Raw genomic sequence first — 72089 nt, 5'->3', positions numbered from 1 at the left:
GCGATATGCGATATTGTTGTTGAGTATTGCGATAACGATATTTCTTGCGATATAACTTTTCCCTAGAGAAATGCTATTTTTATTATGTTTTTTTTTTTTTTAATCATTTATATATGTAATGATCATACTAAAATAAACAGGTAGGCTAATATATATATATATATATATATATTCTACTGATCCTTCTTCTGATATCTCAGTTTTTTCATAAGGAGTTAACGTTACACATGCAACACTTTGATTAATGGTTGTCTGTGAGACTGTTATTGTTACTTGGCATTTCGTTAACAGTTTTGGTAGATTTGGGCTTACACTTTTTGAAGTCTTCATATAGCTCCCTGAGGTTGCGTTCCAGATGACTATGCAGATTAGTTTCCTCTTGAAGTGGCCAAACATTTTCGGCACGACTTAGTGACACCGTCATTTATGTTCACATATCGTGTTTTTTGCGCGTGCAAATTCGTTATTTCAAATGCAAATGGAAGCACATTTTTCCAGGCTTATGCCTATGCCGCGACGAGATGAGAACATCTCAACTTTTCAGAATTCCGCAAGCTCACGCAGGTCATGGTTGCATAGCAACGACAAACGCAAGCGCTTGTGGAAAGGAGATAGCGGCGCGGCCGTGCTTTCCATGCATTTTTAGACGCGATATGTGAACGGCCCCTTACACAGTACCTGCATTTATGACACGTCTTCTCTATTGAAGCCAAAATATTGTCATATTTCAGACGTACAGTTCTTTTTAGGCACAGGTTCTTCGCTGTTGTCATTTTCCTCGCTGGTCTCTTCTCCCGCCATTAGTTTTTATTTTCCTCTCTCTGCTCTGAGCCACTAGGTTCCCCTTTGGGTCCGATCTAGCCAATAGCATAATAGCACCTACTGGGGAGGCGGGTATAAAGATAGTAAGGCCCCATTTGATTGGTTGAATTTGGATAAACAACCAATGCATGCATGCATCACACAAATGCTTGGCTCATAAAATAAATGCAATTCATCACACCTCTCTGCGATACGGATATCGCATATACTATTATCGCGATAACAATAATTTTTCGATATATTGTGCAGCCCTAATAACCAGGTACCGGTGACTGAGAAAGACCGCCCAAAGACCGCCTTTTGCACGCCCTTTGGGCTATTTGAGTTCAATCGAATGCCTTTTGGGCTATGCAATGCTCCAGGCACTTTCCAGCGGTTAATGGAGAGGATGTTTGGAGCCCAAAACTGTCAGTCCCTCTTGTTGTACCTGGACGACATCATTGTGTTCTCATCTAGCGTGAATGACCCGTCTAGACCTGGTGTTGAGCCGACTCCAGAAAGAAGGATTGAAGGCAAAACTGGAGAAATGTTGTTTCTTTAGGAAGGAGGTCCAGTATCTGGGCCATTTAATCTCCCGTGAAGGTGTGTCTACGGATCCAGCCAAGGTGTCTGCCGTTGCCAACTGGCCCCACCCTACCAATCTCTCGGAGTTGAGGTCCTTCCTTGGATTTGCAAGTTACTATAGGCGGTTTGTTGAGGGATATTCAAAACTAGCAGCTCCATTACATTGTCTGGTAGCTGAACTGGCAGGGACTAAGATGAGGAAGGGCCATGGACCACGGCTAGATGGAGCCTGGACAGACTCTTCCGAGCAGAGTTTCCAGGAGTTGAAGAGGAGGTTAGTGAATTCACCTACCCTGGCTTTTGTTAACTTCACTCTCCCCTTCATCCTTGAGGTGGACGCCAGCCATATTGGTCTTGGAGCAGTGCTCTCGCAAGAACAGGATGGTAAAGTTTGCCCAATTGCCTACGCCAGCCGGAGTCTTAGCCCTGCCGAGAAGAACTATAGTTCCATGAAGCTGGAGTTCCTGGGCATGAAATGGGAGTACTTGAAGTTCCGGGAGTACTTGTGGGGCCAACAGTGTACAGTCTGGACAGATAACAACCCTTTGAGCCATCTGGATACAGCTAAGTTGGGTGCGACCGAGCAGCGATGGGTAGCTGAGTTGTCTGCCTACAATTACACCATTCGCTACCGTTCTGGTCGCTCAAATAAGAATGCAGACTCTCTGTCCAGACAGCCCCCTCCAGAATGCTCTAACCCTGTTTCAGGGCCATCGGCTACAGGAACTGCTCTACCTGTGCCCGTGCAACAAGCTGCCCACGAGAGGAGTGTCTTCAGGTGACCCAAGAGACCATGTCTGTTTTTCCTTCTCATACCGCTGAGGACCTAAAGGCTCTGCAAGAGGCGGATCCTACAATCAGTGACTTCCTCCCATTCTGGCAGGTGCAGCAACCACCTAACTCTACAGCCCGGGAACGTCTGCCTGGACCAACTAAGGTACTACTAAACCGCTGGTCTGCTGTACCGCCGGATTCACCGGCCTGACGGGGGTGAGGAAGTTTATCAACTCCTGCTACCAGGATGCCTAAAGGGTGAAGTGCTGAAGCAGCTCCACGATGAGCACGGTCATCAGGGCATTGAGCGCCCCTCCGAGTTAGTGCGGCAGAGGTGCTATTGGCCAGGGATGAGGGACGACATTAAACAGTGGTGCCTAGACTGTGTGAGATGTACCCTCGCCAAGTCCGCTCACCCCAAGCCCTATGCGCCCATGGGACACCTGCTAGCATCCCGTCCCAACCAGATCCTAGCAGTGGACTTCACCTTTCTGGAACCTTCCAGAGATAGTAAGGAACAGGTTTTAAATATAACTGATGTGTTTTCTAAATTCACCCAGGCGGTGCCTACCCGGGACCAGAAGGCGGCGACAGTGGCCAACGTGCTGGTCCGGGAGTGGTTCTTCCGGTACGGGGTCCCTGCTCGTCTCCACTCCGACCAAGGCCGCAGTTTTGAGAGTGCTGTTATTTATCAGCTGTGCAGCCTATACGGGGTCCAAAAGACCCAGATGACACCCTACCATCCGCAGGGCAATGGCCAGTGCGAGCGGTTTAATCGCACAATGCACGATCTGTTGCATACGCTCTCGGCTGAGCAGAAGAGCCGCTGGCCTGAGTATCTACCTCAGTTGGTGTTCAGCTACAACAACACCACCATCCACCAGTCAACGGGTGAGTTCCCACATTTTCTAATGTTTGGTCAGAAGCCTCAACTACCTGTTGATTTCCTTTTGGGCAGAGTACCAGAACTGGAAGGTGGCAGAGTGAGTGAGTGGGTGCAGGAACATCAGAGACGTCTAACCATGGCCTTTCATGGTGCCAGAGAACGGTTGCAGGCGGCTGCCGCACGGAGGAAGGAACGGCATGACCAAGGAGCCCAGAATGTGCCATTGGAGGTAGGACAGTTCATTTATCTCAGAGACCATGGAGTGAGAGGGCACACCAAGATCCAGGATGCCTGGAGCCCAACCCTACATCAAGTGGTCCGAGCCCCACCCCCTGGTGGTGTGGTATACTCCGTAGCCCCCGTGCATGACCTCAACGTGAGTCAGCAAGTACATCGGATGATGCTGAAGCTTGCCCATCAAAATCACTGTCCGGAGCCTCCCGGCATACCCTTGGAGCCTCCGACATCAGCTGATCATGATACTGAAGATGATCACGCCGGTCAGTGGGTTGTGGTGAGAGCACCCGGAATCCAGACACAGCCTGCCCATCTCGACCCAGTTGCCTCTCCTCCTGAATCGTCTGGTCCAGCCAGCCCCTTGGTGCAAGTCGAACTGCTTGCTCCGGCTCCAGTGACTCCTATAGTAGCTAGCCCTGATCACGGTGTCCTAGCTCGCCATAGAACCTCCCGGACCACCGCCGGAAGACATGGAAATCTCCATAACCTCCCAGTGTCAGTGGTGAGTAGGGCAGACGGGGCTATGAACTCCCAGGTACCTGGCTCAAGTAGTAGGGTGACGGCAGTTTTCAGACCCTGGTGTTAATAGAACGCCATTTGTTTTTTTTTTGTGGTCATACACTTTGTGCGCTTTCTTTTTATTTATCTGCGGGACGCCGATAAAGAATGGGGGGGGGGGGGGGGTAGAATGTAACCGGCAGAGTAACTGCCGTAGCAAGTTTGTCCTCCTGTTCTCACCGTATCCCTCTTCCCCTTGGCCACGCCCTATAGTTAGCTTGCAAGTGGCTAGTCATTCATTAGCGTCAATGGCACTTTGTATAAAACCGGCACATCGGGTGGAAAACTAAGTAATCCCTCGGCTCGTACTTCCTCCTTACACTGTGTTCGCTGTGCTGTTGCCTATGAAAGGTATGTGTCAACACTCCATTTCTATTGCAAACATGTTATTTTAGCTAGCTGTGTGTAAAGTGTAACTGTTTGACAACAGATGTTTGACTGTGTACCAGACGCTTCCGGGTAGCATATTGTTGATCTACCGAAGGTCTTGGCTGGAAGACGCTGTACGCGCGCGGTCTGTCATTGTCTATTGGAATACGAGTTGAGGTAACATTGGCTGTATGGCTCACAGCAATAGAGTAATGTTCGCCATGTAACGTGTTTGTATATGTATGTTTATAGTAAGTTGATCTACTATAATATGACCATGTTTCACTGTAAATCCTTGGGATGTGACTAACTAATAATCTTAATGCATGATGGGCTATTTTGTATGTGAACTATGCTTGTGTGTGATTTCATGTAGGTTTGCATACGGGGGAGGTAACGTACTCGGTTACTAACGTAACCTCGGTTCTCTCTAGAAGAGGGAACGAGTACTGCGTTTTTGTAAAAACGCTACGGGAAAAGTCTCTTTTCACGAAATACTGAAGCAAAAAATTATCCTTAATTTTCATACATGTAAAGCGCGTTGCGGCAGTGCTTAGCTATGGCGAGACGGCTTGCTCGCTCATTGGCTGCTCTGCAGCAACTGCATAAGCCTATCGAGCGAGGCCTGAGGTGACGTCAGGCCAATGAGGACGCTTCGCGCCCTCTTAGCCATTTCCCGCCGAGACGGGTGTGGCTAACCTCTATATAAGGAGCTCGAGAAGGCTGATTCACTTGATTTTCATCGCCGAAGCGAACCAGAGTGAACCGTACGCACGGCAGAGAACGCAGTACTCGTTCCCTCTTCTAGAGAGAACCGAGGTTACGTTAGTAACCGAGTACGTTCTCTTACGAGAGTCCTCTCGTACTGCGTTTTTGTAAAAACGCTACGGGAACCCCTTGTAAAACGCCGTGCGTGCTGGGATAAAGACACCGATCACTGGAAGCTAACCAGGTGTACAGTGCATAATCACCAGATAGACTCACAAAGAGCCTGGGATTAAGGGAGGGGAACCTTAATTCCCTATATTGTAACGTCCGCAGACGTAAAACATGACCTCACAGAGAGAGTCTAGAGACAAGAGGGGATTCCTCTGTCCTTATATGGTTGCGTCAGCAGACGCGAATATGACATCACATAGACAGGGTGGGGGAACCTGAACTAAATGTGGGAAATGTGGGTCTTACACAGTTCTGCCCATAAGACAGTCGGCAGCGCGTTGCGCATGCGATTTCAGTGTTCTAGTTAGACAGCTGAATCGGCTATACCGATAGTAGCTTAGCCTGCAAGGCGGGAACCTCTAGGTTGTAAAACCTGATAAATGTAGACGGCGAGGCCCAGCCCGCCGCCGTACATATATCCTGTAAGGAAATCCCGCTGGACCAAGCCCACGAGGAGGCAACGCCCCTCGTGGAGTGCGCTCTAACTCCCAACGGGCACTGGAGGCCCTTGGCAGTATAAGCCAGCGCTATGGCGTCAACTATCCATCTGGATAAGCCCTGTTTCGACACAGCCATTCCCTTGGAACGTCCACTGAACGAGACAAAGAGCTGCTCAGTCTGTCTGAAGACAGCAGAGCGGGACACGTAAGCTCTTAGAGCCCTAATGGGGCAAAGAAAGCTTGAGTCCCCTTCCTCACTTGATCCCGGCAGGGCAGACAGGGAGATAACCTGAGCCCGAAATGGTGTGTTGAGGGACTTTGGCACATAGCCATGCTTAGGTTTGAGTATGACCTTAGAGTCGTTAGGTCCAAACTCTAAGCACGCTGGGCTCACAGAGAGCGCGTGCAGGTCGCCTATGCGCTTCACCGAAGCGAGAGCCATCAAGAACACTGTTTTGAAAGACAAATGTTTGAGGCTAATAGATTGGATAGGCTCGAAAGGGGCACCTTTCATGGCCGCCAAAACCGTAGAAAGGTCCCACATAGGGACTGAAGGAGGTCTGGGAGGATTTAGCCTCCTAGCTCCCCTGAGGAAGCGGATGACTAAATCGTTCCTTCCTAGAGACTGCCCCAGCGTTGTTCCAGAAAACGCTGTAATAGCCGCCACATAAACTTTGAGCGTGGAAGGGGATCTGCCCTTATCCAACAGCTCCTGTAGGAAGGAGAGAACCTCCGTCACCTCACAATCGAGAGGTGATAGGCTCCGAGCTGTACACCAGCCGGAGAAAACCGACCACTTCGAGGCATAAAGCCGCCGAGTTGACGGCGCCCTGGCCTGAGTGATGGTATTTATCACTCCCTCTGCGAGGTCAACGGATAACCGTTGAGCGCCCACACGTGAAGGGACCACAGCTCCGGGTGTGGGTGCCAAATTGAGCCCCTGGCCTGCGAGAGGAGATCTCTCCTCAATGGCACTGGCCATGGAGCGATGTCTGCTAGCTGCATCAGGACTGGGAACCATGCTTGGTTCTTCCAGAACGGTGCTACAAGCAGCACTGAGCATTTCGTTTCCTTGACCCGCTCTAACACCTGTGGCAGGAGGGAGACGGGGGGAAAGGCATAAAGTGGGCAGCGCGGCCACATGTGGGACAGCGCGCTGTCGTTCTTGGAAAAGAACACGGGGCAATGAGCGTTTTCGCGGGACGCGAATAGGTCCACCTCCGCTCTGCCGAATCTTTCCCACAACAGCAGGACTGTTTGCGGGTGTAGAGACCATTCGCCCAGGGGAATGTTGTTCCTGGACAGCCTGTCTGGGCCCATTTTCTGGAGCCCAGGCACATGCACTGCTCTCAGCGAGCGCAAATTGTGCTGAGCCCATATTAGGAGGCGTTTCGCCAGCCTGTACAGGGATGTGGATCTCAGACCGCCCTGGCGATTTATATAGGACACCACGGCCGTGTTGTCCGAACGGACTACGACGTGTTGGTCCTTGATTTGGGGACAAAAACGCGTCAGCGCATTGTGCACTGCCAGCATCTCCAGGCAGTTGATGTGTTGGAGCTTTTCTCGTTTCGACCACAGGCCGAAGAACGGTCTGCCCTCGAGCAGCGCTCCCCATCCCGGGGTGGATGCGTCTGTCGACACCATCCTCACTCCCGAGGAAGTCCCCAGGCTTACACCTGATCGGTACCAGTCGCCCGCCAACCAAGGTATTAGGGCTGTCACACAGCTCTGATTGACCTTGAGACGTAACCGGCCGGACACCCACGCTCCGCGCGGTACTCGCGCTTTCAACCAGAACTGCAGAGGGCGCATGCGGAGCAAGCCCAGCTGAAGAACCGGTGATGCTGAGGCCATGAGACCTAGCATCCTTTGAAACGTCCTGAGCGGGGTAATCGCGCCGCAGCGGAAAGATCTCGCTGCGCGCTGAATGTGCAGCACGCGCTGTGGCGACAGCCGCGCTGTCATAGACTGTGAGTCCAGAATGGTACCCAGAAACGAAATCGTTTGACTGGGGTTCAGTGAACTCTTCGTCCAATTGACTGTGATACCAAGATTCTCGAGGTGATCGAGTAAAATGGTTCTGTGCTCCACGAGCTGTGATCGTGATTGAGCTAGGATCAGCCAGTCGTCCAAATAGTTCAGCACTCGCATGCCTCTGAGTCTGAGAGGAGCGAGCGCTGCGTCCATGCACTTCGTAAATGTACGAGGTGCCAGGGACAAGCCGAACGGCAGGACTGTATACTGGTATGTCTGACCCTCGAAGGCGAATCTCAAGTATCGCCTGTGATGTGACGCTATTTGTATTTGAAAATACGCGTCCTTCAGATCTATCGACATGAACCAGTCTCCTCGGTGAACATGCGCGAGGATTTTCCTGGTCGTGAGCATTTTGAAACTGCGTTTCACTAATGCTTTGTTCAGCCGTCTTAGATCCAGTATGGGTCTGATACCACCGTCCTTTTTGGGAACTAGAAAGTATCTGCTGTATAGCCCCCCTTTGCTTTGAGCTAGGGGTACATGCTCTATCGCCCCTTTGCTTATCAGTTTTGATATTTCGGCGCGAAGTAGGTGTGCTACTTCTAAATTCACCGAAGTTTCGACGCGCGCTGTGAAGCGGGGAGGGCGTCGACAAAACTGTAGCGAGAAGCCTCTCTTTATAATGCCTAGCACCCAGTCCGAAACCCCTGGAAGCGCTGCCCATGCTACTGCATGGCTGGCTAAGGGCTGGATGCGAAGCACGCTCTGTTCGTCGTGTGACAGAGGTGCTTCGGGGTGCGATAACATAGGCGTTATGCCTGTGGCATTCGAGGCGAGGGGCGCGCTTATTACAGCGGGCAGAGCGCTCGTCCTCGACCTTACTACAGTGCTTAACTGAGTGAGGGAGGGCTGAGCGAGTCTCGCGGGACTCATGTCTGCGAGTAAATGTGGGCGGGACACGGGCACATTCACTGCTTTGGACGCGCTGTCTGCCTGAGCAGAGCGAGCGCACACAGGTCTCGTTTTTACAGAGAGCCTGTGGTCTGTGAGACATAGTGTATGTGGGCACTGGGAAGTGGGCACTTTCACTATATTTGAAGCGCAATCGATCTGAGTCGATTTTATGTGCGCGAGCCCTAAGTGTAGGGCTGTGCTTATGTGTAGGGATGGGCACTGAGGAGTGGGCATCGACACTACATTTATAGCACCATCGGCCGTGGCCGGGACACCAGAAAATACATTCTTTTCGGGATATATCTGGGTAGCCGTGAAAACGGCTTTTGTGTGCAGGCAAGCGGGCAACTGTGCGGGCTTGCGTCTTGCAGAAAACGCTGGAACAGTCGCAAGTCTTGGGACTGAAACAGCGGCGCGCTTGGGTGAGAGACCGGCCGCAGCGGGACTCACACACCTGCGCTTTCCTAGGAGTGCTAGGACTTCTTCGGGGCTTCCGGCTTTACCACAATCCTCGGCCGCGGCCCGCGCTGAGCGGGGCGTCGGCTGGTAGAGCGAGAGCGGGACCTAGAGCTGTGCTGCTGTCGCTGCTGTCGCTGCTGTGAAGATGTGGCAGAAGGCGGGGGCTGAGGCTGAGAACTCCGCGGAGTCTGTTTTTCACGACTCGCTGCAGAACCGGAGCGCTTCGGGAGGAAGTGCTTGAAGGCTTGAGACGCTTTCTGGGCTTCGGTAAATCTCTCCACGAACTCGGAGAGAGAAGAACCGAAAAGGCCAGCGGAAGACAGCGGGGCGTCGAGAAACGCGTTGCGCTCGGAATCAGCCATCTCCGTGAGCGTAAGCCATAGGTGTCTCTCAGCAACAGTGGCGGAAGCCATACATCTTCCCATGGCTTGTGCAGCAGACTTGGTAGCGCGGAGTGTTAGATCCGAAGCGCTCCTCAAATCCGCGATGCAGATAGCTTCAGGTCCCATCTCATCCAACTTACGGAGGAGATCACCTTGGAATATCTGCAGCGTAGCCATGGTGTGTAGCGCTGACGCAGCCTGCCCAGCGGCGGAGAAAATTCGCGCGAGCAGCGTCGACGTCATGCGGCAGGCTTTAGAAGGCAACACCGGTTTAGTCCGCCGTCCAGCAGAGGGCGGGCAAAGGTGGGTCGCTATCGCCTGTTCCACCGGCGGAAGTGAAAGGTAGCCTCGGTCTTTTGCATTATCCAAGGAGGAAAATGCTGGCGACACAGACGAGCGCGTTCGCGCAGAGTAGGGCGCATTCCAAGCCTTCGCCACTTCTTCATGAAGCTCAGGAAGAAAGGGGGCGGGCTTAGATTCCGGAGAAGTGCGCTCACCAGGGAGGAAGCTACCATCCAGCCGGGTACGAGAGGGGAGTTCCGGTGCAGACCACTCGAGGCCGAGGCTCGCCGCGGCCAGCGCGAGTACTCGCATGAGCTCCTTCTCGATGTTGGCTCTCGTAGTGGGCTTGCGGGCAGGAGGCGCGAGGTCCTCAGAGCTCGCCCAGTCCTCGCTGCCTGAAGCTAGCAGAGAGCAGGAATCCTTCTCCCCCGACGCGGCCTCGGAAACGACTTCCTCTGATGAAGCGGCGGCAGACTGCGGGCGCTGAGCATCAGGAAGAGGCACAGGAGAAGCCGGTGAAGCAGGCGGGCGAACCGGCGAGCTTGGTCGGGCTGGAGCGGGTTCCGGGACCCGCTGCGAGCGGCGCTTCTTGCGGCGCGGCAGCGCGGCGGGGAATGCAGACTCTGAGAAGGATGCCAGGCGAGTCCGCAGAGTCACCATCGGCAAAAGCTCGCAGTGAGGGCAGCCGCCGTCAGCGAGCGCGAGCGCTGCATGGTCCTCTCCCAAACAGGAAACACAGATGACGTGGCGGTCTCCCTGGGAGAGTGGGGCTCGGCACGAGCCACACGAAGGCATCTTTAAAAAGACGCAGCTCTTTTAGGGGGTGAGTGTCGCGGGGCGAACACACACACACACACACAAGAACAGAGTAATGAAAGGATATAGCGCCGGAAAGCGCAGCAGGTACGGCAGTAGAAGGCGGCGTTGCCAGCAGCTTCGAGTGGCTCGTCCCGCTGAAGTGCTTGCCTCAAACGACGCTTGCTTCCTCGTGATCCAGCGATGTGAGAGCTTCGCTGAAGAGATGAAAAATCAAGTGAATCAGCCTTCTCGAGCTCCTTATATAGAGGTTAGCCACACCCGTCTCGGCGGGAAATGGCTAAGAGGGCGCGAAGCGTCCTCATTGGCCTGACGTCACCTCAGGCCTCGCTCGATAGGCTTATGCAGTTGCTGCAGAGCAGCCAATGAGCGAGCAAGCCGTCTCGCCATAGCTAAGCACTGCCGCAACGCGCTTTACATGTATGAAAATTAAGGATAATTTTTTGCTTCAGTATTTCGTGAAAAGAGACTTTTCCCGTAGCGTTTTTACAAAAACGCAGTACGAGAGGACTCTCGTAAGAGAACCAGGGAGTCCCATTTCCGTTTATGTTGAGTGTTGTATTCCTAGAGGTAAAATGAAATCTTGGTTATTGTACCTGTATCACCTATCATTGATTGATACTGGTTTAGGTTGTATTTACTGTACATAATGGATTTTAATTGTGTTTGTTCTCCCTTCAGAAAGATTGTCACTGCTGCTTTGCCTCCTGTAAATTTAATGTAACTGTAGCTCTTGCCTTATTTTGTTTTCTTTATTTTTATTTTGTCTGCCCATCTGATCTGGCCTAAACATAGGGCTCTGAGAGTTGGTTCTCTTATTTGTCATCTGTTATCTGTTATCTGTATCGCCTCACACTATTCTGAGAAACAAACTCCAGACTGCTTTTTACTGAATTATTTGTTAATAAATATTGTCGTACTTTTATACTGAAATATCACGTCTCTGTCATTACTTCAGTATCTGTGTGTGAGAGCCCTCTTGTCTAAATCAAGGTGCTGGAGGTCTAGTTAAAGTACATCTTGGTGTGAAAGGCCCCAGGTGGCGTAGTCGAGCACCCTATATACCTTTGTCATATGACATCCGCAGGTCACATATATATAATGTTTTGTCAAAAATAAAGTCATCAACTAAGATGTTATTATAGTGTTTGTTCCAATGTAGGCTATATTCAAACTAATGAATCCTTAACTTTGAAAGAATTATGATAAAATGTATACTTTAGTTTTTACAAAGAAAGATTACAGCCTTATGTGAAAATAGCACAATTATATTAAAATTAGATATCGTGAAACACACCATAGCAAATGCCATAAAAACACATGCAGGCTTGAGTGATATAGGCCACAATTTGATCATGTGAAAAGACTAATATATCACCCAGAAATGCATGCTAGTAATACATGTGCAATCATACTAGCATTCAACTTACTGCAATCATCAAATACAAACCATCATACCAAAACACACTTACTATGAAAAGCAAAACCAACATCGAACGGTGCGTACCTGCACCGTAGACTAACGTTACTTATGGTCAAGCAGATTCGCCAAAATATCAATAAGCAATATAAAACATTACGATTGTCGGCCAAATAAATATAGTCAAATACAATGCAACAACCGATATCATCGTTTAAATCGTATCACTTTTCAAATAAAATGATTACAATCGAGCACTGCTTAAAACTATTAAGAAATTGTTTCTTACCGTGACCCGCATTCATGATTCGTCCGTTGCTGTGAAAACGAAAACCTTCAGGTGACACTATAACTAACGTTAGTGAAGAAACGGTCCAGAGCGATGGGGATTATAACAGCTTTTACACACAGCATGAGGTCAAGGGGCGGACCTCGTCGTTTTTATTACCACCAAACCATGAAGAATATAGCCTACTAACCGTAACGTCACAGAATAAACTCATTAATAAATAAATGTTAAATTGTATTTGTTTTATTTTCCCTGTGTAAAATCTTTTTATTATTTAAAATCCTTGCGTTTTGACCGTATCATAACACAAACAGTTCAAGCCTATTTACATTGCTGTTTCACCCATATTAGTAAGATATTATGTATAAATTGTATTTAGTTTAAACTTTTAATGTCATTGGGCAATATAAAGGATCATTGGTTTAAATACATTCTGATAATATGTATTTAACAGCAGAACATTTATCAACAAGCCTAGTTTTATAATTGTTTAAATAAAATTGACTCGTATAGACACAAATTATAACCAAAAAAAATGTAACGAATTAATGTTTATCTCTGGTTGTTGAACATTTTACACAGCTTACATGGACTGATGTAATTTTAGGTTTTATTTTAGGTTAATTTAATCAAATAGTGAAAAGTATACGCCGTTTCTATATTTCATTGTAGATTATCTTAAAATAAAATGCCAGAGTCACTTACTAATTCAAAATAACCTAATAAATGATAGAATAAGGGCAATATTGTATTAATACATTTCTTTATCCCAGTGAAACTTTATTTGTATATATATTTTTTTTTCACACACACACACACACACACACACACACACACACACACACACACAGGCCTCAAACAGTCTGGGGTTGGCAGTGTTTCGCAGGAAGGGATAACTGTTGTCCTCGGTAGAGGTGTCAAAATGGTCGCATCTTGGACCAGACTGCATGACGCCAGAACCCTCAGAGATAGGCAACAAATGGCTGATGCTTTTGATCGTTCAATAATAAAAACTAAAGGTGTTATTTCCCACCACACCACACAACCCAAATACACATCACAGATCGTGCTGCGACTTCGATTCTGGATTAAAAGGTTAAAAATAATTTTAAATACTTATACTTGATAATTGAATATCTTGTTTCATATAATCTCTGTTGTTTTATTTATGGACGTGACTGTGTAATCTGAAAACAATTCACTCTGAGATATTTCTTCTGCTCAGAAAAATTCCACTATCGGCAGCGTGCTTGCCTGTCAGTTTGAGCTGTGGACTCGGAGTTCACTTCGAGTCCGGTTAAAAAAGCTTAAACCTAACTTTTAAATAATTAATAATTGTATTTTTATCTCATATATCTGTTATTTTTATTGGTCATCATTGCTAATTCTTAAACCCGTTTCATTCTCTCAGAAAGATTCAATGAGCTGTGGACTTCAGCAGATAGAGACAACAAAGACAGTCTCATTTCATCTCAGGTAAGTTCAACACATGTTTAAAGGTTAAAACTTACTTTAAAATACTTATACTTAATAAAATGAACAGCTTATTTAATATATCTGTTATTTTATATGCTTTAATTGGTCATCAATGCTATTTCTTAATTTCATTCCCCCGTTTTTATTCTCTCCCACAGACATTATGGACACTGCAGTGAAATCTGAAAATCCAATCCATGACAGATCTCTTCATGTTCATAATTTCATCATGTGGACATTATCCTGCTATAATAAAAACACCCCTGAAAAACATTCACTTCCTTGTCACACCAAGCAGATTGCAGTCATAAACACACATCCATAAACACACCCTAACCACACAGGGTCAAATGTCACATACCACATGGTCTCATAAAAACCCCATATATGGACATATCCTGTCATAAAATATGTCATAAAACCATAAATCAGGGTCCCTCATATCAACTACTACTGCTATTTATCACTCCGCATGTCTGACATGAATATTCCATTAATTCATAACGAGACAGCAGCAATTCTACAACGGGTTCAGAGCATATGAGCGGAGTGGAGCGGTGAGAATCTCAGCTCATCGCTCACGGAACTGTTCACCCCTCCGCTCCCTCGCTCATTATCGCTCAGCGCTCAGCGCAGTTTGTTTCGCGCTCCACTCAGTTTGCTTCGCGCTCCACTCAAATCGCCCCCCGCTCGCTCCAAAAAAGGAAAAAAATCGACATGTATATCACTTTTAGCTTAGACCACAGCCTTACCTCCTAAAGAACTAATGAGCAACAAGAACATTTTTCAAATAGAAATGTTTTATTTCAAATTACAAATTAGCTCTATGTAAGAAGGAATATAGCCTACACAAAAAGTCCTGTAAAATTAAACGAATAAATGGGCCTAATAATATAAATAAAAATTATATAAACAAAAATATACATAAAAGTTTTAAAAGTAAATTAACTATTAGGCCAGAATTTTGATAAGTGAACTTTTAAATAAAAAATTTAATTGGCTTATATCCATTGTACACACAAACTACTGTAAAATTAAACGAATAAATGGGCCTAATAATATAAATATTATTATGGACGACACAAATGAAATAAAACGAACCATTAGGCCTACTTGAATGACGAAACAAATTTGTTTGAATATTACGCTATATTTAATTTACACTTTTTTACAAGTTACCGTATTCAATTTGCTAACCTTTTGCTCTCTTCCCGTGTTCACATAGCACACTTTCATGTTTTCGAGAGATGTGTCTTTTTAGATTCCAAAATGAATCTTTACTGACTGAAACGATGTCTCCACATTCGTTTTCTTGTACCACATTATCATTGTTAGTTAGTTTTATATTAATAGTAGGCCTACACCTGTATGACTTCTCATTTTCCTTTTTGAAGTAGGCTACTTTTTGAACTCCATTATTGAGGCGAGTTTTGAGTGAAAATAGTCTACTGTTGATGACTGTGCAAGACAGATGGATTCTGGGTCAGGCTTGACTGAGCATGCTTCAGACTCGTGGTGTGAGCGGAGCGAAATTGGAGCGGGAAATAGGGCGACGCTCCGTCCTTTTAAAAATGCCGCTCTGCGCTCTGTCCAAGATCCGCCCGCTCGCGCTCCCCGCTCGCTCCCGCTCCACTCCGCTCACATGCTCTGAATGGGTTACATTTGACAGCTACTGAGTTAGAAAATAGAGTAAATGAAGTAGCCTAAGGTGATTGCTCTGATTAACATGTAACATGAGAATGAGCGAGTTTGCAAATAATTTGTGCACACATGTGGCCTGTTGCACAAAGCCGGTTTCAGTTTCTACCCAGGTAAGTTCAAGGTAAGTTTGAGCAAACTCGATGACGCTTTGGGAACGCCTCCTGCGTGATTGCGTCTGAAGCATCTATGTCAACTAGTCCAATGGCGGGAGTGAGCGTCACAGGCGGGTGACGTCATGACCAGGAAAGGATAAAAGCACATCCGGTGCATCCGGCACTAGCTTCTGTTGCCTCAGCAAGCGATCTGTGTCAAACCTGTCTGTCATATTTACTGTTGTCTGTCGTACAAAGTTTATATTATGGCGAAACAAATCTACAAGCCCTGTTTTCCTCCCTGCCCGCGTTATTTAACGGGTGGGGATACACACAAGCTTTGTGTGATTTGTTTGGGAGTGGAGCATGCGGTATCAGCCTTCGAGGGGGCTGATTGCCAGCATTGCGAGAAGCTGCCGCTTCGCACGCTCTGCTCCCGCCTGTCACTTTTCGACACTGAAAGTGGCGAGGCTCGCGATCCACAGGGTGCTGGACCCGCTTCTGCTGGGGCAGAACGGAGAAGCCATTCCTGGGGATTGCAAATAGATCTCTCAGAGGGGTTGGAGACGGGTCCGAGGACCCTTTCTCCTCCCTTACCTGGGAGATCCATCACTCAATCACCGGTGTAGGAAGCCCGCCCTGTGGCTTCTTTCGCCCGGGGAGAGAGCCCAATGCTGCAGTGCTCTTCCTCCGAGGAGGTGGATGTGCTCAGTATTGAAGGTGACACAATCAGGGGGGAAGAGGAATTGTGACAAGTGGTATGTGAAAGTATAGTTCGTAATTCATTATTTCATTTACAATAGTTGATATATTAATGTTCATATCAGAATGCATATTAAGTTTTGTCACTGTGTTAAAATTAGAAAACGAGTAATATTAAGACGTGGAATGCAGATAATGCTGATTCTTGTCTGTATGGGTTGATTATTCGTCAATGTGTTGGTAATGCCTCGGGTTTCAGTAGGGGGATCGCGCTTCTCTTCCTCATTCAATACAGACGAGTGAAGGCGAGAGCTGCGTGTGCGTGTTTCTTTAACCTTCTCCCGTTACTTTTCCCTTTTTTTTTAAGGTAATTACCACTCACAAAGCAATGTAGTTTTTAACACATGTTGATAGTACATTTCATTATGTTTCTGTGGTTTTATATGAGTAAAAGAGACGTTTTGCATGTGTATATTGTTTAAAGAGTTTCGTGCTAATTTAGGAGATATGTAGCATTATGCATGTGTGTCTTTTCAGCGCTCCAATGAAGTTCACTTAATTTATTGGAATTTAGTTTCAATATTACTTTAGCTCCACGCTTAATCTGACTCCAATTTCAAATGATAATCAAATTTAGATTGTGTTTCTGATTAGAAAATAGTCATAAATATTGATTATGAATTAATTTAGATCTTTGATTATTCTGAGTATCCCATACTTTCAATTATTAATTCACTAAGGGACCCGATGCCGCACAGAGTCACACGCCCCGGGTTTACATGGATTTCACGGACACGGCCTCGCCAGTCTGATCTTGGTCAGAGGGTGCAGGGTTTGCTTTTACCTCTTAAGTCGGTTGCCTACTGCTCACGCATACAAAAATGTGTAGTTTATTTAGCCACTTCCGTACAACTTGCCAAGTCAGTGATAGACAGAAATCAAAAGGTCTTCAGTTGACGTGCCTACTGCTCCGTTCATATGCACCTTTAGTTTGACCTATCCTGGACACAGAGCTGCGGTAGCACCAGCCTCCTCATAGTCTACTAAAATAATGATTTCAGAAAACTTCAGAATAAATCAAGATGTAACATTTATTTGTCAGGTAAAAATATATCATGCCAATTACACAAGTAAATGATTAAAAGCCAATTCAGAAAAATACATGACATCATTTACTCAAAGATGACTCTAAAAGTAAGTAATGCTTTTGTTAGGGGTTAACAGTTTAGGACCCATGGACCAGATGTTTGAAAAGAAGACCCGGAGTCAGAATTATAAAAAATTGAAGAAAAGTTTTACTGAAGATAGTTTGCAGTTTCATCAGCAGAAGTCAGCTTCAAGACTCACACAGGAGTTCGTAGGCCGCCCCGCTTACAGATACAAAGATCACAGCAGTTATACCATTTCCAAGGTCTAAGCTACGTCATTGCTTACAGGCTGAATGATTCTTATTGGCCAAGAAATTGATAAACATAGTAATTTTCCACACATATACAGATAGACAGAAGCATATCTCCATAGATTATGCCGCTGACACTCGGACCCTGAAGTTAGGCACGTCATGACCTTCCAGGTCGCAAATTTGGGTTGCTGGGTGCCAGCATGTCTCGAACAACAACTCAGTCAATCTCCAACAATGCCAGTGGTTCCTTAACCTGTAAGCAAGAAGACTAACACACACACCCGACACACATCTTTTCCAAGGTTGGATTTGGCCAGGCTCTAACTATAAACAGGAGTCTCGTCTCAAAACATCAAGATAACAAGTTCTTTCTCTCAGGATAGGACACTTTATCCTAAATGGAAACTATAGGCTTTAACTGACAAATGGTACCTTAAACTATAGACTTAAATGACCCCTATGTGTTTTAACATGTTGAAGACCTTTCTCAAACACAAAACCAGTCCCTATTTAATTTCTGGAAGCTGGGATAAATAGGCAAGCAACGTTACTGCATTCAAATATCAAATACTGACATTAATGAATACATGAAAAGAACATTTCAGTAATCACACTGGTAACTTCTATAACAAAGTAAAATCTCCAGAGAAGTCATTCAACTCATTTGATATTTAGAAGGAAAAGTAATACCTTGATTATAATCACTCATTACATATACATTGAAGCAGCAGTGGATTCCAATCCACTCCCTTCACTTTCCTGACAGAGACACAGTGGTGTGTCAGGGCTTTCCAACCGGAAAACACTGAAACATCACTGTATGGGGGATGCCTGGTAAAGGGTCCCAATGACTGCTCTGTTACCTAGCCTTAAATACCCAGACCAGAACAAAAGGGTTATACAAATATTGTTTAGAGTTGTTTGGGTCAATCCGTGTACCCCAGGGGGTAGCACCTGGTTTCTTGAGATATCTTAAAGAGATATCACCCAGAGAGTTCTCAATCTTTCTCATTAAACCAATGACTGCAATTGAATTAAGACCAATCGCACTGAGACACTTAAAATGATACCAAATATGAAAAGGAAAAAACAACATATTCACAAGATACATCAAATGTGATATATAGACATTCTTAATGAACTTTCAGTGACTTGAGGAGGGAGAGGGGGGATGAGTTGAAGTCAAACAAGGGGACAAGGAGATAAGTTTGGGCAGGGCAAGGTCCTGTGCTCTGTCTTTGCTATCTGCTGTCCAGGGTGCATTTTATTGCTTTATTGCAGGGTGCGTTTTGTTTTAGCAGGAAAATCAGTCCTTACAACTTTCACTTTTATATTAGCGATTTAAAAGCCCTCGCCGGTGTCACACGTCGATTAACCGGTGGGAAAATATCCTCACAGTCACATACCTAATATATTTATATCTACATACAGTACCTGATTTTGAACACAAGAGGGCAGTATGTATGACTTGATTTTTTTTTTTTTGACTAAATAGTACTATTACTGTTTTTAAACTTATAAATAATTCTTGAAAAAAAAAATATATAAAATGGGTTTAGTTCTGATATTTGTATAATTTTATATAGAAATAAATGGTGTATAATTAAATTTTTTAAAGATTTGAGGCTTTTAGTGTTTCCTTTTTGGACATTACTTTAATCCCTCACTATAGCAAAACCGTTTGAGATATTTAATATCTGTTCACCAGTTATCATCTTCAATGTATTTTGATCATGTTGAAAAAGTTAATTGTGGATAAAATAAACCACTTAGGAGGAGTAGCTAAAAACTCAAGAGTCTGAAATATAAAAAAATCCACATTCAAACCAAAATATCTGACTTCCTGTTGGTCGGAGCTAATGACTGTAAATTTGACAGTTGTCCGGCTTGATGAGAACAATATAAGTACAGAGTTTTGTTACAGTAGATAAAACTAACCCCCCCCCCCCACACACTTTTGTCAAAAGCACTTTGAAAGTGACACACTTCCTGCTGCCAGTTGGTGGCGCTATAACTTTGACTCACTTTGAGTCACATCAAAGAATACAACTTTGTCACATCCATGTGATCGGCCTCTTACAACGAACACACTGCTGTTTTTTTGTTTTTTAGTTCATTCCATCTTCCATAGGAATTAATTGAAAATGCTTGCTCTGCTCCACACCATTATCAGTGTCCGTGTGGACAAACATATTTTACTTTCGCTTTAAAATTAGCGAATAAGCTAATTAATATTACAATCAATTAATCAGTTCCAACGAACTCTTTGATTATTCATTCATTCTAAGAAAAGTGTATATTTCATGGTCACTCATTATTCCTTAGCATGTACAGTGCTTAGAGCATGTAACAAGATCAAGATCGTAAAAGAGACTTTGTATGCAAACAGAGAATCAGAAACCAAATGCATAACTGTGCACAAGTTTTATTAACTAAATCACAAACATAAACAACTAAACTAAACAAACAAACAAACATACATACATTCATCCAGGTAAAGTGGTGAGTGTTATGGAACCAGAAGCAGGAAATAGAACTATGGAAAAGATCTATTTAAGTATGAAAAGAACCATCAGTTGATCATTTTCAGAGCACCTCATTAAATTGATACTTGCATGGATACAATTCTTGAAGTGGTTGAAAATTGAGTTCGTTGGTGGGTCCGTGAGTGTCAAAAGTCATGGTGCAAGTTGCCATCGTTTTCTTCTCTGCTTGATGGAGAAGAGGATGATGAGCTTGCATGGTGGTTTCGACGAGCACATGGCTGTTGTGAGTCAAAGCCCTGGCCCTGGCCTGCTGAGGGCACGCTGGACGGCACGGCATCCTGAAGTGCCGAGAAGGCCCGGAATTGATTGTTGTCCATTCAGTGATGGTAAAGTTGCAGTTTTCTGGATTGGAGGGTAGTATGAAAGCATGGCAGGCGGTGCTCCGGCCTGCTGGGCCCAGAGTCCTGGGCCCCAGTGGGGGGAGGGGTTCCCCCCAGTATCAGCAGAAGCAGTGTTGTAGCCGGATGAGATGAGCTAATGAGGAGGCAGGGCTAACGGAACGGCCTTTTAAAGCTTAACAAAAGGCATACCTTGCAGGCGGTCTTAAACCAATCAGAAAGGGCGAATTTCTGGCGGGAGTTTACTTTGTGGGGAAGATTTATGACGCTGTCTCAAGTACTCTTTTCTGTTCATTAATACTCAGATAGATATATCAAATCCACACTGCATTCTAAGAGAAGGTGATGTATATCAAAGTGTGAGTCATTAAATGAGGATTAATTAGATAGGAGACATGATACAGGTAAGGTTACATTGACCATTGGTGGTATAATAAAATACATACCATAGCATATACATAATAGTACACAGGACAGTCAATAATCCTTCACACAGTTTCTGGGATGCATGTTCATTTCTAGATCAGTTCGTCTCTGATTAATGCAGCAAAGTCTGTGTTAAAGATTGTTTCTGTCTTCCCATTGTCTTTCTCTCTTTCAAGCACGTGGTCACATTCCTTTACACCCATAAAACCAACTTATCTGATCGTGTCCATGGTAACGAGAAGACCTTCACAGATTCCAGAGTGGAGTGTGAAGATTTTTATGGTACATATGCCAAATAATTGTGTCTGATTTGGTCTCAGTTGTTACAATGTACTATTTTGATATTTTGAACACAAGAGGGAAGTATTAGCCCTATGTATGACTTGATTTTTTTTAACCAAATGTCTTTGTAACAAAATATATTTTCTTTATCTGATTCATCCAACCCTGTTTAAAAATAACCATATACCGCCCTCTTTTGGTAATACTATATATGATATGATACACTCAAAATATTCCACAACAAATCCTTTAAATCCTTAGAATAAAGTTTATGCATGGTTATTGAAAAAAACTAAAAATGTATGTTTCTGAAATAAGGCCAAAAAACACATACTAAATATGTGTACACAAGACTTTTGAATAATGGGTGTCGTCGCCTAGAGTTTTTGCTTCAAAATGATCTGAAAATCATCCTGCCTAATCATTCACATAAAACAATACATTGATTTAAACTTTGTAAGATACATTTTGTTTGGAAAGGCAAAATGCGTGGGGGCGTGATTCACACCTGAGAAGACAATGACCCGCATAATGAGCTGCATAATGAGCCGCATACTGAGCCTTTCATTCAGGTGTATCACTGAGAGTACCACAAGTAAAGAGTGTGAGGACTTATTTTGTATGCATGTAAATTGCATAATATCCAAGGTAAACATTTCTAGTAACTATGCAGTTAATTCTCATACTATATTTTCAGAAAGTTTTGGAATATATCCTCTCCCCAAATGTGTCACTAATAAAAAACTATAATAAATAATTTAATGTCACATACAAAATGTCAAAACAAAATAAAATAAAAGCAAAAGCATAAAACAAGCAGTTCACAAGCTTCAACTGCAGATGGCAGGCTAGGACATCCAAACAAAGGAGAAGCTGTCAGGGTATCACAGCATCTGACGTTGACATATTACACTGTACTTTTTATAGTTCATATCACATCCCCTTATCACATATTCAGTCTCTTATAGACAATTTATCCAATCCAAAATCTTGAACTATCATTAACTCTTTCAGTCCTTTTAAGACTTTCTTATAAAAAGCCTTGTGCTCCTTTGTTCTTCTCCTCCGAGCTCGGTTTCGTTGTCGTCTTCTACGCTTGGTCTGTAAAACAACAACTCGGTAATACTTGCATTTCTACTTTAGCTAAAATGCATACTTTCTATTACATAGTGTTATTACTACCTACTGTAGGCTATTTTTCCATTTGATTAAATGCTTAACATACAGAATACAGTGTGGATTAAATGCTTAACATACAGAATACAGTGTGTTCATTTCTTCTCTGCATTATCATAATAAAACCTTTATAAAACAAGTTACAGTGTTTTTTCTTAATAAACCAGTTTCATAATAAAAACCTTTATAAAACAAGGTACAGTGTTTTTCTTAATAAACCAGTTTCATAATAAAAACCTTTATAAAACAAGTTACAGTGTTTTTCTTAATAAACCAGTTTCATAATAAAAACCTTTATAAAACAAGTTACAGTGTTTTTCCTTACACAACACTTTCACTTACAAGGTTACAATTGTGGTTAATACCATATATGAGACCCTGGATCACAAAACCAGTCATAAGTCGCACGGGTATATTTGTGGCAATAGCCAACAATAGATTGAATGGGTCAAAATTATTGATTTTTCTTTTATGCCAAAAATCATTAGGCTATTAAGTAAAGATCATGTTCCATGAAGATATTTAGTAAATTTCCTACTGTAAATATATAAAACATGTATTTTTGTGAGTGGATGCAGCACAATTGTGAACATGGACTTTAAAGGTGATTTTCTCAATGTTTCGATTTTGTTGCATCCTCAGATTCCAGAATTTCAAATAGTTGTATCTCAGCCAAATATTGGCCTATCCTAACAAACCATACATCAATTGAAAGCATATTTATTCAGCTTTCATGTGATGTATAAATCTCAATTTCATAAAATTGCTCCATGTGACTGGTTTTGTGGTCCAGGGTCACATATAAGCCTATACATATGAGGCATTAATCATAACAGAATAAATTGCATGTTTACTTAACACGCCCCTTATGTAGATTTATTATTTTATTTCCAAAGTCAAATAATGTACATAGCATCCTTTCTTTTTGTCATATTTTGTCAATTTAGCATATACTTGTCCTGTCTCAGTGACAACATTCATTTGAAAAATATTCATATAATGTTCTACCCAGGGTCTGAGATTCTTTGGTTTCATTACTTTACTTTCAATAACTTTTCCATTCACCAGAGTCCCAGAAGGCCAGATTTCTGTACTTTGTTTCATTATGATTAAATAACCTCCAAATCTATCTCGCATTAATTTTCCATTAGTTACTTCATGCAGACAAGCCCCAATCAATTGTCCCTCAGGGATCTCACAGATGAATGCACGGCGCCATTCTCTAACTAAACAACTCTTGCAGAAGTTGATCGTAGGAATTTGGGTTTTCAGTATTTCTACCTTGCCACGGGCTGTTGACCTCATCCTGAAGTTCCGACGAGACAATAGCGTAGGGAGAGTCTGCCCCTCTTTCACTCGGGGATCCATAATTGCTCTTCTCTATAAGATAAAATACCCTATCAAATTTGATTACTCTTAAATTATCCTCCAGATATCTAGCGTGCAATCTATGTACAAATAACTGGTCTCCTTTTCTTCAGACTTTATGAGCAGATAAATCACTGTATATATCTCTGACTTCTGGCTGGAGCACCTTAAACCTATTTTTATATTTGTCAAATACATCTACGTTAAGATGTTTGACCAGTTCAAACACATCCACACAATATTCAATTAAACCATATTCATTAAACCAAATTTAATGAAACCACAGACTACCCATCATTAAACCAACTTCTTTTCCCCATAGCATCTCGTGGCAATTCATACATTCATCATCTCTAACTGAAATCCAGTAATTCTGATGCTTGGATAACACTTGTCCTGTAGGACTTTTCCTAAGTTCCTATAAACAAATTACAGTTCAATGTACATTTTCCATCTTCCTTTTTATATCCTAACATTCTATTTCATTCCTTTATTTTTACTTTATCAATATAAAAGATTATATTTTTATCATATAATTAATTTATAGCTACCAGGGTCCCAAAGTCATCCAGCACATCCAATGTATTTTCAGATGGTCCAGGGCTGCTGAGTCTGCTAAAAGCCATGGTATATCTTCTTATCTCAAAGCTTTGATGCAATGTGAATTTACATCAGACATAACTCCCATTATAAGGCCTGACCACACCTACACACTCAGATGATGGCCTTAATGTATGTAAATCAATGTTATTCGAGCGGGTTACTCCCTTGTTACAACATTTGCTGTTTTTACACATTTTCCATATTACAGAACAAATCATCCTAAAAATCCTTCCTAACCCAGAACATTCTATAAGGATCAGTACAAACAGAATCTTTACCATAGTCAATATTAGTTTAAAATTGTTTACAACCCACTTTATTGTTCCAAATGTATTTTTTCCTACCCCTCCTATTTGTAGGATTTTTCTCTGGGCTTCCTCGCTCAGCAAAGACCATTTCTTTCTTATCTCTCCCTTAATACTCTGAATATTCTGTGGCTCTCTCTCTTGCATTTTTTTGTCAAAAATTTTTTTCTTGCTAACATGAAATAGAATGGAAATGGAGGCATTCACCTACTGTTCTCTTGTAAACTGAAATTTGCTACTGTATCAGCATAAAGCGTTTTTTCCAGTTGTCACTGGTTCAGACAATAATCTGCATATCCCTTGATTTATTTCATTTCTTCTCCAATTTCCATCTACTTTTTCATCTGCCCATCCTGCATAGATCCAAGGTTGTATTCCTCCAATACATCTCACAGTCCAGAAACTTTTTAAATTAAACATTTCTTCATCCTTTACTAATTTACCCCAAGAGTCCCATGTCATTTTTTATGCTGGCTTGGGCATATTTTCCTTTCTATGATATTCCTTTATTTCTTTCGGAATAGCCCAAGTAATTATTGTTGTGGCAAATTCATAGTTCTTTTTGGTTCAGGTCTCGAAGAAGTTTCTCAGAGTCGAGGTTCCAGGTCAGAAGAATTAACTTTATTGACAAGCAACAAAGTGAGAAGCCGGCCGGCCGTCCGGACATCTAAGGTTACATTGGCCAGTGTTCATGTCTTATACTTTTTCTTATCGCTAGGTGCCCAATGGATACTCTCAAATCTATTTCTTCCCCTCTGTCACGCCTGGTGACCTTGGCACAGTTAGACATGTCTTCTCTATTGGTCAAACCTCACACAATGGTGCTCTGTTTCATACTTTGTTTTGACACTTCATATTGCTGATGCATACTGGTTATTTTCCATTCTCTCATCCTTCTTCAGGCCTATTTTTTCATGCTTGTCATCATTTTTTGTTTTGTTTCATTACATCATACTTAGACATGGATCAAAGGAAAATTCTCCAACATTATCTCATAATTCGGATCTACATATCCCGTATCAGTATCCTCAGCTTTATCAGTTTCCTGATTTGTCATAATTACAGTATCATTTAACTTAATCCTAATCCAAAATAACATAATAACCAACCCAATAGATATTATTGCCCCTATAAAGATTGGTCTGTTTAAACAAGCCTGCTTCCAATTTCGTGTTATTCTGGAGCTCCTTGACCTCGTAGGCCTATCTTGGTACTCAGACTCCATATCCTGCAAGATAACAGAATTACACTTCCCTGTTAGGCATCTTTACGGTCGTTAATCTTTAGGTAACTCCTAAATTCCACCATTTTCTTTCATTCTAACTTCTTATGAATGCTTTGTGTGTTGAAAAGATTTTAAATAATTTAGACAATGTCTTTTTCCCCTTCTTAAAAATCCCTTCAACACACGTTCCTCTGGGCCCGTCCTTCTATGTAAAATGTTTTATACTTACATTGTTAGATATCCAAGCCATGCACCTCTAAGTTTACATGTTTATCTCTTTCTTTTCACCTCTTACAAGCTCTGCCATTTTCAGTCTCGTTTTTTTTTTTTTGTGTGTTGTTTTATTCTTTCTTTATTACACTTATAGCTGTTTATTTATCCAACTTAATCTTGCAGCTTTGATTTTTGCAAACTTCAGTTCCATCCAGAAATTCTTAAGCCTTGTTATCTGAACATGACACCATGTTGTTCTGTCTTACTAGCTTCATTAGGGGTAATTTATTCATCTATACTGCTCTCAAAATTTACGATGTGTCACTGTGCGCTGCTGCCTAAAATCCTTCTGCCTCTCCTCTCTTCTTAAGGAATGTTTCAGTCTTTTATAATCATTTAACTAAAATCAAATTCCTCTTGCTCCGAAGTCCATTTTCTTGAAGCTCAACTGTATGTTTGTCAACTATTTTTATTATTTTATCTTTTTTTGTAATTAAATCTTTAAAAGGTTTAGTTAATTGTTTATTTTTTAACTTTATCCACACAAAGTCTCCCACTTGACATTTATCATCCAGCTGCTTTGTGTTCGTTCTAGCCTCTCTATCTATGTATTTAAGTTAACAAAATATAAGGCTTCCTCAATATATTCATCCCATCTTGTATCATTGTGATTCACTCTGAAAAAACATTTTAAACTGCCGATGGCACGTTCGGACAATCCATTGCTTTGAGGTGAATATCGTAAAGCTTTATGCATCACAATATGTTTTTCATCTAACCATTCTTCTAATTGTCCTCCGACGAAATACGTTCCGTTATCTACTCTGACACTCTCAGGTCTACCCCATGCTGTCATTAATTCCTCCAAAGTTTTAATTATATTTTTTGCATTAGTATCTTTTAAAGCTTTAGCCCATATTCTATTAGAAAATCCTTTTACTGCAACTAACGTCTCGGTTACGTATGGTAACCGAGACGTCTCGTCGGAGGAGTTTCCAACGAATTGGGATCACGCTAGGGAGACCAATTGCCTTCGAGTGAATTAAAACGAGCCAATGAACATTGGCATGCAACATTTGCATTCCGCAGCCCGCCTACAAGTGCGGGTATAAAGGCGGACGCAAGCACATAAACAAATGCTTTTCGCTGAGGAGCCGAACAGTGTCCAGTCCTCCGTTAAGGTACAGCAGCATGGCGACGGGACGAGACGTCTCTGTTCCCTACTCAGGGAACGAGGGTTACCATACGTAACCGAGACGTTCTCTTTCGTTCGGGAACTCCTACGTCTCGTCGGAGGAGTTTCCAACGAATTGGGATCCCTAATAAAACGCCATGATGCTGGCCCCTTCCAGCACCCTGCCTAAGCTTCAGCCGCAGTTTCTTGAAACTTAACTCTTATGTGCAGAAGCTTAGCTGGGAAGAGTCACACTGCTGTTCCGCAAGACCCGCTCAGTGGACATTGGATAACACTGGGAAAGCGTGCCCAAGATGTAGAAGGGAACGCTGCCGAGCCCAAAACCTGCCCGAAGGGAGGCACTAGGTAAACACATGTGCACTAGCCCGTAGGGTAGTGAACACATGGCAGTCTCTGAGGTAGTCCCAGCCCGGAGGGTGGGAGCGTACTCAGCAGAGACGACAGACAGAGTCTGTCAAGGGGAAGACACTGGCTAACCCGGAGGGTAACCGGATCGTGGAAAACACCTGTGGGGTTGCCGTAGGGCCACTACATAGAACCCCAGCCTGCACTCAGCTCAAGAGAGAGGTAGCAAGCCTGGCGACCGGCGATCCGACTCGCCTGACGCCGGGGGGTGACGGAGGAACTCACGAGGTTAACCGTTTGTTGGGTAACCAACGGAGCAGGAAAACGCACGTATCTGGCCCCTGGGGCGAGAATGGCGTAGCAAGCCGACACTAACCTAATTCCTCGTGCTACTGACCGAAGCGAGTACACGGGAGGAAACAGGTTCTACACGAAGGCTATAAAACCTAGCGAACGTGTTGGGTGTCGCCCTGCCCGCAGCTCTACAGATATCTGTCAGCGAGGCGCCTTGAGCCAAAGCCCAGGAGGAGGCAACACTCCTAGTAGAGTGTGCCCTCAACCTAGGTGGACAAGGCACGTCCTGGGAATCATAAGCCCGGACGATAGCATCCACTATCCAGTGGGCTAGCCTCTGCTTGGAGACAGCCTTCCCCTTCTGCTGGCCTCCGTAACAGACAAAGAGCTGGTCTGAGGTTCTAAAGCTTTGAGTTCTGTCATTGAGCAGCGCAGAGCGCGAACAGGACAGAGCAAAGCCAGGGCTGGGTCTGCCTCCTCCGGGGGCAGCGCTTGCAGGTTCACTACCTGATCTCTAAAAGGAGTGGTAGGAACCTTGGGTACATATCCGGGCCGGGGTCTCAGAACAACGTGAGAGAAGTCCGGCGCGAACTCTAGGCACGATTCGTCGACCGAAAATGCCTGCAGGTCCCCTACCCTCTTGATGGATGCCAAAGCGTCTTCATTGACAGAATATTTAAATCGACTGCATGCAAAGGCTCAAATGTGGATTCTGGAGTGCTCTGAGCACTAAAGTCAGATCCCAAGAGGGTACGGGGTGCTGATTACGAGGAGGATTCAATCTCCTAGCACCCCTGAGGAACCTGAGGATCAGGTCGTGCTTCCCCAAAGACTTACCTTCTACTGCATCGTGATGTGCGGCTATTGCGGCAACATACACTTTGAGGGTGGTGCATCCGTGCCGAGAGTTCCTTCGGTCAGGGAATAAAACAACTGGCAATGGGTCGCATCCGGAGAGGCAAACAGATCTATCTGAGCGGCTCCGAAGACTTCCCACATCAGCTGGACCGCCTGGGGATGGAGTCGCCATTCTTCCGGAAGGGGCGGCTGCCGTGAGAGCTTGTCGGCTGCACGGTTGAACACACCAGGGACATGAATGGCTCGAAGCGACCTCAGATGCTTCTGACTCCAAAGGAGGAGATGGCGGGCGAGTCGCGACATACGACGGGAGCGTAGACCACCCTGGCGGTTGATGTACGCAAAGGTCGCAGTGCTGTCCGTACGGACCAGTACATGCCTGTGACGAAGTAAGCCTCTGAGGCGGCACAAGGCAGTTGATGTGCCAATGCAGTTGGGGCCCCGTCCACAGACCCGAGACTGCATGCCCGTTGTACGTGGCCCCCCAGCCGTTGGCAGAAGCATCTGTGAAAACCACAGCATGCCTGGACACCTGGACTAAGGGCACTCCGGCCCGTAGAAACGCAGGGTCCGACCAAGGACTGAAGGTTTGGCGACAGTGCGGGGTGATGTTCACCCGGAACGTGCCGCTCTGCCACGCCCATCTCGGGACTCAATCGTGAAACCAGCGCTGAAGCGGTCTCATATGAAGCAGACCGAGCAGTGTTACTGCGGCTGCGGCTGCTATATGCCCCAGGAGCCTCTGAAACTGTTTCAGTGGGACCGCTGACCTGCCTTGAAAGGACTTGAGGCAGTTGAGCACTGACTGGACGCGCTCCTTCATGAGGCACGCAGTCTGGCTGACCGAGTCCAGTTCCATACCGAGATAAGAGATCCTCTGCATGGGGCAGAGTTTGCTCTTGTCCCAGTTGACCTGAAGCCCCAACTGACTGAGATGCTGAAGCACTATGTCCCTGTGTTCGCACAACAGATCTCGCGAGTGAGCTATTATAAGCCAGTCGTCGAGATAGTTGAGAATGCGAATGCCATGTTCTCTCATGGGAACAATGGCCGCCTCCGCGACTTTCGTGAAGACACGGGGCGACAGGGCCAGCCCAAAGGGTAGGACTTTGTACTGATACGCTCGACCCTCGAAAGCAAACCGAAGAAACGGTCTGAGTCGAGGGAAAATCGAGACGTGAAAGTACGCGTCCTTCAGGTCGATCGCTGCAAACCAATCCTGGGGACGGATGCATTAGAAAATGCGTTTCTGCGTGAGCATTTTGAACGGGAGCTTGTGCAGGGCCCGATTCAAAACCCGCAGGTCCAGGATTGGCCGTAGCCCACCACCTTTCTTGGGTACAATGAAGTAAGGGCTGTAGAACCCAGACCTCATCTCGGCTGGAGGGACCGGCTTGATCGCGTCCTTCGCCAGCAGGACGTCGATCTCTTTCCGCAAGACAGGGTGAAGCGGACATGGGTGAAGCGGACACCCCTGAGCCTGGCAGGCCGGCGAGCAAACTGAATTGCTTAGCCGAGCCGAATGGTACGGGTGAGCCACCGGGACGGCCTGGGAAGCGCTAGCCAGGCTTCGAAGAACCGTACCAGTGAACCGACCCGGACCACCGGCGTACCTGTGGTGGGGCAGCGAGGTGGAAGGCAGGGACTCGACTCCGGAGGCACTGAAGCGGCCGGAAGTGGAGACTGGGTGTGAAGTGCAACACCAACCTGCTTCCACGCGGGGGCAGACGACAGGGAAGGCACGGAGGCGTTCGACTGTTCGTTGCCCCGAGGCGAAGGAGGTAAGGGAAACTAGGCTGTTCGTGGAAATTTTCCCATTCATTTAAGTTGCCATTGGACGCGTAAGCACTCGGAGGGATCTCTGCTCCAAATGGACGCCCATTTGCCGCTTAAGTTAATGACGAAATGGACACTTTGCGTTTTTGAGGGGTAATGCGTAGTAATGCGTGACATTGCCCATAGGGCCCTTGATGGACACCTTTAGGGGGCGACCTCGCTCCACGGTGGTCTCCACAGATGGCCTACGAAGTCCACGGGGCCCCTATGTCCACGAACTGCCTACACCATCCCCCTAACAGCCTATTCTTCATCATTTCGTCCACGAAGTGCGTTAGGTGTCCCGACAGCCTATCCCTACCGTAGTCTTCCTCTTGTCCACGAAGTGCCTAGGGTGTACCCTGACAGCCTATTCTTCATCCCTTTGTCCACAAAGCGCCTATGGTGTCCCCTGACAGCCTATCCCTACCGTAGTCTTCCTCTTGTCCACGAAGTGCCTAGGGTGTCCCCTGACAGCCTATATGAAGCCAGGGGGCGGGGATAGATCCCGGACACGCCCCCTGTCCACGGACAGCCTATCCGTCCCCCTTACAGCCTATCTCCCGCCTACCCGCACCACGTCATTGGCCGAAGTCGCGGGGTGGGCGGGGCTGTCCACAGAGAGCCTATTTGTCCCCTTCCAGCCTAAATGAAGCCAGGGGGCGGGGATCGATCCCGGACACGTCCCCTGTCCACGGACAGCCTAAACGTCCCCCTTACAGCCTATTTCCCGCCTACCCGCACCATGCCATCGGCCGAAGTCGCGGGGTGGGCGGGGCTGTCCACGGAAAGCCTATTTGTCCCCTTCCAGCCTACAATTCATCCCTTCGTCCACGAAGAGCTTATGGTGTCCCCTGACAGCCTATATGTGCGGAAGTCGTCCACGAAGTGCCTAGGGTGTCCCCTAACAGCCTATATGAGTGGAATTCGTCCACGAAGGGCCTATGGTGTCCCCTGACAGCCTTTATGTGCGGAAGTTGTCCAAGAAGTGCCTATGGTGTCCCCTAACAGCCTATATGAGTGGAATTCGTCCACGAAGGGCCTATGGTGTCCCCTAACAGCCTATATGTGCTGAAGTCGTTCACGAAGTGCCTATGGTGTCCCCCGTAACCCTGAGTATGGAGCCCCAAGTCGGCTTGTTTCTGGAGATACATCCGGTCAAAAACAGCATCCCACCTGTAACCTATTTGACAGGGCCCCTGTGAGCTGTCCGTGGACAGTTGAATTTTATGCAAATTATGCATAATTAATAGCTGTAATGTACATCAGTGTGTTGTGTTGTGTCCCATGTGTGGTGTACAGCAGGTTTGACCTCATACAATAGTCCGTTGAATCCCTGTAAGGAATTGTGGATTTCAGCACATATGCTGAAATCCCCAATTCTTTACAGGGTTTCACCGGCTGAAAATGACTAAGTCAAAAACAGCATCCCACCTGCAACTTAATTGACAGGGCCCCTGTAGGCTGTCCGTGGACAGTATGAATTTATGCAAATTTTGCACAATTAATGGGTGAAATGTACATCAGTGTGTTGTATTGTGTCCCCTGAGTGGTGTACAGTAGGTTTCACCACATAAAAGCACTGTAGTTAGGTACAGGTGGACACTCACCGGTATCTTCCCTAAAACTCACCCGCTGAAAATGTCTAAGTCAAAATCAGCATCCCACCTGTAACCTATTTGACAGGGCCCCTGTGAGCTGTCCGTGGACAGTATGATTTTATGCAAATTTTGCACAATTAATGTGTGAAATGTACATCAGTGTGTTGTATTGTGTCCCCTGAGTGGTGTACAGTAGGTTTGACCACAAATAACCACTTTATTTATGAAATATGACCTTTTAATGCAATGTCCACGGACAGCGTACAGGGGTTCCGTCGAATAAGTTACAGGTGGGCTCCGAACTTTGAACGGCTATAACTCGGGGACCCGGCCGCCTAGCGAACCAAACTCGGGTCAAAGTAGGGTCCCCCGGGGCCCTCTCCAACGGGCCCTAGCCTGTGCTTCTAGCGCCCCCACAGGCCGAGATACGGGGGCCAACAGGAAAGGGTGCACTTCAGAAGGAAGGGTCCCAGAGGCTCAGGACTCTGAGATCTGAGAGGGCCCCTAGGTGCCCCTCACCACCCCGAAGGACGACCCGCTGGGACTCGTCCTTTCCGAGATATCGACCGTTTTGTCCAAAAGTGCCTTACATATAACCGGGTGTATCTTGGGAGTTAAGCCGAGATGGAGCTCCAAACTCCGGGCGTGAGGGGGGCCCATAGGGCCCCTTCTGACCCCACCGGCCCCAGCTCCTGGGACCTTCCAGTTCCGAGATACGGCCACTTCCGGTCAAGCTTTGACCGGGTGTATCTCAGAAAGCACGCCGACTTGGAGCTCCAAACTCCGGGTGTGGGGAGGTACCCATGGGCCCCCCACAAGCCGGGAGTATGGAGCCCCAAGTCGGCTTGATTTTGGAGTTATACCCGGTCAAAAATGTGACTTTGACCGAGTGTATCTTGGGAACCAAGCCGAATTAGAGCTCCATACTCTGGGCATGGGGAGGTACCAGTGGGACCCCCATGACCCCAGAGTATGGAGCCCCAAGTCGGCTCCGTTCCCAAGATATGGCAACTTCCTGTGGAACTTTGACCGGGTGTATCTCAGAAACCAAGCGGACTTGGAGCTCCAATCTCCAGGTGTGGGGAGGTACCCATGGGCCCCCCATGACCCCAGAGTATGGAGCCCCAAGTCGGCTTGTTTCTGGAGATACATCCGGTCAAAAACAGCATCCCACCTGTAACCTATTTGACAGGGCCCCTGTGAGCTGTCCGTGGACATTTGAATTTTATGCAAATTATGCATAATTAATAGCTGTAATGTACATTAGTGTGTTGTGTCCCCTGTGTGGTGTACAGCAGGTTTGACCTCATACAATAGTCCGTTGAATCCCTGTAAGGAATTGTGGATTTCAGCACATATGCTGAAATCCCCAATTCTTTACAGGGATTCACCGGCTGAAAATGTCTAAGTCAAAAACAGCATCCCACCTGCAACTTATTTGACAGAGCCCCTGTAGGCTGTCCGTGGACAGTATGATTTTAAGCAAATTTTGCACAATTAATGGGTGAAATGTACATCAGTGTGTTGTACAGTGTCCCCTGAGTGGTGTACAGTAGGTTTGACCACAAATAAGCACTTTTTTTATGAAATATGACCTTTTAATGAAATGTCCACGGGGAGCCTACAGGGGCTCTGTCAAATAAGTTGCAGGTGGGATTTCAATCAAAACATCCCACCTGTAACTTATTCGACAGAGCCCCTGTAGGCTGTCCGTGGACAGTTGAATTTTATGCAAATTATGCATAATAAATGGTTGTAATGTACATCAGTGTGTTGTGTTGTGTCCCCTGAGCGGTGTACAGTAGGTTTGACCACAAATAACCACTTTATTTATGAAATATGACCTTTTAATGCAATGTCCACAGGGAGCCTACAGGGGCTCCGTCAAATAAGTTGCAGGTGGGACTTCAGCACATATGCTGAAATCCCCAATTCTTTACAGGGGTTCACCGGCTGAAAATGACTAAGTCAAAAACAGCATCCCACCTGCAACTTAATTGACAGGGCCCCTGTAGGCTGTCTGTGGACAGTATGATTTTATGCAAATTATGCATAATTAATGGGTGAAATGTACATCATTGTGTTGTACTGTGTCCCTTGAGTGGTGTACAGTAGGTTTCACCACATAAAAGCACTGTAGTTAGGTACAGGTGGACACTTACCCGAAAACTCACCCGCTGAAAATGTCTAAGTCAAAAACAGCATCCCACCTGTAACCTATTTGACAGGGCCCCTGTGAGCTGTCCGTGGACAGTTGAATTTGATGCTAATTTTGCACAATTAATGGGTGAAATGTACATCAGTGTGTTGTATTGCGTCCCCTGAGTGGTGTACAGTAGGTTTGACCACAAAAAAAATTAAAAGGGAAGAAGAATAGGCTGTCAGGGGACACCATTGGCACTTTGTGGACGTAGGGATGAAGAATAGGCTGTCAGGGGACACCATAGGCACTTTGTGGACCTAGAGATGAAGAATAGGCTGTCAGGGGACACCATAGGCGCTTCGTGGACAAAGGGATGAAGACTAGGCTGTCAGGGGACACCATAGGCGCTTCGTGGACAAAGGGATGAAGAATAGGCTGTCAGGGGACACCATAGGCACTTTGTGGACAAACCGATGAAGAACAGGCTGTCAGGGGACACAATAGGCACTTTGTGGACAAAAGGAATGAATTATAGGCTGGAAGGGGACAAATAGGCTCTCCGTGGATGGCCCCGCCCACCCCGCGACTTCGGCCAATGGCGTGGGGCGGGTGGGCGGGAAATAGGCTGTAAGGGGGACGTTTAGGCTGTCCGTGGACAGGGGGCGTGCCCGTGATCGATTCCCGCCCCCTGGCTTCATTTAGGCTGCAAGGGGACAAATAGGCTCTCCGTGGACGGCCCCGCCCACCCCGTGACTTCGGCCAATGGCGCGGAGCCTGTAAGGGTGAATAGGCTGTAAGGGGGACGTTTAGGCACTCCGTGGACGCCCACCCCCAACTTATTCGACGCCCGTCGAATAGGTTGCGGGTGGGACATCGGTGTGCCACCTGGTGGCGGATGCCCGAACTGCGGTTTTGGGGAGATAACTTCTGGCCCCTCCCATGTGGTCCCTGGGGGGTCTGGAGTCTTGGGACCGCCTCTCAGGGGACCTTGGGGACGGCCCCTTTCGGGAAGGGGCGTCACGGGGCCCCCCCAAAATCGTCTAGGGGGCGCTGCGCAGCGTCCACGAAGTGCGTCCCACTTCGCGTCATTTGAGTGGCGCCGTGGACCCTGTTCAAAATGACTTCCCTAAAGGGAGGAGGAGAAACGAGGAACGACGCCCGAGGGGATCGAGTCCAGGTTTCCGCACCTCCCTGCCCAGTGGGAGATGAGAGTGATGAGGCCGGGGCGGCATCACTGTCACCTGAGCACTGGGACGAGGGGAATGAGAGCGGCGAGGCAACGTGGCGGCGCACACTGTCATTCTGACCCTCTTGGATGGAGGAGACTGAGAGCGACGAGGCAAATGAGCGTTGTCCTGGACTACCAGTCTTGACCGTGTGTGACCCAGGGGAAATAGAAACTGCTCTTTTGTTGATACTTTGGGTACCGCTGGTCTGCTGGCCAGCGGCGGAACAGAAACAAAAGGATACCAAAGATTCTCCACCCAGCCCTCCTCCGGGGGAAGGAGTGGTGCAGAGGCACACTCCCGTAGAGCAGCAGGCATGTCCCCTGGGTCGCCTGTCTCAGGGTCTCTTCCCTCTCCTCTTGCCTGGAGGTTTAGAGGCGCTGGGAGCAGGCTGGGCAGCTCTCTTGCGGCCGGCACCCTGCTGCCTAGGTGGAGGCTGCTGCCTAGGCTGAGCAGGTGCGGAGGCGGCGGCAGGAGGGCGCCCTCGGCGACGAGCAGCCGGTGAAGACTGGGCAGCAGCACCCTGTCTCCGTGGCATGATATGTTTAATCACCTCCGACTGCTTCTGGGCGGCGGAGAACTGTTGGGCGTAATCCTCCACCGCGTCGCTGAAGAGCCCACCCTGGGATATGGGGGAGTTCAGGAGCTTACTCTTGTCCGACTCCTTCATATCAGCCAGGGTGAGCCACAGGTGTCGCTCCTGGACCACAAGAGTGGACATCGCCCGACCCAGGGAACGTGCGGTGACTTTCGTCGCCAGTAGGGCAAGGTCCGTCGCCGTACGCAGCTCTTGGAGCACCCCTGGGTCAGTACCACCCTCCTGCATTTCGCAGAGCGCCTTCGCCTGGTGAACCTGGAGAAGCGCCATGGCATGCAGGGCAGAAGCAGCTTCTCCACACGCACTATAGGCCTTTCCGGTCAGACCGGAAGAGTGGACGCCAGGTGGACGCGGTCTTGGGATATAGATGCATCGCCACAGACCGTTCCACTGGGGCGATGCCCTCGTATCCCTTCACTGCCCCGCCACCGACACTCGCGGCCTCCCGGGCAAGCATAGCGGCCATTTCTGGGTCCGACTCGGGCAACGCTACCACACCCGAAGGGGGCAACGCAGCCGAATCATCATCCCCAGAAGATGACCGCTCTCCCTCCGATGCAGCGATCGACATCTGATCCTCCGGTGGAGCTCCGAAAGAAACAGCCGGAGTCACACGAGATGACCCAGCCGCCTCGATCGAAGACTCCGATGGCTGCGACACAGAGGATTGAGGGGCCCGTGGGGGTCTTTCACCCGGCGAGTTATTCCTCACAGTAATCCTCAGACCACCCATGGGATTAGCCGAAGTAGACTTCTTCTGAACTGAACCAGAAGAAGAACTAGATCGGGGAATCGCCAAAGGGACTCCCCCTCGTCTGAGGGATCTCAGTCTAAGTCTCAATGTCGCGATGGTCATGTTCCCGCAATGAGAACATGACTCATTCACCAACGCTGCCTCAGCGTGCGCGAGGCCCAAGCACGTGAGGCAGCGATCGTGACCATCAGCCAGAGGCAGATATTGACCGCACCCAGAAACACACGGGTAAAACGTCATCCTTAAAAGGATGCGATCTTCACCCGTGTTGCTCTTTCAGAAAGCTCTTTTAGTGTGCCGAAGCACGCAGGGATAAACGCGGCCACACAGCGGGGAAACTGCAAGCCCACTGTGTGCACTCAACCGAATACCAGCTGTGACAACAGCTCTTTTGAATAAGCAGATCGCTTGAAGTGACAGATGGGATCCGGGAGATTGCGAAGATCACTGCTGCGCCGTAACACCAACACAAAAGAGGTCCGAAACAGCAGACTCGTTGAGCTTCACAGAAACACAATCCAAAACGCTCATACACTCAGAGGACACAACTGGTCGGCTCCGAAGCAGAAAGCGTTTGTGTATGCGCTTGCTTCCGCCTTTATACCCGCACTTGTAGGCGGGCCGCGGAATGCAAATGTTGCATGCCAATGTTCATTGGCTCGTTTTAATTCACTCGAAGGCAATTGGTCTCCCTAGCGTGATCCCAATTCGTTGGAAACTCCTCCGACGAGACGTAGGAGTTCCCGAACGAAAGGGAACATATATTTATTTCCTAACTTTGTTCGAGGATTTAAAGGTTCAGTTATATCTAATGACCATTCTTCATTTATTCTTTCAGGAATTATTTTGCCAAAGTCATTTCTTATAGTCTTATGATATCCCTTTCTCATGCAGTTCTCACATTTTTATTTAATCCTTCTATATGTTTCTCTCCAATTGGGAATACTTATATGATTATCTGACAACACCTTTCCCATTAAATTCATGCCAGGGTGATTCATACAATAATGTAATTTTTGAATTGCATCTGTCCCTTCATCCTTGACAATTATAATCCTTCTTAGTTTCGCTAATCTATCTACAGCGTCGTTACCTTTAGCGATCTTTTTGATGATTTACTACTAAATCCAAATTCTTTATTAAATCATCAATCTCTCTCCACAATTCTTCATGTTCAATCGGCTTATTATTATATTTATTATACCCATTTTGCCTCCAAATATTTAAATTTTCATTTAACCCTCTGAGGTCGGCAAACGCGCCGGCGCGTTTTGCTGGATTTTCTTCACATTGTAGCACTATAAACTGAAATGACTCCGTCATTAATGGTCATACAGAAAAAAGAAATATAAAAAAAGAATCTGTGATATTTTTACTTTTGTATGTGTCCACTTACAATCAAATCAAAACATTGTGCTTTTGTAAAATAAAGAAAATAAACAGGGTGTTTATTCTGCCTCTCTGTCGCGGTGAACTTTTTTTTCTTGAGCACGTCTATAAACTGAAACAAAACTCAGCGAATACTTGTCACACATTTATGAGCCATATACCTTTATAAACATTTAAGTGTGTACTTTTAAATGATCGGATTCAAACTGAAAACAAATATTCTCTGTTTAAGTAATTTGTATAAAACCAACAAGATGTCCAGCTTCTCAAACGCTTCCTAATTATTTTTAATTTGAACATGCCCACTCGCGCAAAAGAGATTGACATGCAAATCTCGACATGGAATGCGAACGCGCTCATTACCTCAAAAACAAAACACCAAAACACTTCACAAGTGTCTGCTTTTCGTCGAGTTTGAAAGACGCGCCGTGAGCTTACATTGGATTTACCTCAGAAGAAGAAGAACGCGATTTGAAGACAAGAAAGATGTAAGGTAAGAAATTCTTACATATTAGTTTGTTATTGTTGCATAAATTTCACATTGCAGTTGAACTGCTGCTAGATATATGGTGAATATTATAATATTTAGACCCGTGTTTACTGTTACTGTGTTTGTGGATATCTGCTCAAATGTAGATATGTATATGGTAACCATATTGTTTTATATTTGAGCGCGATCGCGTTTGAATGTATCATATTTTGGATCGCGATCGCGTTTGAAAAGCACCAACGTCTTCATGTTTTTACTATTATTTCATTTCATATCATCATAACGAATGGAAACATTTGAAGTAACATGATAATCAATATATTTTGCTCTAGCTTAGTTGTTACTGAAATATTTTGGAAGATTTATAGGCTGCTATAGGTTATTGTTATTATTATTTTATGCAGCACTGCGCATAGCCTATGCCTACAAGGCACAACAAACCTGGTGTTCATTATATTATATATTGTTGGAAACATTTGTGTGTGTGTGTGTGTGTGTATTCTGTGAATTTTAAAAAGCAATTTTAACCAGAAAAATCTAAAATTTATTCCCAAAATCGTACAGGCCTTTCTCTTGATATCAGTATGTTCACTTTTTTTTTTTTTTCAGGGCCCAGATGCCACTGAGTCCTGGTGACTTCAACATTCACATGAGTCTCTGTACATGAACATGGTAAAGTGAAAATCAAACACCTTGGAAATGAAAGGTATGTACAATGTTTTTAGGAATGGCACAAAGGTCTCTGTCTTTGGATCATTGTTTTCAATGAGTGCTTTTTTGTCATTTGTTGTGTATCTTTGGATTATGTTGTGTTGTAAATAAATCCAAAAAATCTAAAAGCCATTCTTTTTTAAATCTCCTCATTCTTTGTGCAAGGTTGCTCAGAATGATAGGGCCTGATAGCTCCTAATAGGGCCGTTAGGGGAGGGTCTTTGTCTTTCTCAGGTGTGAAAAGCGTACATATTAATTAGCTCCCGCATAAAGCTTTTTCACACAAAACACGTCGTAAAAATTTTAAATCAATATATTGTCTTATCTGAATGAGCAGTCAGGGTGATTTTCACATAGTTTTAGAGCAAATATTCTAGGCTACGTCATACAATTTTCAAAAATCTTGTGAAGAAATAATCAGTATGGGTTTCATGACCTTATTTCAGTGAGAATTTTTTTTTTGTATTTTCACAAACCACGCATAAATGTCATTATCTCAAAACAACAAACTTTTACACACATGCTGCTGATATATTATTGTAGCAGAGTTTGTGCTGAATACTGTGTAATTAGACTTTAGCCATGAAAATGTCACAAGTAACAGAAATAAGCACAAATGTCAGAGCATGTCAGAACACCTCCAGGGCCCAGAAAACAGCTCAGACCCCAGAGGGTTAATATATCAAAAACGGACTGGGCATCTCGGCCCCCAGAAACATAAAAAAATCCAATGAAGCGCTCCTGAATTTTACCTGCACTATCTACATAGCGAACAATGACAGAGAGTTGGGCACGGCAGGATATATCAGTTGTTTCATCCACCTGCCATCCAAAAAAGGGAGCATCCTGAATTTCATCTCTGATCTGATCAGAAATGGTGGCTGCAAGAGCAGAGATCAAGTCATTTTGAATAGTATGGGACATACCAGAAAACACAGTGGAGGACTCGAATTGTGTGGACAGGACAGAGTCATATTTAGCTAATGTTTCTGTGAACTCCCTGTAATTCCCCTTGTTGGATGATTCACTACTCTCATCATGTCCCCTAAATGACAGCTCCTGCCGGCCAAGCAAGGATGTCACATCAATAAGGCGGTTTAGGAAGGCCCTGTTTTGTTTGACTGTTTCATTATGTTGAATGCGAGCACCTTCATTGATTGCATGCTCAACCCTGATCCTGCTTTAAACTAGTCTCAACGTATTTGCTATCTGTTATAATTATAATTTGGTATTTATTTCTTTTAACTTTTTAAGTGCTTGCAATACAGCCATCACCTCTGCACTCTGGGCTGTGCCTGCAACAGATCCTCTGTCTGTTATCTCTCCACATTTTTTCCTTCTAATTATATATGCCCAGTGAGGATTCTCGTCTGCAAGAGTCTTAGATCCGTTATTATAAACTATCACACCTTTGAACAACTTCAAATTAGTTTTTTGGCACTTTTTGCGTTCTTTATTAATTATACTAACATGTGGATCTAACAGTAAATTCTCCCATCGCTGCCATCGAGAATTTTGTGCCTTAGCGTCTTTTACTTTGTTTTTAGTCAAATGAGCCACTACTATCTCGTCTGTGTTAATTATTATCTGCTGACCTCTTGCTAAGCCTTGCAATTCTGCATATCTTTTACTAATTGCAGCTAATTTCTTCTCTACTGGAAGAAACTTTTTCTCTGGATTTTCCCAACTTCCAGACATTATACATATTGGCACATTACTCTTTTTATTTCTTACTATTAACTGATAACCAATCTCATCTAGATCCACTTCAAGATCCTTTTCATCATATCTACCTTCCAATTGTCCTGAACTTAAAACTGCTTCTTTTAAATCACAAAGAGCCTTTTCTGCCTCTTCAGTCCAGGATAATTTATTACCCTTTATTGTGGCATATATTGGCTTAGCTTTTTGGCAAAATTTTGGAATTACATCTCTAATATAATTCATAAGTCCCATTATTTGTTGTACATTTCTAACACTCTCTGGTGTTTTCATCTCAGTTATTCGTTCCTTCATTGTTTGTGTAATACCTCCATTACCTGCCGACACCCAGAATCCTAAAAATTCAACTAAGTCTGTCATGATTTCACATTTTTTTATGTTTATTTTTAACCCTGCTTTCGCAAGTCTATTCAACACTGGTTTTCACTGTTTCAACATGTTCCCTTTCATTATCACTTACAATTAATATATCATCAATGTATATTTCTATTGGTAAGTCCTTTAATATCTCCATCATAATAGCTTGAAATACTACAGATGAATTTACATATCCTTGTGGTAATCTCTGATACACATAATGTTTATTATTTACAGTAAAAGCAGTTTCTTCTTGACTTTCCTCTTTTAACGGAATTGACCAAAAGCCATTAGCAAGATCCAATTTCGATAGAAATTTGCCGTCCTTCAGTCTTTCAACTGTATCTCTAGCATTAATCACATAACGGTGATCCGGTTTCGTTAGTCTATTTAATGCTTTATAATTTGTAACTAATCGAAAAGTTTGCTAACTAATTGAACAGGACTATTTGTTATCGCGGCAGTCACTTCTTTGATCACTCCCTGTTCCAATAATTCTTGTATTGTTTGATTCAATTCCTCTTTACCTAATTTATTAATTGGGTATTGTCTTTGTGGCTTATGAATTCCACCTATTATCTCATGTGCATATTTTTCACTAATTTTCCCACAATCATTTTTAAATCGTCCACATGGAGCCTCTCTCAAAGCTTGTATTAATTCCTCTTTCGATTCTTCTAATCCTATCATTTTACTCCGTATACGTCTTAACTCTTTTTCTACATCTACTTCTTTTAATCTTAAGATCTTTCTCAGATCTCTGCCTGCAAGTAAATCTTCTTCTCCTTTTATCATTTTAACGCCGAATTTTTCTCCCATTTGTTCTTCTTCTGTTCTCCCATTATATGTCTGAACTAATATACTATCTGTATATCTTATTGGCTCTGTAGTAGAAGAAATCTGAGCTCCTGTATCAACAATAAAATCTATTCCCTCTATATTTACAAACAACTCTTCATCCCTCTCTATTACTTTTTCATCACAGATATTCTTCTTCAACAGGCCAAGCTCATTTCATTGTTTAGGTTTTTCTGACTTTTCGGTCTTTTCAGTTTTTTCCTTTCTTTCTGCAGCTGATTGTATTTCCTCTCTCGGAATTAATTAATTTTGCCCAAATCTTTTTACACCTGGGTTTTCGGTTTTACGTTTTTGTATCACTTGACTTTTCTGCTCTGGTGTCATTTTCCCCAATTTATCTTCTGGAACATAACTTGTTTTTGATGTATTACCTTTTCATTCACTTTTAAACTTATCTGTAGTACTATCTTTTCTTTGCAAAGTTATTATCTTTTGATTTCCTGTCTTAGGCCCACTAAACTTGTTTTTCTCAATTTTTCTGGCTTGAAATCGGTTATTATAAGGCCTTACGTAGTTCATTTGAACATTGTTGTTTTCCGACTTTATTTTTCTGTTGCTTCTGCACTCCTCTAGATTGAGGCTCTCTTTTCCTTATATATTGAGTAGTTAAATCATACTCTGCTAATTTCTCTTCTATTTGTTTCTTTGTCACTGTATTTAAAATTGTTACCAATTTATTTCCTCCTGGTATTTTCTTTCCCACATCTCGCAGCAGTCTTACTTTATCTGACATTGGCATTTCATCTTCTATTGATAACCAAACACTTAACAATTGTACCTGCTCTTTATTCGCATTAACCAGCATATCTCTCCATTGTCCATATTTATCCTTTACTTCTAAATTACGAACCTTCTCGATAACTTTTGCAGATATTGCATGACCAGTACAGGTATGTACGAGTCGAGTTATCACTTCAGAGCTCAAATTTGCTTGTTCTGATGCTTTTATACGGGCTTATACGGTCGGTGTAAGCACTATAATCTTCTCCTGACCTTTTTGAGCCCACTTGTTTTCTCACTACATCTGTAAGTTTTAATTCCAGTAATTTTGATTGTATATCTTGTTCACCACTTCTCTGTGGAGTATCAAACTGCACCTGTCTAACTGGATCCTCACTCGCCCTAGGAGTCAAAGATCTCATTATATCATCGCGCACTAAATCTGTCACACTCTCACACTCCCATTCCTCTTCAACTTCTCTGTTTAAATTGCCTATGGCCCTGAGGCCTTTTGTAGTCTCCAAGTCTCTTTGCAATTTCTTTGTTTCACTTTTTAACGCTTTAATAACGTTTTCCATTTCTACGATTATTTTTCTATTATATTCATAACCTTCCTGAAATAATGTCTGCTTTCCTGATTTCGACCAACCTTCCTGATTAGCTATCTGTATTGCCGAAGGAGATCTGCTAGCTGTCTTTACTTGACCATAAGTCAAATTTCTCTAGGTATTAACTTTTTATCCCATCTACTTATTAATTCTCTATTTCTCTTCTCACTACTGGGATTTCTATATCTAGTCCCTTTAAATTCACCTCCCCCCCCCCCCCCCCCCCACTGGGCCCTGCAGGCCTCAACAGGCCGAGTCAGCCTGCCTTTCTTAAATCCAACCAAGAAGGAAACGGACAACTCTTGCCTTAAGGATGCTGTGCGGTCCAGCGTGGCCTCAACAGGTCCAGGGCAGGAGGCTTCGAAGCATCCAGGACATGTGCTCACTCCAGCATCAAGGACAAACTCAGGAGTTCAGTGACTTCATTTAACATGGACGAAGTACCTCGCAACTCTCACCATGTGCTCTTTGTGTCCTGCCGGCCCAGAGCATGTAGGCCACAATCTGCACTCCAGCCATGAGAACAGCGACAATACAAGTTCATCCTATCTCCTTCATCCAACGGAGAAGAAACGATTGCAACTCATACAGTGACATTTGACACTCAAGGACCCAATGATGAATTCAATCTTCAACCACTTCAAGAATTGACCATGCAAGTATAAATTTCATGAGGTGCTATGAAATAAGCTGATGGTTCTTTTCATACTAAAATAGATCTTGCTCCATAGTTCTATTTCCTGTTTCCGGTTCCATAACACTCACCACTTGACCTATGCCTGTATGGATGGATGAATGTATGTATGTATGTATGTTTGTTTGTTTTGTTTAGTTTAGTTATGTTTGTGATTTAGTTAATAAAACTTGTGCACAATTATGAATTTGGTTTCTGATCCTCTGTTTGCATACAAAGTCCCTTTTACGATTTTGATCTTGTTACATGCTCTAATTGCTGTACGTAAGGAATAATTATTTTTCAGCGACCATGAAAGATACATTTTCCGTAGAATAAATGAATAATCAAAGAGTTTGTTGGAACTGATTAATTGATTGTAATATTAATTTGGCTTACCTCAAAGTTAACCCTCTGGGGTCTGAGAGGTTTTTGGGGTCCTTGAGATGTTCTGACATGCCCTGACATTTGTGCTTTTTTCAGTTGCTTATAAACATATTAATGGCAAAGGTGTAAATTCACTCTATTTAGCACAAACAGGGCTACCATAATATGTGAACAACTTGCATGTACATGTTTGTATTTTTGAGAGAATAATGTTTATGCATGGTTTTTTAAAAAACAAAAAACTAAAGTTTCTGAAATAAGGCCATAAAACACATTCTAAATATATGTAAATAAGACTTTTGACTAATGGATGTCATTGCCTACTGTTTTTTCTTCAGAATTATGTGAAAATCATCCTGCCTAATCATTCACATAACACAATACATTGATTTAAATCTTGTAAAACACTTTTTGTTTGGAAAGGCCATATGCGGGTGGGCGTGATTCACACCTGCAGAGTCAATGGGGCCCGCATAATGAGGCTGCATACGTAATGAGCCTTTCATTCAGGTGTGTGACTGAGCCACAAGAATGCAAGGACAATATATAACTGGTTTGTTGTTTTTTCCACAAATTTTGCTTGCAAATTGTACAATATCCAAGGTAAACATTTCTAGTAATTGTGCAGTTAATTGTTCTCATACTGTCAGATTTGGAATATATTCTCTTCCCAAATGTGTCACTAATAAAGCATAATAAAATTATTTAAAGAGAAGGCTTATAATGACCTTTTAAGATTTTGTTTACATCTATCCTTATATAGGCCTATATATATATATATATATATATATATATATATTAAGGTTATACAATTACAACAACATTTAAAATTGTAACAGTATTTCCAGTGTAATCTTTCTTTGTATTCGCGATTCATATTAAAACAGTATTTTTGCCAGCTGTAGTAGCTCCACAACAGCGCGCATCTGTGCGTTCATTCATTCCAATTAGAACAAAGCAAACAGAACTGACCTATTCCTCAGCGGGATCCGTTTGCTCCTCGAAATGATACTTCCAGAACTTCTGAGGTACATTTTTGCAGGATTATTATCAAGATAGTATTATTCCTCACAGCATCGTAAAGTACATACGTCTGAAAGTGAACTCGTGGTGTGTGTTATCCAGCTGATGTGGGCGTTTCACAGGTTTGTATGGATCGGCTTACATTTGCGTTTGAATAGCGCGCGCTCTCCGTGGGCGGAGTCACATTATAACGTAATTAGCTGAGATGAGAACGACTGACATCTCTCTCTTTGCATACATATTACATAAACTGTGAATATTTGTTTTTTATAAAAAATACTTCATTTAAAAGGAGAGAATTCAAGCTTCATGTCTGTATGCCTGTATGCCTGTTTGACTGAGTATTCGCTGAGTTATGGTTAATTTTCGGACGCGTTTCAGAATGGACTACAATGAAAGAGAGGAGGCAGAACTCGCTTCGTTTTTATTTTTCTTTATTTGGCAAAAAGCACAACACTTTGTTTTTATTGTGAGTATACACAAAAATAATACACATTTAACAGAATCTATTGATGTATGAAACTCCAATGAAAAATCAAAGTCAACAGAGTATTCATGAGTTTCTTTTACACTGCTAAAAAAAAAGCGAGCTGGTATCGCCGGCGATACCGCCGACCTCAGGGGGTTAATATGTATTATTATTAATATTTGCCCTTTGAGCTAATTTGTTACATAACAGACGATACGACGTCATAGGGTATAGCAAAGGAGAGCAACACAAATGCTCTCCAGCACAATGTACATATTGCGGCGAAGATCTATCAGATATGGGTTTACATGAGCATTTTATACTTTCCCTACCCCCCAAGGAACTTAACGAGAATTATATTTTCTACGATTTTGAAACTCGTTATGAAAATGGACGACACGTCGTAAACTTTGTATGCACAATCACCTTTAAAGGTGAGAAATTTACAGCGGAAGGTACCGACTGCATCGCACTGCTAATCGCACGTTTCAGACAACCCCGATACAAAGGCTACTGTTTCATCGCCCATTACGCGGCAAAATTTGACTCATTTCTCATTCTGGAGTATTTTTGCAAGGCCGGGCTTAACCCTCTGGGGTCTGAGGGGTTTTCTGGGCCCTGGAGGTGTTCTGACATGCTCTGACATTTGTGCTTTTTTCAGTTATTTATAAACATGTTAATGGCAAAGGTGTAAATTCACTCTATATAGCACAAACAGGGCTACCATAATATGTGATCAACATGCATGTATATGTTTGAATTTTTAAGAGAATAATGTTTATGCGTGGTTATTGAAAAAAATAAAAATGAAAGTTGCTGAAATAAGACCACAAAACTCATACTAAATATGTGTCAATAAGACTTTTGACTAATGAATGTTGTCGCTTCGAGTTCTGGCTTCAAAATGATGTGAAAATCATCCTGCCTAATCGTTCACATAACACAATACATTGATTTACACTTTGTAAAACAGTTTTTTTGTCAGAAGAGGTTTATGCATGGGAGTGGTAATGGCCTATCAATATTAATGAGATTCAGACCAAGGGTGTGACAGACACTCCCCACATTCCTAAAAAACAACAACAACAAAAAACTGTTAGCATACATTATTCCAAAGTAAACTGATGGGCAATTAATTGTTATGGACGCACAATATATGTATATATCTGTTGATGGTCCATAGGACAGAGAAATATCACTGCGAGTATCTGTTTATGGACCATGACCGCACGTATTTTGTGACGCACGCAATGAACGGATCGTTGGCGAACGACACATGCATTTCAAACATTTACACCTGTATTCACAAACATCTGTGCATAAGGCAGTATTGAAGCATGATAAGCATTGTCATAGTCTAACCAAAAACATACGATTATATATATATATATATATATATATATATATATATAATGTCTAGTATTTAGACAGTAGGCCTAGGCTATCACATATTTTACCGGAGGCTGAAATATATTTAGACTAAATCACATTACACTTAAGCAGATATTCGCAAATAAGCTACATTAAACATAAGGCAGCATTTTACCATGATAATCAGTGTTATAAGCTAATCAAAACTGAGTGAAATATATTTAATATACAAATAGAGTAATAGCCTATCACATTGAAAAAGTTTACACTTGAGCATATACACGAATGTTAGGGATATTGTAAGGCAATCTTTCCTGTAAGATGTCAAAAGCTAGCCAAAACTAAGCAAAATATAGTCTGAAAATTCATATGAGTTCTATATTATCAGAAAAATAATTATATAACAGTAAAACTTACTCCGAAATTGTGTCCTCGGCGGGATCAATTCGCTCTTCAAAATGCTGCCGTTCGTCGTCCGAGTTACAATCTTCCTCTGAGGAAAAGGTGAATTCTTCCTCGCTGTCCAGAATCATCTGAAGGGCGTCTTTACCGGAGAAGCGTGCCATACTCAAAACGCGATGAACTATCAGTGAGTCTGATGAAGAAACTGTGTTTGTATGGCATTGATCGGGGGGGCGTGTGCGATGCATAGATCACCTAAACTATTTACCATGTGAATAGTGCCGGGGGCGGGGCTGCCTCAGCTCATTAGAGATAATGAAGGGAGAACGAAAAAAACGGTACCTCTCCTTGCTTTTAAAGGGACTACATAAGCAGAGAATATTTGTTTTTTATATAAATTACTTCATTTAAAAGAAGAGATTTCAAGCTTCATAAAGACATATCTCACGTGTCTGTGTGAGAAGTATTCGCTGAGTTATGGTTCATTTTCGGACGAGTTTCAGAATGGACTTAACTGACAGAGAGAAGGCAGAACTCGCTTCGTGTTTATTTTTCTTTATTTGGCGAAAAGCACAACACTTTGTTTTTATTGTGAGTATACACAAAAATAATACACATTTAACAGGATCGATTGATGTATGAAACTCCTATGGAAAATCAAAGTCAACAGAGTATTTATGAGTTTCTTTTACACTGATAAAAAAAAAAGCGAGCTGGTATTGCCGGCGATACCGCCGACCCCAGGGGGTTAAGGTCGACATCATAATGCAAGGGTGTAAATTAATCTTCATGTACGACGATGTTTTTGCACAACGTTATATAGACAGTTATGCATTTGTCCCAATGGCACTATCTAAGATGCCAGCTGCGTTAAACTTGACCACGACTGAAAAAGGTTAACTTTCCCCATCTTTTCAACAGGGTAGAAAATGTAGAGTATATTGGCCCCACCCAGACAAAAAGTACTACAACCGGGACAACATGTCCGATAAAGACCAAGTAAAGTTTGATGCGTACAGTACGACGGCTGGTAAAGAGTTTAACTTCAGGAAGGAGTTGTACGAGTACGGGGTAAATGACGTCGTCTTATTACGTGAAGCATGCATGACATACCGTGAGGTAAATACTGTAGCCATAAGGACGAGGAGCGGGCCCTCTCAGGGTGTTGGGTTAGTATCGAGCTTTTAAAAGCCATCGAGAAGGGGTATGTGGTAGCCAGAATACACGAAGTGTGCCATTTTCCACAGCAGTCGGATATGTTGTTTTGCGACTACGTGAAGACGTTTTTATGTTTAAAGGGGTCATATAATGGTACATGCACTTTTACAAGTTGATTGTACTGAAATGTGTGTTGGCAGTGCCTGTACACAACCATCATAAAATGATAAAAATCCATCCAGTGTTTTTTTTTTAAATCTCCTTATATGTTTTCCCCTCTCTCAAATCAAGCCGTTCGACCGTGTGACGTCACAAGGTCGGACGACCCTCCCACAATTGTTGATTGACAGCAGCGTTTCAACACAGACCCGCCCTCGCTCGTGAGTGAGCTGTCTGTCATCATAGTCCGTGCAACAGCAATGCTTTCATGTTTGCGCGAATCATTTCACCAGACTGCTTTATAAACGAGAACATTGAAAAAGGTATTAGCTCCTGTCCGAGTATGTGTTGTTTATGTGCCTAATGACTGTCATAGTCTCACAGACTGGTTATTTTTTAAACAGATCAGTAAAATGTTAGTGCTTCAGCCCTGACAGTTGTACCTAACACTGCATAGATAACGTTACGCATCACGGACAAGCCTACATTTACCGAAAAAAAAGTTTTTCATGACCATTAGCTGTAACATCAATCTGTCAATGAACTAACGTATACATCAGTAAACACATAGCGTTCGTATCTCACTACTCTACCCTGCCAGTACACACAAAGATAGATCAAAGTGACATTACGTTAACCAACCATTCAGAAACATCCTGTTTTCCGACTCCGGTTCAAATTGAGACGGTTGCACAGTGTCCTCAGAGACTCCCGCTGCCATTCTTCAAAATATAACGTTACCCTCAACTGTTGACAAGGCAACACTCCACGTGTGTTGTGTCAAAACGCCCACAGAACAGAGGGGCGGGGTGAGCAAAGCTCATTATCATTTAAAGACACATGCACTTAAACGGCATGCTGAAAACAGAGCTGTTTTTGACCAGGTAAAATTAGTGTTTTCTTACAATACTAATGACAATTTTTAATTCAAGTATATTACAAACTTTTAATTTAGACCCTAAAGAATCATATTAGCTTGTACAAAAATGGCATTATATGACCCCTTTAAAACAGCAAGCATTGGGGTATCCGTCGAATGTCGTCACGGATGCTGACAAAAAAGCATACATTCGCAAGTATTTGGAAAAAGAGGGAATACGTTTCGAAAAGATTGTTGAAAAAAGATTGAGCACAACCCTGCCATTAACAAGCTACTGCTGAATAGTCAATTGGATCGGATGATCTTTTGCACATCCCTCACACTCTTCCTTTAGCTTGTCATCGATAAGATCAGCAGCAGTACGATTGTGGCTTTTACGATTTTGAATCCAACGGTGTTGAAGCATTTTAGCAGTGGAATCGCCACCACTACACGCATCAGTCAGGAAAGTCAGATTGCGGTATCCAAGCTCCGTGCAGAATTTATCCAGCCAGCCTTTCTGAGTATTGGATGTGTCGGGGCCGTCTGTTAGAATATTATCAGTAGTTTTGTCATCAGGATCAGCAAGACCATAGTTGAAAGAGACAACACAGCTACAGACATGTTTTGAATCTGCGTCTTGAGACATGGCTTATAAAGAGGAACTGTGAGGAGGGATCAGACTTACCTTGGTTTATAATGGCTGTAGTAAATGGGCGGGGACGGGAGAGTGTATGTCCCGCAGCGCGTGCATCTCTCAGGATGGAACAGCTGCACTTTAATTTTATTGTAGCCGTCGTGCATGTCGCACAACTTGAACATTTTGTTTAAAAGAAAAAAGGAGACTCAGCAGACACACATCGCTCCATTTGAACAAAAATTGCATCGTGTACAGATCATGATGACAGACCTTGAAATCGATCCAAGATGGCGCCGCGGATGGCTGCCTCGGTGTGGAGCTCTCCAGTCATTGTGTTGTTTTTGTTCGTTTGTTCTGCGTTTAGTCATTCTTTTCCTATCAGTTTCACCAAAGACGAACTTCTGGACATTAGGAAACACACACCAGACAAGTTTTTTACAGATTTTGATTACTCAGACGTTTTACTGGACATTCTCGTTGGAGGCGCAGCGGTGTTGTTAAAACGCGCGGTCAGACGCAAACGCGGGAAGCGCGCCGGCGCGCTGGTTAAACTCCGCGAGCGCGGCCTCCGCACTGCACTACCCAGTATTCATCTTGCGAATCTCCGATCTCTTCCTAACAAAATGGACGAACTTCTTCTCCTCACCGGCACTAACAAGGATTTTTTAAACTCCGCTGCTCTGTGCTTCACTGAAACCTGGCTGAGTGAAGCCATACCGGACAACGCACTACATCTGCCGGGCTTCCAGCTGTTCCGAGCGGATCGCATCGCGGAACTAACGGGGAAAACGAGAGGTGGTGGATTGTGTTTCTACATTAACGAAAGTTGGTGTTCAGATGTAACAACACTGAAGAAGATGTGCTCTCCTAATTTAGAGGTGCATTTCATAAACTGTAAACCTTTCTACTCGCCGCGGGAGTTTTCCTCATTCATTCTCGCGAATGTTTACATTCCTCCAGACGCGTGTGTGAGCGCGGCGCTACAACAGCTGGCTGAACATATAGCTGAAATGGAACAAAGGTACCCAGACTCTCTTTTAATCATTCTTGGGGATTTTAACAAAGCAAATCTCTCCCGTGAACTGCCAAAATACAGACAGCATGTTACATGTCCTACCAGAGACAGTAATATATTGGACCACTGTTACACCACGATAAAGAATGCGTATCACTCCGTCCCACGGGCAGCTTTGGGGCTCTCTGATCACTGTTTGGTTCATCTTATACCGACCTACAGGCAGAAACTGAAATCAGCTAAACCTGTATTAAGGACTGTAAAAAGATGGACCAACGAAGCAGAGCCGGATCTACAGGCCTGCTTCGATTGCACTGATTGGACTGTTTTTGAAGCTGCAGCCACCGATCTGGATGAGCTCACAGATACTGTAACATCATATATCAGTTTCTGTGAGGATACATGCATTCCTACCAGGACATTCTTATCATTCACTAATGATAAACCATGGTTTACTGGGAAACTCAAACAGCTTCGTCATGCCAAAGAGGATGCTTACAGAAGTGGGGATACAATCTTGTATAACCAGGCCAGAAACAAACTGACAAAGGAGATCAGAGTTGCTAAAAGAAGCTACTCTGAAAAGCTGAAAAACCAGTTTTCAGCCAACGACCCGGCATCAGTCTGGAGAGGCCTGAGGAACATCACCAACTACAAATCACCACCCCCCCCATCTGTGGAGAATCAACAACTGGCTGACACTCTCAATGCATTCTATTGCAGGTTTGAGAAGCCCAGACTCAAACCTCACACCCGCCCTGATGTGCACTTCACACATCCACCATCACCTCCTGCAACCCCTCTCCTCCCCCCTTCTGCCATCCAACCTGAGCTTAAGGTCTGTGTGGAGGACGTGAGCAGAGTCTTCAAAAAACAGAAGACTAGGAAAGCTTCAGGCCCAGACGGCATCTCATCTGCTTGTCTAAAAGCCTGTGCTGACCAACTGGCCCCAGTCTTCACGCAGATCTTCAACAGATCATTGGAGCAGTGTGAAGTTCCCTGCTGCTTCAAACGCTCCACTATCATTCCGGTTCCCAAAAAAACTAAAATCACTGGACTTAATGACTACAGACCTGTCGCTCTCACGTCTGTGGTCATGAAGTCGTTTGAAAGACTGGTGTTGGCCTATCTGAAGGACATCACCGGACCCCTGATGGATCCCCTTCAGTTTGCTTACAGAGCAAACAGGTCTGTGGATGATGCAGTCAACATGGGACTGCACTATATCCTGCAACATCTTGACAGACCTGGGACTTATGCACGGATCTTATTTGTGGACTTCAGTTCGGCCTTCAATACCATCATCCCTGATCTTCTCACAGCCAAACTGACTCAGCTCTCCATGCCATCCACAATCTGTCAGTGGATCTCCAGCTTCCTGACGGACCGGCAGCAGCTAGTGAGACTGGGGAAACTCACATCCAGAACCCTCACCATCAGCACTGGCGCCCCCCAAGGGTGCGTTCTCTCCCCACTGCTCTTCTCCCTGTACACTAATGACTGCACTTCTAAAGACCCCTCTGTCAAGCTCCTGAAATTTGCAGACGACACCACTGTCATCGGTCTCATCCAAAATGGTGACGAGTCTGCTTACAGACTGGGGGTTGAACAGCTGGCTGTCTGGTGCAGCTATAACAACCTTGAGCTGAACACACTCAAAACAGTGGAGATGATCGTGGACTTCAGGAGAAAACCCCCAGCACTCCCTCCTCTCACCATCATGAACAGCACTGTGGAAGCAGTGGAGTCTACCATCTCCCAGGACCTGAAGTGGGCAAATCACATTGACTCCATTGTGAAAAAGGCCCAGCAGAGACTGTACTTCCTTCGCCAGCTGAAGAAGTTCAATCTGCCACAGGAGCTGCTGATCCAGTTCTACTCAGCCGTCATTGAGTCTGTCTTAAGCACTTCCATCACTGTCTGGTTTGGTTCAGCTACCAAATCGGACATCAGGAGACTACAACGGACAGTCCGGACTGCAGAGAGGATTATTGGTGCCCCCCTGCCAACCCTCCAGGACCTGTACTCTTCCAGAGTGAGGAAGAGAGCAGGTAAAATCATCACAGACTCCACTCACCCTGGACACCCCCTGTTTGAACTGTTACCGTCAGGATGGCGACACAGATCACTGGCCACAAGAACTTCCAGGCACAGGAACAGTTTCTTTCCACAGGCCATTTCCCTTCTGAACACTTAACATGCCCCCCAAAGCATATGCCTGTAAGTGCAATACTCCCACTGTCTAGTGCAATAAACTCAGGTGATATTTATATCTATATTATTCATACTACTCAAAATACTGTAAATATGTTTATAATCTGTAACATGCGCTAGACTCCCACTGTCTAGTGTAATATTCTCTAATTCAGGTGATATTTATATTATTCATACTACTCAAAATACTGTAAATATGTTCATAATCTGTAAATGTTTATTCAGACTAAACCCAACTGTGACCCTACTTTTTTACTTTTATACTATTTTTATTTATTTTTTATATATTTTCATTCTTAGAATTTGTATTACTATGTTCTTGTTGTATTTGTATTTGTATATGTGCACTGGAAGCTTCAGTACCAAGAAAAATTCCTTGTGGGTGCAAGCACACTTGGCAATAAAGCTCTTTCTGATTCTGATTCTGATTCTGATTCATGATGCTCATTTTGTAGAACCGCTCCTGAACGCTCGCAAAGCTTTGTCTTATCTTTGCAACTGAATATGTAAACACATTCATCCTCTTTCTTTTTAGTATGATCCCAGACCACGCGGTACCGAAAATTCGGCACCTCACCATCCCAGTCTGTGACGTATAATGGTTTGTTTCCAGCGTCATTCAAATCTTTCCAGACATGGCTGTAAAATAATGTCCAGTCTTTATCAGGAAATACCAGGCAGGGGTCTTCTCCCGGTATAAATACATCGGGGGTATCGTCATATAGAGCGTAACGACTCGAAACTGTTTATGAAATATGAAGCCGAATACACGGTTACTATTCATCAAATATTCGCCTCTTACACTGTTCGAATTATCGTGGAGAAACATTGTCAAACTGATATGCCCATTAGTTTTTCTCAGAGCCAACCTCAGATTTTCCACTATATCTTCAACCACTTCAAGCTCTGGGGTTTTAGGTGAGTTAAAACAATCCATATCGATATGATTGGGATTTGTTGGATCGCTGATCGATTGCTCCTGTCTGCCTCGCTGCCTGCTGTGAGTGTGTTTGCTTCGGTGCTGTAAGCTCCGTCTTAGCCTCGTATTTCTTTGTTTTGAACCATCATTTACTACAATTTGTAGTTGTTTATACTAAATACAGCTTACCCAACATCTCAGATTGACATCGCTAGCTTCCGTTAACTTACTACTAACACAACACGCTAATTCGCTACTGCTAGCCTGTTAACGCGCCACCCGTGCGCTCAGCTGTTTTATTTATTTATTTTTCTCTCGCGCGCTCGCGCCTTTGAGTTCAAAAGCTCAGGTAAGTAATAATCAGTCAACAAACACGGTGAGTAATGTCTTGTCCTGTTATTGTCACCTGCACTTCATGTCACATGTTTAGCATAGACTTCTCTGTTGGCAATGTAGGATTTATATGTGATAAATGTAAGGAGACAGTTAGGCTGACAGAGAAGATTTCAGAATTAGAGACACGCATCCAAACTTTAATTGAGGATAGTAAGAGTGCTAGAGCTTTAGATACTATTTTGGATGCGCCTAGCATAGTGAACTCTTTACATGATTCGGTTCCAGCTGAAGTAGAGCCTGTGCAGCCGGGCAAATGGGTGACAGTGAGGGATCGCTCTAGTCGCGGATCAAAAAACCACTCTTCCGTTCCGATTACCACAACAAATCGATTTGCCCCGCTCAGTGAAACACCCACTGAGAATTCTGTTGATTGTGCCCTAGTAATTGGTGATTCGATCACACGGAACGTGAAAATAGAGACACCAGCGAACATAGTCACATGTTTGCCGGGAGCCAGAGCGCCTGACATCAAAGCAAATTTAAAAGTGCTGGCTAATGCTAATCGTAAATTCTCTAAGATCATTATTCATGTCGGCACTAATGATGTTCGACTCCGCCAGTCGGAGATCACCAAAATTAATATTAAAGAGGTGTGTGAACTTGCAAGTACGATGTCAGGCACTGTAATCTGCTCTGGCCCCCTTCCTGTTCGCAGGAGTGATGAGATAGTTAGTAGATTGTGTTCACTGAATCGCTGGCTGTCTGAGTGGTGTCCGTGTAATAATATAGAATTCATAGACAATTGGAAAAGTTTTTGGGGCAAACCTGACCTGTTGAAAAGAGATGGTATTCATCCCTCCTGGGATGGTGCTGCTCTTCTATCTAGTAATATGGCTCATAGTCTTAGAGCTCAAACATGACAAATTGGGCACCAGGTCAGGAAGCAGACAGACTGGCTAAACCAACCGTCTGCTAGCGGCCTCGCGTCACCCAGGTCAGATAAATCCTATCACATAGAGCCTCTTTCACCTAGCTATCATCATATAGAGACTGTGTCTGTTCCCCGATTTTGGAAATCCAAAAAATGTTTAAACCCATCTAAGGTTAAAAAATTTAATTGATGTTCAACAAATAAAAAACAGCTATAATACAGATGAGCAAATGCTAAAGCTTGGGTTGCTGAATATTCGATCGCTTACTTCAAAAGCACTCATTGTTAATGATATGATTTCAGATAATAACCTAGATGTGCTGTGTTTGACAGAAACCTGGCTAAAACCAAGCGATTACATTACTTTAAATGAGTCCACCCCGCAAGATTACTGTTATAAACATGAACCTCGTCTTAAACGCAAAGGGGGTGGTGTTGCTGTAATTTATAGTAATATTTTCAAAACCACTAAGAAATCAAGTTTCGAATATAATTCTTTTGAAGTGTTAGTGCTTAATGTAAAAATATATAGTAAAAATGATAAATCACGTTTGAGATTTGTGCTGGCTACTGTATACAGGCCACCAGGGCACCATACAGACTTTATCAAAGAATTTGCGGACTTTCTATCAGAGTTAGTATTGGCTGCAGATAAAGTACTAATTGTTGGTGATTTTAATATACACATCGATAATGAAAAAGATGCATTGGGTTTGGCATTTAAAGACATTGTAAACTCAATTGGAGTTAGACAACACGTGTCAGGACCTACTCATCGTCGTAATCATACTCTAGATCTAATATTATCACATGGAATAGATGTTGATGCCGTTGAAATTCTGCAGCAGAGCGATGACATCTCAGATCATTATCTAGTCTCGTGTAAATTACACTTAGCCAAGGCTGCAAAGCCGACTCCGTGTTACAAATATGTTAGACCTATCACTTCTGCTACTAAAGATTGCTTTATTAATAATCTTCCTGATCAGTTTCATCATCTCAGCATCCCGGATAGCTTAGAAAAACTTGATATTGCAACAGAAACTTTTAACTCTCTCTTTTCCAGCACTTTAGACACAGTTGCTCCTTTGCGCTTAAAGAAGATTAAAGAAAATAATCCAACGCCGTGGTACAACGAGCACACTCAGGCCCTTAAGAGAGCAGCCAGAAAAATGGAGCGCAACTGGAAGAAAACAAAATTAGAGGTATTTCGCATTTCATGGAAAGAGAGCTCGATTGCTTACAGAGAGGCTTTAAAAGCTGCTAGATCTGCTTATTTTTCAAACCTATTAGAAGAAAATAAACATAATCCTAGGTATTTATTTGAAACAGTGGCTAAACTAACGAAAAAGAAAGCTTCAAACACAGAAGGTTCCAAGCAGCACAGCAGTAATGACTTTATGAACTTCTTCACTTATAAGATTGATAATATCAGGGATAAAATTATAACTATGCAACCGTCTACTACAGTATCGCATCAGGCAGTGCATTGTAGTCTCCCTGAGGAAAAATTTGATTCATTCATTGCTATAGGAGAGGAAGAATTTACTAAACTCGTTAAATCATCTAAATCTACAACATGTATGTTAGACCCTATACCGACTAAGCTACTGAAAGAGATGCTTCCAGAGGTCATAGATCCTCTTCTTAATATCATTAATTCCTCTTTGTCTCTAGGATACGTACCAAAAAACTTTAAGCTGGCTATGATTAAACCGCTTGTTAAAAAAATGCAACTTGATCCTTCAGAATTAGTCAATTACAGGCCGATCTCGAATCTACCTTTTCTGTCAAAGATACTAGAAAAGGCAGTATCTTCACAACTATGTTCCTTTCTAGAAAGAAATGATATCTGCGAGGATTTTCAGTCTGGATTTAGACCGTACCATAGTACTGAGACTGCTCTCGTTAGAGTAACAAATGATTTGCTCTTATCATCCGATCGTGGTTGTGTCTCTCTATTAGTGTTACTCGATCTTAGTGCTGCGTTTGACACCATTGACCACAACATTCTTTTAAATAGACTAGAAAACTATGTTGGCATTAGTGGAATTGCACTAGCATGGTTTAAATCATACTTATCTGACCGTTATCAGTTTGTAGCAGTAAATGAAGAGATGTCTTATCAATCACAAGTTCAGTATGGCGTACCACAGGGCTCAGTACTAGGACCGCTGCTGTTCACTCTGTACATGCTGCCATTTGGAGATATCATTAGGAAGCATGGAATTAGCTTCCACTGTTATGCCGACGATACTCAGCTCTATATTTCTTCAAAACCTAACGAAACTTACCAATTCACTAAATTAACAGAATGCATAGCTGATATAAAAAATTGGATGACTCGTAATTTCCTACTTCTAAATTCTGAAAAAACAGAGATTCTAATTATTGGACAAAAAACTTCCTCACGTAATAACCTAGAATACTGTCTAACACTTGATGGCTGCTCTGTTAAGTCTTCGTCGTCGGTTAGGAACCTGGGTGTGCTCTTTGATACCAATCTTTCATTTGAAAGTCACGTGTCTAGTATCTGTAAAACCGCATTTTTCCATCTTAAAAATATATCTAAATTACGTCATATGCTCTCATTGACAAATGCGGAACAATTAGTCCATGCGTTCATGACCTCAAGGCTAGATTATTGTAATGCTCTACTGGGTGGTTGCCCTGCACACTTAATAAACAAACTACAGCTAGTTCAAAACGCAGCAGCTCGAGTTCTTACCAGAACCAGGAAGTATGACCATATTAGCCCGGTTCTGTCAAAACTGCACTGGCTCCCTATTAAACATCGCATCAATTTTAAAATATTGCTGATTACTTACAAAGCACTAAATGGTTTAGCTCCGCAGTACTTGAGCGAGCTCTTAACGCATTATACTCCTTCACGTCTATTGCGATCTCAAAATTCCGGCCAGTTGATAATACCTAGAATATCTAAATCGACTGCTGGCGGTAGATCCTTTTCCTATTTAGCACCAAAACTTTGGAACAGCCTTCCTACCATTGTCCGGGAAGCAGACACACTCTGTCAGTTCAAATCTAGATTAAAGACACATCTCTTTGACATAGCGTTCACATAATACATTATAGACTTCTATAATTCAATGTTAGGCTGCATAGATTAGGTCAGCTGGAACCGGGAACACTTCCCATAAATCCTGATGTACTTGTTACATCATGAGAAGAATGGCATCTACGCTAATTTTAGTGTCTTTGTTTATCCCAAGGTTTTCCCGCAGCCTGCCGGATCCAGGCCGTTTCCAGATCTGATGAAGGACCTTCGCCTGGACCCGGTGTCAACGCAGTGCTGAAGTGCCAACTAGTCTCTCCCTATGGAGGATCCCTTTCCCACTCTACAGATAACGCGTCGTCGGGAAAACTCAATTTGCGTATCTACCCCGAATTGATAAAATAAAATAAAATTCTGAATCAAAACTATAAGGAAACACCAGTAATTTGTTTAGGTTTGGTTTGTAGGGAATTCCAAACCTGCACACATATATTCAAACGCACATAACTATAGAACCCGTTCTTAATGCGCATCTGAACGCCATCAGCGTTTCTCACAGGTTCGCGTTTAAAGTCTGTGTAGAGAGAATGGTGTCGTCTTGGCGGCCCCTAATTTAAAAACAAATGATCGTTGCGACGGAAGCGAATCAATCAAAACTAACTTTAGCCGGAAAATAACTTTATTAAAGAACCGCTATAAAGCCAAAACAATCTTACGTTAAATTATACATTTATCTCTGTAAAGCTGCTTTGAGACAATCTACATTGTTAAAAGCGCTATATAAATGAAAATGACTTGAAAATGACTTGATTCACCACATGTTTCTGTTTCGTAGAAATGTGATATATGTTTCTACACGTCTGAGAGACTATCAGGCATACATCGGTATTCCAAACATCACCTGAAAAAACATTCACTTCCTTGTCACACCAAGCAGATTGCAGTCATAAACACACATCCATAAACACACCCTAACCACACAGGGTCAAATGTCACATACCACATGGTCTCATAAAACCCCATATAATATGTCATAAAACCATAAATCATGGAGTCATGACACAAGCTCCCTCATATCAACTACTAGTAGTGAACGTTCAGACTAGGGATGTCCAGGGATTTTACTATAGTGCTGTTCATAGGCTACATGCTCTATAGTGAGAGAGGCAGGGTAAAGGTAATCTGATGTAACTGTCCTGACAGGCGACTCACCAGAACTATTTGCTCAGGAGCAACTGCTGCTCATCAGGCTCAAGATTAGGGCTTGTTGTGGCAAAAATTTCTCATTAAACAATCATCACTGCGTAAGAGACACTCTGAATCAAATGATCATTCAAAAAGCATTTATTCTTGCAAGAATAGGCCCAGTTGCCCACACAGAAGTGACCCAAAGTACACTGTGAAGCAAGTGAGACGAGCAGAGGAGGGAGCAGGGCAGTTTTATACTGTTTTCAAGGTCTCTGTCTCAAGGCCTTTTTTATCCATAGATGGGAAGGTTTCTTAGCTAGTAATCTGAATCTGTGCTTTCAAGCTCCTAGATCCCAAATCGGACCACCTCTGACCTTAAGGGTCAGAGGTCCTCTGTGAAGCTGCCCCTCGTATGTCTCACTCGCTCCTTCAGGTGTAGGAACATACATTAATCACGATAAAGTTCCCTGCTCCTACACAGACTATAGATAGTTCAAACAGATAGCATTTCAATGTCTTACACTGCAAATCAATGAGAATCAAAATGTTCCACTACAGGCTGCTGCTGCTTCAAGTTGCACTGCTGCTGGCAGCACTATTGCCAAACATCTCTGTTTTTTTTTTTTAAATATCTATATTTTGTAGCGTCTGTCTCTTAGGACTTTTTAGGACTTAGAAAAATTATTGCATTAGCGCCCCCTTTTGTCGGTACTCAACATCACTTAATCTGACACTTTTTCTTTAATGATGAACCAGCCAGGCCTTCTCCAGAAAGTCCAGATGGCCAGTCCAGCCCTGGGTGTGAGCGATCGAATGTTTAGGAGCCCTAGCTTTAGAAATGTTTTTTGTTCACTAATTTTGAGATTTTCTGGTTTAATCACGATGATATTTTTTGTAGATCCTATAGATTTATTGTTTGATCACACTAATCAGGGAAGAGACACAGTCTTTCTAGAATGTACTACACTTGCACTTCTATCATTTAAGTGGGTAGAACAAAGACTGTGATTTGAGGTTTGACTTACTAGTCAAATGGTGCGTAACGTCGAGATGTTGTCTGATAACAGATCCACTCCGATTCTGCTGGGGTGCAGGCCATAAGCACGAAAGAGCCTAGGTTGCTCCCAAAAAAGATTCCAATTAATTACAAAGAGCAGTTTCGGTTCATTACGCCATTAGAACAGATACATAATAATTTCTTGAGTGATAAGAGTGCAAACAGGACAAGCGACAGCCGAGAGCGGGAGGGCCACTGTCCTGCAGAGTTTAGCTCCAACCCCAAATAAACACACACATGAACAGCTAATCAAGGTCTTACTAGGCATATTTAGGCATAATACTACTTACTAGGCATAATAGGCAATTTGGAGCTAAACTCTCCAGGGCTGCGTTCTCCGAAACTACCTTAACGCTACGTCATTCTTAAGTTGTACCTTAAGAAGTACCTTATCGTTAGTACGTGTTTTCCGAAACCTTCTTAGTTAAGTATACCTTCTGTAAGTCATACGTTCGTAAGGTTGGTCTGGAGCACTCTTAGCTATACCTTATCGCTGCTGACGGTTCATACCGCTAGTGGCCACCACTATGCAAAAAGCTTTTTTACATCGCAGTTTAATTACACATAGAAAATTTTATATGAACATTTAATACAAAATCTGATTTAGTATTAAAATTACATTTTTACTTTACTTAAAAATTTTACACATAAAATACTTAAGTTGTTATAGCCTACACCCAGTGTATGGAAGTGTTTTCATTAATAAAGTTTCCATACACTAATGGTTGTTAGCTTTTTTAATTACTATCCTAAGGCACATCAGCTGGCGAACCATTTGACAGAAAAGGCTTAGGAGTCTATATAAAGAAAGATGAGTTTACACAAACTTTATAGCTATGGCAGTGAGACAGCGAGTACTTGTTTTAAATCAAAGACGGCGCCGTCCGCGGAGCCAGTTAGTGTATGTCAACTACTTTATAAGAGAACACTTTAGTCCACTGACTACCATGTCAGAAGAGACCATTGTAAAAAAAATTACTCAGCATACGTTGTGGAGAACATTAACACACTTATGGCCGTGAGGGTTTGGGATTGCACACTTGCTAAATTATAAACACATACTCATATTTATTTCTGCATGTACATATTTCAATGAGCCCCGATAAATGCAGTTTGTACTATTTCTAAAACGCTTCTTTATAAAGAACATTGTTTTCTCAATACTTTACCTATACCGCTGTGAAGGAAAGAGCGCACAATCGATCATCGAGGCATCGATATCAACCTATTCAGCACCTCCACCATGGACAGCACCTGCTAAGGTCGAACTTAAGAAGGTTTACCTTAAGCAACATCCTAAGGTATAGTTCGGAGAACACACGTAGAAAATGTATACCTGTAGTTAAGGTGTACCTTTTGAGTCTTCGTAGCGCGCTAAGAGACAACGTTATCGGAGAACGCAGCCCAGGACAGTGGCCCTCCAGGAGCGAGTTTGGAAACCCCTGCCCTAGCAGCTTGGTTGGATACCCTTGCAACCACAAACACCCTGTTACTGTTTATAGGCCATAAGAGCCATAATACTTTAACAATACCAAGCATTCAGGCAGAACCACCTGACAATGCCAGCAACAGCCATAAAACCTTAGCAATGCATAACAACCAATGGGGATTGACTATCCAGCACCTTGGCAATTCCTAGCAATCAGCCAAAATATGGTAGCGATAAATATTTATAAATATAAAGCGAATATTTATAAATATATCGATAAAGCGATAATTCTGACAGAATTTCAGTACAGCTACAGAAAATCATAGACTCTTTTGACTTGGGCTTATGCACTGAGGATCCATTAGTTATTTTTATTCCTTGTTTCAAGGAATGGATGTCAAGTCAAGTCATCTTCATTTATATATAGCGCTTTTAACAATTGTTTCAAAGCAGCTTTACAGAGATAAGCGTATAATTTAAAGTAACAGAGATTGTTTTGGCTTTATAGCGGTTCTTTAATAGAGTTATTTTCAAGCTAAAGTTATTTTTGATTGATTCGCTTCCGTCGCAACGATCATTTGTTATTAAATTAGGGGCCGCTAAGACGACACCATTCTCTCTACACAGACTTTAAACGCGAACCTGTGATAAACGCTGATGGCGTTCAGATGCGCATTAAGAACGGGTTCTATAGTTATGTGCGTTTGAATATATGTGCGCAGGTTTGTAATTCCCTACAAACCAAGCCTAAACAAAGTACTGGTCTTTCCTTATAAATTTTGATACAGAATTTTATTATATTTTGTCACTTCGGGGTAGGTACGCAAAACGAATTTTCCTGACAACGCTTTATCTGTAGAGTGGTAAAGGGATCCTCCATAGGGAGAGACTAGTTGGCACTTCAGCACTGCGTTGTCATCGGGTCCAGGCGAAGGTCCTTCGTCAGATCTGGATACAGCCTGGATCCGGCAGGCTGCAGAAAAACCTTGGGATAAACAAAGACACTAAAATTAGCGTAGATGCCATTCTTCTTATGATGTAACGAGTACATCAGGATTTATGGGAAGTGTTCCCGGTTCCGGCTGACCTAATCTATGCAGCCTAACATTGAATTATAGAAGTCTATTTTGTATTATGTGAATGCTAGGTCAAAGAGATGTGTCTTTAGTCTAGCTTTGAACTGACAGAGTTTGTCTGCTTCCCGGACAATGTTAGGAAGACTGTTCCAAAGTTTTGGTGCTAAATAGGAGAAGGATCTACCGCCAGCAGTCGATTTTGATATTCTAGGTATTATTAACTGGCCGGAATTTTGAGATCGCAATAGACGTGAAGGACTATAATGCGTTAGAGCTCGCTCAAGTACTGCGGAGCTAAACCATTTAGTGCTTTGTAAGTAATCAGAAATATTTTAAAATGTATGCGATGTTTAATAGGCAGCCAATGCAGTGTTGACAGAACCGGGCTAATATGGTCATACTTCCTGGTTCTGGTAAGAACTCGAGCTGCTGCGTTTTGAACTAGCTGTAGTTTGTTTATTAAGCGTGCAGGGCAACCACCCAGTAGAGCATTACAATAATCTAGCCTTGAGGTCATGAACGCATGAACTAATTGTTCCGCATTTGTCAATGAGAGCATATGGCGTAATCTAGATATATTTTTAAGATGGAAAAATGCAGTTTTACAGATACTAGACACGTGACTTTCAAATGAAAGATTGGTATAAAAGAGCACACCCAGGTTCCTAACCGACGACGAAGACTTAACAGAGTCTGCTTCCTTTTCCTCCATCTGCTCGAGGTGAACCAAAAACAACTGATACCAGCTCTCAGTGATATGTGTTGGGTCCCCGCTATGATAACAGTAACTTTCTCAAATGTTTACAGAACAAGCAGGAACCCAGTGTGCCTGTATCTTTCTCTATGGCTGTTCTATTACAAGATAGAAAGTCTAAGGTCTTCAATAGCCGTACAGCAAACCAAACTAATCTGGTGCCTATTACTCATCAAACTAAGATTGCTGCTGGGACAAAAAGTAAGACTGTTAAGTTAGCACTTTTAAACATCCGCTCACTTAAAAATAAATCACTTCTAGTCAACGACTTAATAACCGCAAACAACCTGGATTTTATGCTTCTAAATGAAGCCTGGCTAGAAGACAGCTGCAGTGCAACAATCCTCAATGAAACATCCCCTCCTAAATTTACTTTTATGAGTGTCTGCAGAGCTGTTAAGAGAGGTGGGGGTCTAGCTGCTCTTTTTAAAGATATCTATCAATGTAAGCAAATATAATTTGGGAATTACCCGTCTTTCGAATATCTGGGTATTGTGTTAAAAGGTGCTCCACGCATTTTACTCATCATTATTTACAGGCCTCCAAAATACTCTCCAGCCTTTGCTGAGGACTTTGCTATAGATCTGTTATCAACAATTACCTCAGAGTTTGACTGTTTTGCCATTGCTGGAGATTTTAACATTCACATAGATAATGCAGAAACGTACTCGGTTACTAACGTAACCTCGGTTCTCTCTAGAGAGAGGAACGAGTACTGCGTAGAATACGCTAGGGGAAAATCCTTTTCCACGAGAATACTGAAGCCAAAAAATTATCTTTTAATTTTGTATTAAAGGTCCCGTTCTATGTGATCCCATGTTTCAAACTTTAGTTAGTGTGTAATGTTGTTGTTAGAGTATAAATAATATCTGTAAAATTATAAAGCTCAAAGTTCAATGCCAAGCGAGATATTTTATTTAACAGAAGTTGACTACAAAAAACGGCTGGATTGGACTACACCCCTCTACATCCTGCTTTAATGATGTCACTAGACCGTAACCTCCGCCCACAGGAACACAGGCGTATTGATGGCGAAATGTCAACAGACGTGGTTGATGTTTATCTATAATCGGATACCGCAAAAGTTTAATTCGAAGTTGTTAGTTTGCTCTGTCCATTTCACCACGGACTGTTTTTCTAACCTGGAATAATATCAAGCAGACTTCTCTCAGCGTTTCATACTGACGAAGGGGACTATTTCAACTATATTCCAGCAAGCGGTAAGTAGTGATTTAATATGGAAGTAGCGATCACTCTTCACATCGTTCGTTTCTCTTAGTAGGATGAAAATAATCTTACTTAAACTGTGATTAATATGCAGAAAGCGATCAAAGAACAATCCTTTTCCAATCGCCCAAGCTGTCAATCACACAGCGCGAGTTTATCTGGACACTTGCCAAAACTCGTTATGAAATCAATGACGCTGTTACACTGCACAACGAAGCTCTTACTGTATTTATATGCCTCATGTTTGCATTGGTGAAATCATTAGTGATAGTGCAGAAACTGCGTTGCAATGATAAGATCTTTCACGCGATCAACAGACTGTCATCTGCTCAGTGCTCATCACTGCAACCTTTTATGTGATGGTAATAGATCTAAATACTTAAAAAACTTCTCATGATTCGTTAATCCAGATAGCTGTAATAGTAAAAACGTATAATAGCTGTAATAGTAAAAGTTTTCCAGATAGTTCCACATGTAATGCCAGATATTTCATATGCAAGCATGTCAGCCAATCACAGCAGAGGGCGTTTACACTGAAGTCTCTCAGCAGACACGCCCCTTCAAACAGAGTGTTCAAACCAGGGAATGAAATCAGGCTAGGAAATATGCCTTTTATTTCTAAATTATAACAATTTTTGATCTAAAAAACATACTAACATTATAAGGGCACCCCTGGAAACATTATAAAATAATAAAAATAATCCATGGAATGGGACCTTTAATGTAAAACGCGTTGTGGCAGCATACAGACATAGGCGAGACAGCTCGCGCGCCTATTGGCTGGTCTGCTGGCAACTGCTTGAGCCTATCGAGCGAGACCTAGAGTGACGTCAGGCCCAATGAGGGCGCTTTGCGCCCTCTGCGTCACGTCCCGCCGAAACTAGCGTGGCTTAGGTCTATAAATACCGCTCGCAGGCTTCATATCTCTGGTTTTTCATAGTCGAAGCAACCAGAGCGCGTGCATGCACGGCAAGATACGCAGTACTCGTTCCTCTCTCTAGAGAGAACTGAGGTTACGTTAGTAACCGAGTACGTTCTCTTACGAGAGATACTCTCGTACTGCGTAGAATACGCTAGGGGAACCTACTGTAAAACGCCGTGCGTGCTGGGATCTGATACTATAGACTCAAGGGCGACAGCCCGGAGTTCATACAGTACACAATCACCCAGGGGACTCACAGGGAATCCTGGAAGAGGAGGGGTTTAGCCACTATCTTCCTATATGGCAGCATAGAGCAGCACTGCAATTCTCAATAGCTGCATAACTGACAGTGTCAGTTTATGAGATTTGGCGGTACTAGACCGATGGTAGTCTGGCTTGTAGTGCGGGAACCTCTAGGTTGTAAAACCTTATAAATGTAGACGGAGAGGCCCAGCCTGCCGCCATACAAATATCTTGCAAGGCAATCCCACTTGACCAGGCCCACGATGAAGCCATGCTTCTCGTGGAGTGCGCCCTTGACACCCAGTGGGCACTGCATGCCCTTGGTTGTGTAAGCTAGCGCTATTGCGTCTACTATCCATCTGGATAGGGTCTGTTTCGAAGCAGCTAGTCCCTTAGAACGCCCGCTGAATGAAACAAAGAGCTGCTCCGTCTGTCTGAAAACAGACGAGCGAGACACATAAGCTCTTAATGCCCTGACTGGGCAAAGGGAGCTTTCGTCCATATTTCCTTCAGTGACCGGCAGGGCAGACAGGGAGATGACCTGTGCTCTGAACGGTGTATTGAGGGATTTAGGAACATAACCGTGCTTAGGTTTGAGTATAACTCTAGAGTCATTAGGCCCAAATTCCATGCACGTCGCGCTTACTGAGAGCGCGTGTAAGTCCCCTATGCGCTTCACTGAAGCGAGAGCCAGAAGAAACGCCTTCTTGAAAGACAGGTGTTTAAGATCAATCTTCTGCAAGGGCTCGAATGCATGACCTTTCATGGCTTCCAGTACTGTAGAAAGGTCCCATATAGGGACTGTGGGAGGTCTGGGAGGATTCAGTCTCTTAGCTCCTCTAAGGAAGCGAATGACTAAATCGTTCCTTCCAATAGACTGGCCAAGCGTGGTCGAAGAGAACACTGCTATGGCCGCCACATAGACTTTGAGCGTGGAAGGGGACCTGCCCTTATCCAACAGCTCCTGTAGGAAGGAGAGAACCTCCGTCACACCGCAATGTAGGGGTGACACACCACGAGCTGTGCACCAGCCAGAAAACACCGACCATTTGGAGGCGTAGAGACGTCGCGTAGACGGAGCTCTGGCCTGCGTGATAGTGTTTAACACTCCCTGTGGGAGGTCAGCGGGTACCCGTTGATGGCCCACACATGAAGGGACCACAGCTCTGGGTGAGGATGCCAGATCGAGCCGTTGGCTTGAGAGAGGAGATCCCTCCTCAGAGGCACTGGCCACGGGGCGGTGCTTGCTAACTGCATCACAATTGGGAACCAAGGTTGGCTCGTCCAAAGTGGGGCTACAAGCAGCACTGAGCATCTTTCTTCCCTGACCCGTTCTACCACCTGTGTCAGGAGGGAGACGGGGGGAAAAGCGTAGAGAGGATGGCGAGGCCACTCGTGGGTCAGCGCGTCCTTGCTCTTCGAGAAAAATTCTGGACAGTGAGCGTTTTCTTGAGACGCGAACAGGTCTACTTCCGCTCTGCCGAATTTCCTCCACAGCAGCTGGACTGTCTGTGGGTGCAAAGACCATTCTCCTGTCGGAACCTGGTTCCTGGACAGTCTGTCTGGCCCTATATTTAGGAGCCCTGGCACGTGCGCTGTTCTCAGCGAGAGCAGGTTGCTGCAAGCCCATATCAGGAGGCGCCTGGTTAGCCTGTACAGAGTCAGGGACCTGAGGCCGCCCTGGCGATTTATGTAGGACACCACTGAGACGTTGTCTGAACGTACTAGCACGTGGTGTCCCCTTATCAGGGGACAAAAGCGCGTGAGCGCTTTGCTCACTGCCAACATTTCGAGGCAGTTGATATGTAGGAGCTTCTCCTGCTTTGACCATTGGCCAAAAAGCGGTCTGCCCTCGAGCAGCGCTCCCCATCCCGAGGTGGATGCGTCCGTGGACACCACCATCACTCTCGAGGAAGTCCCCAGGCCTACACCTGATTGGTACCAGTCTTTTGCCTCCCAAGGTTTCAAAGCTGCAATGCACGCTTGATTGACCTTGAAGCGAAGCCGACCGGAGGCCCACGCTGTGCGTGGCACTCTCTCTCTGAGCCAGAACTGCAGTGGGCGCATGCGCAGAAGGCCCAACTGGAGAACTGATGATGCTGAGGCCATCAGACCTAGCATCCTTTGAAATATCTTGAGAGGGACTATCGCGCCGCAGCGGAACGAGCCGGCTGCGCGCCGAATGTCCAGTGTGCGCTGAGACGACAGGCGTGCTGTCATTGACAGCGAGTTCAGTTCTATTCCCAGAAAAGATATAATCTGTCTGGGGAATAGCGAGCTCTTTTCCCAATTCACTGCGAGACCGAGATTCTCGAGGTGATCGAGTAAAATGGTCCTGTGCTCCACGAGCTCCGAGTGAGATTGGGCTAGAATCAGCCAGTCGTCCAAATAGTTCAGCACTCGTATGCCCCGCAGTCTGAGGGGTGCGAGCGCTGCGTCCATGCACTTCGTAAATGTACGGGGTGCCAGGGACAAGCCGAAAGGCAGGACTGTGTACTAATATGCCTGGCCCTCGAAGGCGAATCTCAAAAATCGCCTGTGACGTGACGCTATCTGTATTTGAAAATACGCGTCCTTTAGATCTATTGACACAAACCAGTCCCCTCGGCAGACATGCGCGAGGATTTTTCTGGTCGTGAGCATCCTGAACTGACGCTTCACAAGCGCTCTGTTCAGTTGCCGCAGATCTAGTATGGGTCTGAGACCCCCGTCTTTCTTGGGCACCAGGAAGTATCTGCTGTAAAGCCCCCCTTCGCTTTGAGCTTGAGATAGGGGTTCTATAGCCCCTTTGCTCAACAGTTTCAGAATCTCGGCTCGAAGTAGGTGTGCTACTTTCGATTCTACCGTGGTCTCGACGCGCGCCATGTAGCGGCGAGGGCGCCAACGAAACTGCAGCGAATAGCCTTCTTTTATGATGTTCAGCACCCATCTCGAAACCCCGGGAAGCTTTTCCCACGCATGTGCGCGAGTAGCTAGGGGCTGGATGTGAAGCGCGCTCTGATCGGCTCGCGATACAGCGGCTTCGGTGTGCTGTGACATAAGCGTCGCGCTCATGACATCTGAGGCAGGGGGCGCGCTGATAACAGCGGGCAGAATGCCCGCGCTCGACTCCTCTGCAGTGTTTAACCGAGAGGGGGAGGGCTGGGCTAGTTCCATGTCTGTGTGTGGACGTGGGCGCAGGGTAGCGGGCACATATACCACTTTTACAGCATTGCTCGCGTGAGCAGAGCGTATGCATACTGGTCTCGTTTTTACAGAGACCGTGAGACATGTAGGAAGTAGCGTTTGTGGGCACTGGGTAGTGGGCACGTTTGCTACGTTTAATGCGCAACCGATCTGAGTCGATTTTATGTGCGTGAGCCCTGTGTGAAGGGCTGTGCTTGTGTGTAGGAATGGGCACTGAGTAGTGGGCATTTTTTCTACACATGAAACACCATCGGCCGTGGCCGGGACACCAGAAAATACACTCTTTAACCCTCTGGGGACCAAGCTGTTTTTGGGGTCCTTGAGATGTTCTGACATGCTCTGACATTTGTGCTTTTTTCAGTTATTTATAAACATGTTAATGGCAAAGGTGTAAATTCACTCTATATAGCACAAACAGGGCTACCATAATATGCGAGCAACGTGTATGTAGATGTTTGTATTTTTAAGAGAATAATGTTTATGCATGGTTATTGGAAAAAATTTAAATCAAAGTTGCTGAATTAAGACCACAAAACACATATTAAATATGTGTCCACAAGACTTTTGACTAATGGATGTTGTCCCTTTGAGTTCTAGCTTCAAAATTATGTGAAAATAATCTTGCTTTATCCTTCACAAAAAAAAATACATTGATTTAAATGGTGTAAAACAGGTTTTGCTTGGAAATCCAATATGCGAGGGGGAGGAGTAGTTTACACCTTAGATTACAATGTCCCACCCACTCTGCATAATGACTCTGCATAATTAGCCATTCATTCAGGTGTGACACTGACTGAGCCACAATGCAAGGACAAAAGATGTATTTAGAGGAAGACTTATATTGACCATTTAAGATTTCGCTTACATCTATCTTGTAAATATGTTTTGCTATTTTATTAAAAATGTTACAATTACAACAATAATTACAATTTCAACAATATTTCAAGTGTACTCTTTCTTTGTAAAAAAGAAAAAGAAAAAAGATTATAGGCCTACATTTTATCATATGTATTCATTAGTTTGAATATAGCAAATATATATATATATATATATATATATATAGTTATATATATATATATATATATATATATATATATATATATATATATATATAACGTTAGATATGAGCAGAAATTGCTAAACAAAAGCTTATTTGATGTGGCAGTATATTCTACAGTAGCCTAAAAACTGTACCCAAATCTAGTCAACAAGTGACTGACTGTAACGTTGTTTTTATGAAATATTAGGGCATATAAATGCTAATTTGCAGTTTAATACGTTGCTTATACAAATACATTTTATTTCAACATATTCCAGTCGATTTTTACTCATCTCAGTAGGCTATAGCAAAGCAGTTTATTCTTTCACACACAGACGCGCGATTCATATTTAGGCTAAACAGTCTTTACAAATATGTACCCTTCATTCATCTCACAGAAAGGCGAGTCATATTATAGAAATGCGATTCATCTTTTTGCGGTTTGCATAGGCCTACACTAACGTTATTCCATAACGTTATTCCACATCAACACTTGAGAAAAGAAAACAGCCTACCTCACTCCTCAGCGCGATCTGCTCCTCATATCAGGAGATATTGCTCCTCATATCAGCACTGTTCTGAGGAAACTTTTCTCCATAAGGTAGGCTATATTATGCCTCACTCGATTGCGACGCGCTTTGTTTACAGCTGATGTGGGGGCGTTTCACAGACTGAAATGGTTCTC

Source organism: Rutilus rutilus, assembly GCF_951802725.1.
Source record: "Rutilus rutilus genome assembly, chromosome: 5".
In the NCBI taxonomy this organism is placed as follows: Eukaryota; Metazoa; Chordata; class Actinopteri; order Cypriniformes; family Leuciscidae; genus Rutilus; species Rutilus rutilus.
Note: the sequence above shows the minus strand (reverse complement) of the source record.